Raw genomic sequence first — 72,089 nt, 5'->3', positions numbered from 1 at the left:
CCGGGGCAGCGGGTTGACGTCGCCTTCCGCTGCAGCCGGAAGGAGGTGGAGTTGGCAGCGGAGGTTTGTATGCGTATACTTTCCCCGGCTGTCAGAGATCAGAGTTCCCCGCACCGGTGCGACACCGGTGCGGGGAACTCTGATCTCTGACAGTCGGGGAAGGTCTACGCGACGGACGCAGACAACCCCCGCTGCTAGCCACACCTCCTTCCGCCTGCAGCGGACGTTGTCTACGCGGATCGCGTAGACGTCAACTCGCTGCCCCGGCAATACAGCAGGAAGCACCGGTAAGTGTGTGTATGATGGGGGGTGGGGGTGGGGGTTCGGGGACGGTGAGACCGGAGTATCCAGGTCCCCTGCAGCGGTGCGGGGGATCTGGATCTTAGTCTCCTAATCAGACCTCTATTTGAGGTCTGATTAGAAGACGACCCCGATTAGAAGACGAGGGGTATTTTTCAGAGCATTTGCTCTGAAAAAAACCTTGTCTTATAATCGAGCAAATACGGTAATAGTAATGATTGAATCATGGTGAACTGGTGGAGGATGAGAGTTGAAGCTAAGACTACTCTTTTCCCCTTCCATCGTTGTGTCCTTGGGTGTGTAATTCTCATCCTTTTTTTACCCTAGTCTTCCAACCAGATCTGGCATCTTACCTCTCTGTCCAATGTTTTTCCAGAAGACACATTAAGCCAGATATTTTTCCCATCCAGGTAAAACCAATCTGCATCTGTACCACTTAAACAAAGTTTTACTGTAGTAGTCACTGGATCCCCAAATACTGACAGGTTAGCCACAAATGTCCCATTAGGGCTGTTTTCGAGAATCTCTGTGAAGATGTTGCTGCCTCCAGTGCACTGATCCCCTTTGAGGGAAAGAAGCAAGAATAGTTTGTCATACAATACTTTATATTATGGTTGTCCATCAGAAATTAGAGGGTTTTTATCTGGCTGTAGATATACTATTATATAGGGTACTGGAAGGGGTACAGTGGTTCATTCTCTAAAGGTCAAATTTGGTTGAGTCACATATTCAAATTTGGTTGAGTACACATATTCATCACTGTTCGACTGCACATCTTACTCAACGTACTCATCTGCTGTTCAGTTGATTTGCAGTCGGGTACAGGTTGTCCCTGCAAACCCAACTTTACATCGGACTGCACTCAACTTTTATCAAATTTTGTCCAATCGGCAACCAGGGAAATGCTGAATATTATAAGTGTCCAAGCACTCAATAGGACAAGCAGAAAAACCAAGCAAACAATTTTTAACACTAATCCATTAATAAAAAAGAGCCTGACTGTCCTTTAAGAACTAGACTTTACTTTTTCATTACACGCTACCAGGCCTTTGCAGTACACTTCCTAAAAAATGAGCTACTAAGAAAAACACCTTCCATTTTTCTAGGTAATAATGTTGAATTCCCTAACCTTCACTTCTGCTTCTTCTAGATCCATGGTCATTCTAATTCATATGAGCAGAACTTCCCTTTTCATTGGAATCCTTTCGCTCTAAACCACAGGGTTTGCTGTTCCCAGATACTGTATATAACAAGATGCTATGTTGCATCTATCACTTTTGCCAACATCTTTAATATATGACTCCTTTATACAACTGATACTGTGTATATCTTGGTATTCTGTCAATCTATTTCTTCTTGAGAGAATGTCAGATTCAAATGGCAAGCTCATCTTTGGGGGTTTGGGAAAATATATGATTATGTCTGCTTTAAAGGTAGTCCAGTAAAGGGTGTTATGCTTTCTGGGAGAGTTGTCACCTTAAGGAGCATATATCATATTACATTTTAGGTTAAACTGCAGTCTTGCATCCATATAAGTTTTGAATGATAATGAAAACCGGCACAATATCAATGTTGATATTTGGTATTTTATAGTATTATAATTAATATTTGTCAAGTTGCATCTAAAATGTACTCATCTATAACAAAAAAAAATTAAAGCATGCCTACATTTTTTCAACATACAGTACCTCTTTGGTCAATTTGTCCCAAGACAAGCTCAGAAATGTATCTTCTAATATAACAAAAATATCAGTACACTCTATATCGTAAAACCATTCTACTCAATATATACTGATTATATGGTAGCCAGGGATGTGTATGATGTGAACATGCACAATCTGAAGACAATATTGGGGATAGTGTTGTACAGTACACTATGTAACATACAAAGTAAAGCTTCCTCAAAGAAAGCAAGGTATTTCCTATTCTGAAAATATTTCCTTTACATGGTTTTATCGAGCTGAAAACAATTTGAAGTTACATGAGGCCTTGTATTAAAACGTCCACGTAATATAATACCTGAGGCCACCTGAACAGATAAACTTAGAGCCAACAGTAGAATTTCAGAGGATGGCGGCATGGCCACTGTGAAGATGCCACCTAAAAAAGAAAAGCAAGATACTGTGAAAAATGTGGTGTGAAACAATAATCACTACAGGTGGATTTTAGTGTAACAAAATACCAGGAAATATGAGGGACACATTAAACAGACATCACCATATTCTCCATCCAAATGTCTCATGATACATAGTAGCTGACTTCTCACAGCATTTCTAATGTAGGTCAAGAGGACAGTAGGCATAGTCTCATAGTCATAACTGGATCTTGGTATACTGAAAGTAGTATAGATATCAAGGAAAGACCCTTTTTGCTAAGTAGCTGGATAGTGGCTTAATACTTTCTTCAATTCGCATTAGACTTGCATTGTACAAGTAATGGGATAAGTGGATCCCTTGCCAACAGAAGTGGTAGTATTTAAGGCAATGATACAATTTAAACATGAATGGGGTGTAAGGCCATCCTAAACAAGGACATAACTAAGGACTGATTAAGGTTTGAGTCTTTATAGCAGGACATGTGCCTACTGGTTCTTGCCTGCTGTCAAATTCTAGTCTTCTACTTTTGTTAATGCCACTTGCAGTAAAGCAATAGGAAGTAGGCAACCAATTTATTCCCACTTGTGTAACAAATCCGACAATATCACATGTTCCAGAAGTAAAAGTATTTAAAGATGACTGGATCTGTAGTATGGTCAGCAATAAATTCAAAAAGGGAAAATAATCTTATTTTAGGGGTATATGTCTGTGAGATAAGTATAATACATTAAAGTTACTGCTTTTATTAAAATGTGTGAATATGGACTAGAAAGTTCACAGTTAAATAATGATTGATCTTTGTCAAGTGTTTATCTATTCCATTCGTATGTACTGACCTTGGGTAGCTGATGGTTTTATAAAAATTACCCCATTCTATATAGAAGAGTTGTACGCTATGCATTCCTTGGGTCATTTTCTCACTGTATGTGATTGATTCATAGATGTATAGCTGAACAGTATATATTGCAATTTTTATGCATTTCCAGATAAACTGTGTTTAATAGACCTGTATAGAAATAATTTTTAAACAATGTACATTTGACTCTAAGCAGGTTGCTTCATTGCCACTTGCCTACTCTCTATTCCCATGAACAAAATCAATGCTGATCAACGCACATCAATAAGGTAAAGAGTGAAATGAGAAAAAAAAGGAGAGATTATATTATATGTAATGTAATGAAGTTCAGTAGTAATCAATCAGCGCGTACTAGACAGCAGACAACCAGGCATCTGCCCCCTGTCTGGTCTATGTATATTTATGTGTGATAATCTCCCAATGGCTGCTCACAGATTGATGCTGTCACTAATGACTGTTATCCTGCAGATTATCTGTAGAGCGGTTACCCCCTCCTGTGTAGTGACTGAGCATGGCACACAGAAATCCTGTGAGTGTGACAAGATCATCGGTGGGCCAGCACTCGACATGTGATAAGTGAATGCAATGCCAGGGCACAGAGGGAGGCTGGCAGTCAGGAGGAGATTGCCATGAGCATTTTTGGGTAGATTAATGCTTTCCTGGTCCTACTAGGATAATTCTATACAAATGAAATGAAAGGTAGAACTGGCATATGATAAAATACGGATCCATATTTATAAAAAGCTATGCTTTTGCAAAGGGCTAGATGTGGTCCAAGATATTCGCATGAGATTTCTAATACTGTCTAGGGGCCCTAGTCATTGGTGTTTGTTGTGTTAGTGGCGATGATGTGGTGGTGGTGGGCTTTCCAGGCAGACAGCGAACCACTGCCGGACTGTAAATGTGAACTACATCTTCTATACTATGAATTGATTCTAAAAGTGCAAGTATGGTGGCCCTAACTTTGTACCTTGGCTAAAGCCCTTATAGCATCTATTTGGCTTTCTATAGCACTGAGAATCAGCAGAGATGTTCTACCAGTCACCAGGAGGGTGACTGCTCCACATTTAGACCCCCCCTTAATATAAATAGCAGATTGTTTATTCATGAAAATATGTGTGCGCATTAAATGTGCTGAATGCAAAATAAGAATTTAAGGTGCAATATTTACACCTTGGAGCACATCATATGTAGAAACCCCATATTTATATATACAGAAGTGCAGAAGAATGATTAGCATTAGCAGTACCATCCTTCTACTTCTTCCAAAAGTGTGCAGCCTTCACAGTATTAGTTGAGTTATAGCCATGGTTTCTTGGCTTAGTACAGTTGACCTAGAATTCATAGAACAAAGCATGTTTTCCCCTTGAATAGTAAGGAAATCTTTAAATAACCAGTGCTAATAATATTCAGTTTTACCACCGTACTGGACACACATAATTTCTATTCAGCTGGCAGCAATTCACTGAAAATATAATGACATTTTCTGGTGTAGCCCCAGTTTCAAGACAAGGGTGGTGGAATAATTTTCAATTAGCATGCAAGTGTTATTTTTACATTTATTGAACAATTAAATAAAATTCTAAAATGATTTGATGTATAAAATTAATTTTATGTGTCTCTCCATAAAAGGAAATACAGATAATATTACTAGAATTTGCTTAAAAATTAAGAATGAGCTTAATACAGAAAGTTATGCAGAATTAGAAAGGTAGAGACAATGGCAGAATGCTATAACTATAGAAATACATTATATGAAGAAGGTAAACATGTTCATTTTTTTAGAATTTCCAAATGTAATCAATAAGGACCAAGACGTATTTACCTTTTGTTTGGTTTACAAAACGGTAATATGCAAGCCAGTTCCTTACCCAACTCCACAGGCTGTACCAATCAATAGTCTTGGTGCAAGAGATACCCAGATGGTTGTCTTGGCATGACCTATGTTGGCTATATAGGTACTGGATCCATATTCAGAGAAGTAAATTCATGGGGACAGGGCACTGTGCTGGTGCCCTGTAGAAAGGAGGAAGCAGAAGGAAGATACACAGCTCAGAGGGCTTAAGGTAATAATACCAAGAGAGGAGGATGGGGAGAGCATCTGCCAATGAAGAGGAGGAGAGTAAGATCTAAGACTGCAGAGACAGCTACGGGAAAGAAAAAAGAGGGAAGAAATGTAGAGAGGGAGCAAGACTACAAAAGAAGGTAACTTTTTTCTGAAAGAAAGACACAAGCAAATTGTTGGATATGTTTTAGGATTTCTTCCAGCATCTGAAACAGGAAAGTACTTCAAATATTGTTCATAACATTTATTGATTTAGTAGCTTTGCTCTTCCTAGCAATACTTTATAAAATCAGCTTTAATGAAAAAAAAAAAAAAAAAGGCATACAGAGGCCCCGGCGCTTGCTAGCGCAATTCATAGATCAGTTAAGGGATTAATATTCCATTTCAGGGGTATTTGGGAAACTCCCCTCCCCCCCAAACAGTTGCATTAAGTGCAACATATACATTGATAGGATTGTATAAAGAAATGTATCCAGAAATTACATTGAAGAGATGTACTCAACTACCAAAATGCAAGGGGGAGTAGGAAAACAAAAGAATGTGAATAATGTATTTAATGCATTTGTGCACACCTAATATTTTTTGTCATTCACAAAGTAAGAACAATATCATCATGAGGATATAAAAAAAACCTCATACATACATACGTACATACATAACCTTTCATCCCCCTGCACAGGCATATCTAACATTAACTGCGTGCAGTCACAAACATTAATGTTTCCATACATCGTCAACGACTATTAATGCACACATCACATCATGAAATCATTAAGACCCTATTATAGACCTGCTCAATCACCATAATAACTCCACAGGCCCTTTCCACACAGTTTCCCCTTCTCCCTGCCAAGTGTACACAGCCAGTTTTAACCAAAACGGCATAGATATTTTATTCTGGAATGGAATGTATCAAACAGTAACTAGGGACAAGTTTGCAGCTCGGCCAACTGAGTTGTGACTGGTAGTATTACATTACAGGCACAAGATGGCAGCAGCAAACACATTTAGATGGTTTGCATGCCCTAAATGTTGATTTATAAGCTTTTTGAAATACCCCATGGATTGTTTATAGCATGTGAATTTGTCTAGGTTATTATTATTATTTATTGTTTTATATAGCGCCATCAAATTCTTTAGCGCTGTACAATGGATAGACAGGACAGAACAAGTAGTATGTAACATAACAAATTGACAGAGACAACAGGTGAGGAGGGCCCTGCTCATACGAGCTTACAGTGTAGAGGTCATTCAAAGTTCCTTTGGCCTCATCCAAACTAATACACTTCTGTAGGTAGAACTGACCCTGATTGCTACTTTGTCATAACTTTACACCGTAATTGATTTCATAGCGTTTGCTCATAACGTTGCTCATTTTGCTGCTTGCTCAGATATAATTCTTGGTTGTATTAGGTGTGACACTACAAAAAAGAGCGGTATGCTTATTAAAACATTTTGTCCGTTGTCCACTTTGTGTATGAATTTGAATTTAATGCTTGGTTTTGAGGCAATATTAAACTGAAAAGCCAAAAGCAGGTTAAAGTTAGAATATATACTGTACATAACTGTAAGTTGTATGTTTGTATATATACCGTATTTGCTCGATTATAAGACGACCCTGATTATAAGACGACCCCCCAAAATCTGAATATTAACTTAGGAAAAAAAGAAAAAGCCTGAATATAAGACGACCCCAAAGGAAAAAAGTTTTACCAGTAAATGTTAATTCATCTGAACTATTTTTTTTAATAAAAGCTATGATTGAGAAAAATATTTTTTTTTGTTTTTATTTCTTGTATTTTCCAACCTGTCCCCCAGTTACGCACATCTGCCCCCAGGCTTGCCACTCCAAAATGGCACTGTGGCCCATGATATGCCTTTTAACCCTCTATATGCCACTGTGCCCCATGGTATGCCTTTTGTCCCCCTATGTGCCACTCTGCCTCCAGAAATGCCTTATACCCCTTTATCCCATTCTGGCATTTAGGGGGTTAAAATGCATATTATGGGGCAGAGTGGCATATAGGGAGGTATAAGGCATTTCAGGAGGCAGAGTGCTCTATTAAATGCCCCCTTAACGCCACTCCAGAAATGCCCTATGCCCCCATTTAACACACACACACCCTATACCCCCATTTAACTAACACACACACACTCCCCCCCCCCTCTCTCACCCCCCTTCCCCCTCTCTCACCCCTCTCAGCCCTCTCTTACCGGTGCTTCCAGCCGGGGCAGCGGGTTGACGTCGCCTTCCGCTGCAGCTGGAAGGAGGTGGAGTTGGCAGCGGGGGTTTGTATGCATCCGTCGCGTATACTTTCCCCGGCTGTCAGAGACCAGAGTTCCCCGTGTCGGTGCGGCACTGGTGCGGGGAACTCTGATCTCTGACAGTCGGGGAAGGTCTACGCGACGGACGCAGACAACCCCCGCTGCTAGCTACACCTCCTTCCGGCTGCAGCGGACGTTGTCTACGCGGATCGCGTAGACGTCAACCCGCTGCCCCGGCAACACAGCAGGAAGCACCGGTAAGTGTGTGTATGATGGGGGGGTGAGATAGGAGGATCCAGGTCCACTGCAGCGGTGCGGGGGATCTGGATCTTAGTCTCCTAATCAGACCTCTATTTGAGGTCTGATTAGAAGACGACCCCGATTAGAAGACGAGGGGTATTTTTCAGAACATTTGCTCTGAAAAAAACCTTGTCTTTTAATCGAGCAAATACGGTATATACCGGTATGTATATATGTATAAATATATACGTTTTGAGACATCCACACATCTCTCTAGACTTCTGGACTCCAATCAAATAAAACAGATGTCAGCATAGTCTTTCAGTCACTAAGAAAATATTCTAAACTATCTAGGTTGTAAGCCCTAATGAGGTCTCTATCCATATCATGCCTGTCTATATCAGAATTATATGTATAATAATAATTTATTAGCGATAAATAATGTGAGAAGAAGGGAATGATTCACCTCAATAGCCCAGTAGAATCTAAGTGTGGTTCCAGGAGTGCTACAGGTATAAAAGAAAGAGAGGGCTATCCGGGGAATCAGTATAAAAAGGTCTTTGGGCCCAAAATAGAAACTGAGAGCAATGGACCCGAAAAGAAAAAGAAAGCTGAAATACAAAATGTTTATTTTATTTGTCAAAACTTGAGTGCAACTAAATGGAGATTTGGCTGAAAGCTGTAAATGTAGAACAACAAATGCTGGCAGAAATACATATGACTAACACCTCGCTTAAAGACCAGAAAAAGTACCCTCTGGAGATGTCCTACAGCTGCCACAGGGTAACGTTCTTTATGGGTGGTCAGGCAACCTTATAATTCACATTTTTGACATTTGACTCTAGCCTACTTCCTACATGTCTGGAGACCTCTCTGAATTATGATGCTTGTTATTTGTCATTATTCGGTAGAGCAAGGGCGGACAAAAAACTAAATCCAGCACTTGTTTAAGTGCAATCAGTGTCATCCTGTAACTAAGCTAATTGTTAGTGTGGAAGGTGGATTAATTTTGCTGTAGAGGCCCTTAATTGTTAAAGGTTTTCAACATTTGTCCAAAGAAAGGATGTATTTCCTGACATTCACATCATAATTCCAACAATGACAGGTTATTCCCCTACCATGTAATATTAGGTGATTTAGCTGTTCTTTTAAGCAGCTATATTCACTCCTGCTGGAATAGATCAAAGTGTCCTGACCCACACTTGGCTACCTATATAAGCACCTTTAGACCTAACATTTACCTCTGCTGATACTAATAATATGTTTGTTTTTTTTACATAGACATTTACGTCAATTTATTAAACGTTACTACAGTAGTGTACCTAAAGGGGGGGGGTCTGCCCGGGTGCCACTCATCAGGGGGGTGCCCAGCCTAACACGGGCCAGCAGCTTCTTGCTGTGGCACACTATATAAGGAAACTCTTTTCCCGTGTGGTGGAGCAGGAACGTGGGTAGGAATAGAGTTACCTCATACAGTGCGCGGGTGCCACAGCAGTAAGCTGCAGGTCCGCGTTAGGCCGTATACACGTCTGCATGGCCTCCGGTGATGCTCGGCCGGCCACCAGACCAGTGAGATCTGTAAGAGAGGTAAGGGGGTGCGGGAGAGTGAATGGGTGAATGAATGTTAGTGAGTGAGTGAATGAATTAATGAAGTAAGTTAGTAAGTTGTTATTTAGGGGCAGACATGGCACAGGGAGGCTCATTAGGGGGGTAGAGGTGGCACAGGCAGGCTGATTGGGGGGAGGCAGGAGAGGCAGGCTGATTAGGGTTGGCAGAGGTGGCACAGGCAGGCTGATTAGGGGGGCAGCAGTGGCACAGGCAGGCTGCTTTAGGGGGAGTGGTGGCACATGCAGGCTGATTAGGGCTGAGAGATGGCACAGGCAGGCTGGTCAGGGGGGTCAGAGGTGGCGCAGGCTGGTGAGGGGGGACAGCAGTTGCACAGTTAGGCTGCTAAATGGGCAGCAGTGGCACAGTTAGGCTGCTAAATGGGCAGTGGTGGCACAGACAGGCTGTTTTAGGGGTAGAGGCATACCAGGTCAATGTCTGGCTTAGTATACAGTATTAAGGGTATGATGCACTACCGTCAATGTCTGGCTCGGTGTATAGTGGTGGGAATTACGCTGTACCATATCCGTTCAGTAGGGATGTGCACCGATATATAGGTGACCAAAATATATCGGCCGAAAAGTGCATTATCGGCAAAATGCCGAAGTAAAAAAATGGCTGAAAAATCGTCTGCAGGGGCCAAGCTGCTTACCTGTGTGTTGGTCACACAGTCTGCAAGCAGCATCTCTTGTACTGGCCAGGAGAAGCAGGAACCCAGCGGAGTCACGTGAATGCACGTCACATGACTCTGCTCCGTTCCTTCTTCCCCTGGGGGTGGGACAAGAGAAGTTGCTCACACATAGAGAGCCCGTAATCACACTCCCATCATGCCCAGGTTCTAGGATATACTGGCTGCTGTTAGCAGTGGCGGATGAGCTTAATTATGCTTTGGCCAATTCATATAACCAAAACCTCTCATTTATATTATGTTTATATATTTGTTGCCAACTTTATTAGGGTAAGAAGCGCAGACAGTTTTTGTTTTTTGTATACATTGTACAGCCAATACACTGTTTCTTGCAGCATGCTTACACCTGTTTGGTAGGCCTCGTATTATACATTTGTATTTGAGCCTGTGACTAGCTTAGCGCACCGACATTTTTTCTTTTCCCTGTTTAATCATATATATTAACCACACTTTTATTAAAAGTACTGAAAGTAACACAGCAAAATTGGACAGAAAAATTAAATAACTATATATATATATATATATATATATATATATATATATATATATATATATATATATATATATGATTAACAGCAATCACACCCCTATAATGCTAAGTCAGCCAGTACATGCTGGAATCTGATTATGCTGTGATTGTTGTTAATTATATATATATATATATTTATTTATTTTTTTGTATAATTTTTTTTTTCTGTCCAATTTTGGTGTGTTACTTACACTCCCATCACCCCTGTGTTCCAATGGCACATTGTGTTTGCTGATCTAAGTTTACGTTTAAAAGGCTAATTGAACATTAAAAACCCTTTTGCAATCATGTTACAGCCAGAAATGTCCTTGTTTTTCATGAAAACAAATGAGTTACCCCAAACTTTTGAATGGTAGTAAAGGACAGTCCCTCTTTCAAATCCGATTAAAATTAAATTAAAAATTTAATCTTTCTTTTAATTTTTTCCCCATGGACATAGATCACTATCTATAGGCCACTGAATCAAAATGCCTGCTAAAACCCTGCCCCTTAATAAGCCTGTTTTATACACTACATATGGGTAGAGATTAAGGCTAACGGTAATGATGAGCCATGTTAATTTGGCTTGCAGATTGCAAGCTATTGGTCTAATGTGCAATGGCAAGAGGTTTGAGGTAATAATGTTAATAGTACATTGTTACTGGCTGGCACGTCTGTGAGTGGAGTCCATTGGAAGGTCCAATGATACTGGTCTAAGCCCTGGAAATAGGAGATGCTAATGGCTTAATACTTGAAAGTTATAAAAGACATGCTAAGGAATAAAAGAACTACAGTGATAATGGTTGAACGTCAAGTAGTGCATGTTATTTCAAAATCCATAATCTGCTAATTATGGAAAAATAGAAACCTTGAAGAATTATAGGGTATGATATCACACGAATTAAGTTACATTAGGGCCATATAGTGGATTGCTTAAAATTCAGTTTTATTTGGGACATCCGTGGCTCCATAAATTACAATACACAATCTCTGTATGATGTCATGAACACAGATGCTCTATTTAGAGGTAATAGCCATGTAGAGTGATCTGTAAACAATGGTACCTGTAGTTATACAACAGGAAGGAAACAATAACAAAAATGTAGGTGTTTCACAAATTTATTATGATGTTACTTGGAAACAACCGAACTTGATACACTTGGCCAGGGCTCCGTCCATCCTTCAGGCCATCCAGTCTGGAGTGACAAAGGACAAGCCAGAATGACTCTGGCTGCCTGATGAAGAGGACATGCAAGATGCAGAGGACATGTAAGATGAAGAGTCCTCTGTGGTATCCAAAACTAATGCAATCTCCTGGAGCCTCTGCAAGCGGAGATTTGGTGTTGATGGCTGGTATGGGGGAGTTGAAAGGCAGCTCTCTATATCCTCCCTCTCAATGTTCTGAAAGAATGGATGCTGCCTAATACACTCTGCGACCCAGAGGCGATCCTGAGGATCTTTCCCCAAAAGAAGCTTCAAGATGTCATGAGCTTCTTCAGAGACCTCTTTGATATACCGAGGGTTTTCATCTACAATGGAACAGAAAAGATGAAATGGTAAAGCCCCATTAAGCATCTGGAATAGAATCACCCCAAAGGACCACCAGTCCACAGCAACACCGTATGCTTTGTTCAGATGTATTTCTGGGGCCATGTACAGGAATGTTCCACATTCTCCTTCTGTTTCTGCTGTTCCAAAAATGCCTTCTGCAACAAGACCGAAATCCCAGATCTTCGCATGGCCCTCTCCGTCAAGCAGGATGTTTTCCGGGTTCAGGTCTCGATGTATAATGCCCCGAGCATGGAGGAATTGGATGCCACAGATGATTTCAGCTGTATAAAATGCAGCTGTGGTCTCGGTGAGGCAGCCCACCCACTTCATATATGACAAGAGGCTTCCACCAGCCATATATTCCATCACAAATGATACGCAGGTCTCAGTGTGGAAGGCTGCATATCCATGACACAGGAACGGGCTGTCTCGCGCCATCTCCAGGATCCTCCTCTCTTTCAGTAAGTCTTGGGGGTTTATGGCTGTCTTGCGGATGGTTTTGACCGCTACCATGGAATTTCTTCCATGACCTTTCCGAACCCTCCTTCTCCCAGCACTGAATGAAAGGTGAAGCCGGAGAGCGTCATGGGGAGAAGGCTCCGAAATCTTTTTGCAGTAAGACTGCTTTCCTCAATACTCCTGCGTCTTTTTATGGGAACCTTTCCCCTCCTGCGCTCCTTAAGATTTTCCTCTTTCTCTTTCTCCTGCTGCCTCAGAATCTGTCTGCTTTTCTCATTGTATCTACACCGCTTTTTCTCCTGTTCGGAGCTGCTTGTGCTGGTTCTTGGTCGTTTTTTTGTCCTCCTTGCTCTCAGACACAGGCTGCTCTCCTCTCTCTCATTAGGAGTACGTTTGGTCCTCTTCCTCTCTCTCCCTCTTTCTTCCTGAGTATTGCTACTCCCTTTCTTCTCTTTGAGGACAGGTACTCTACTGGCCAAGTGCTCTTTGTTCTGATCCTTACTCCTTTTTGCGGTGTTAGTGGAAGCTGTTTTTAATCGTTTGAAAAACTTCTGCAGTTTTCTGGGGCAGCATCTCCTTACAATCCATCTTAGTCCAACGAGGAGACAACACTCCTCCATAGCTTTCCTTTTAAAAGGTTCTCCTTTTAAATCTCAACTCTCTCTGATGTTGTTGGTAACAACACTTCAAGTCTGCTATGAATAGCTGCTTACAAGTGCCGGGCGCCCAACTACATTGAGTAAGCAGGTGAATGCTTTCCTGCTTTACAGGGTAAGTGATGTCACTATTCACTGCTTCACATAGTGAGGTCACAACGAGGACTCTTCTGCTTTACTGCTTAATGGATGTAAATACTCTAGTTGATGTCTTTCTGATGGGGCACTTTTGTATCTATCGTATAGAATGACCAGGGTGTTAATACTTGTTGAATTTACATTAGACTTGGGCGCCGGGGGAAAGTTCGTGTTCATTTTTGCTGACATTTTTTTCTTCATATTTGAGGAAATTTGGCCAACATTTTTGTTTATGGAAATCCCATTCATCTGTCAGGTTGCCGTGGAAACAAGAAATAAACATGTAGAGGTTGAAAGTACAACTGTAGTGGGGGAAATACATGTTTCCTTAAATCCTTAAAATTCTATCAACATCCGAGCTGCTGTAACTGTAAGTAGCTGAACACATCACCATACAGCAGCAGCAGCCGGGGAATATGTTTGTATAACGTGTTTAACAGAGAAATATTCCTTCACATATTCATAATACATTAATGAAACACGTCTTTTAGGTGCAACATGGGTGCAGGTGCAATTTATGGAGGTGCGATGTTGGTGCTATATAAATAAAAGATAATATTATGTATTCCTGTTCATTAGATAAAATACTGTTTAACTATTCCACCAATGTGTATTTCTTCTTTAAAAATACATTTTTGTGTGATTTGTATCAGATACTCATTTAAATTAATATACTTTTATTCAATTTGGCACATTAGCTAGAACATCATGCGATCTGAACCTCCAGGTCTTCTGCACAGACATATTCACAAGCTTTGTACTATAATTGCCATTTCTGACCCCCCCCAGGACGAAGCTGATTTCTGTGTGGGCAAAAGGTGCGTCAGACATTTCGTTATTTCTGTTCTCCTTTCTCATTTTACTCATTTTCCTTATCACACCCTGAGCATCCTCAGAGAAGTTAAAAAAATGAAAGTAAAACATTTGAAATAAAAGGACTGCATCCCCCACGCAGCTTTCCGTTCCAACCACAATAAATTCATGAAGCACAACCACAGATATTAGTGTTATATTTAAAGTGTATTTTTCAGTGCCAAAAATAATAAACAGCATTTTACCGTATTTGCTCGATTATAAAACGAGTTTTTTTTTTCAGAGCAAATGCTGTGAAAAATAACCATCGTCTTATATTCGAGGTCGTCTTCTAATCAGACCTCAAATAGCGGTCTGAATACAAGACTAAGATCCAGATCCCCTGCAGCACTACACGGGACCTGGATCCTCCTCTCTGGACCAGGGCTTCTATGACAGAGCGCCGGTGTCACAAGACCTTTCCGGTGCTCATTCATAGAAGCCCCGATGGAAGAGGCGGCAGCAGCAGTGGAGGTTGTCTGCGTGCATCGCGCAGACCTTCACCGGCTGCCACACTAGACACCAAGGAATATGAAGCACAGCGGACAAGTATAGGGAAGCACTGGTAAGCTGAGGGAGGGTAATAGTGGCATTTAGGGAGGGTATAAGGGCTTTCTGGAGGCAGAGTGGCATATAGGGGATTAAAGGGAATATCAGGGAGGCAGAGTGGCATATAGGGGATTAAAAGGAATATCAGGGAGGCAGAGTGGTATATAGGGGTGTAAAAGGCATATCTGGGAGGCAGAGTGGCAAATAGAGGGTCAAGAGGCATATCTGGGGGGCAGAATGGGATATAAGGGGTATAAGGCATATCTGGAGGCAGAGTGGGATATAAGAGGGTATAAGGCATATCAGGGAGGCAGAGTGGCATATAGGGGGGGATAAGGCATATCTGGGGGGCAGATGTGCATAACTGTGGGCAGGTTTAAAAAATAAATACTTTTTATTAAAAATAGTTTACATGTGAATTAATATTTACTAGTAAAACTTTTTTCTTATAGGGTAGCTTTTTCTTTTTCTCCTAAATTAACATTGACATTTTGGGTGGGTCGTCTTCTAATCGAGCAAATACGGTAATTCAAGATTGATATGTTGTTATCTCAGTACGGTGGTAGCCTATTAACCAGAGGCTCGTGTTTCTGTATCACACCGTTACAGCCCACGGCTTACAGGTTCCTGGCTTTGCGATTGGACACTGCAAGACAAAGACAGAAACGTGGCAATCAAGTGGAATGATTGATACATCAGTGATCTAGCGGAAGTTCTCTGACAGCCTTAACAAAATAAAGGGAATTATTACAAACTTATCACAATGCTTAAATAACTTTGTAGAAAGTTTGCCAGGGGGCACTCAAATTCCTGTTTCTCCCAGGCCAAGTTGCTCAGAGCGGTTGTCTCAGATAACCCATTGGTCTGGCTTTGGCGCCAGGAGTTAAAAGTCTGTAAGAGGGACTCTGGTGGTTGCTGGCAGGAGCTTCATCTGGCATCAACCAATGATTGATGCCAGAGTAGGCTCCTGCCGGACATTGGGGACGTATCCAACTTTCCCAGGTTCCTCCAGGGTTGGATAATGTATTGGTTGTAAACGTTTCAAGATTTTCTGATACACATTCTGGATAAAGACAAAACACACTACTTAAGGCTGCTATAAGACTGGAATCTAATGACCAGGCCAGAAGTGGGCTGCCCCCACTTGACACCTGGGAGTCTGGAGCACGGGGACAAGTCTAGGGATGCATCTGTAAGTTGGGGGGGCATAAGGCATATCGGGGGGAGATTGGCATATTGTGGGGAAAAAGGCATATCTGCGGGCAGAGTGGTAAATAAGGGGTATAAGGCATATAAGGGAAGCAGAGCGGCAAAAAGGGGGTATAAGGCATATCTGGGGGCAGAGTGGTAAATAAGGGATATAAGGCATATAAGGGAAGCAGAGCGGCAAAAAGTGGGTATAAGGCATATCTGGGGGCAGAGTGGCATATAGGGGGTATAAGGCATATCAAGGGGGGCAGAGTGGCATATAAGGGGGATATAAGGCATATCTGGGTGGAAGGACAACAAGTCTGGGGGCGGAAAATGCAAAAAATGCATTTTTCTTAATCATAGTTTTTATTAAATATTAAAAAATAGTTTACATGTGAATTAATACTTACTAATAAGACATTTTCCTTATAGGATAGTCTTATATTCAGACTTTTCTTTTTTTTCTACATTATTTTCAAATTTGGGGGGGTCATCTTAAAATCGAGCAAATACGGTATAATTTGAAAATTGTATCACATCTTTTGCAGAACTTATGTATAGAAATTACAACGTGCTCTGATCTCTTGCACAAGGTAAGCCTACATTAACAGGAGGCTCAGGTGGTTTAAATATGGACAGTCTATTGTGCCCTAAAAATCTTGATAAACAGTGAGCCACTTCCTAAATTAAGATAGAATTGGAGGGTTATTTAGCCAAATCTTTCAAAGGAACAATGGGTTTCCCAGTTACACCAAAGGCTCTGTGTGGCCTGTCAAGGGAATTACTGTGCAATGCAGAAAAAATTCAGCAGTATTAATCTTATTAGAAAGGGTTCACAGGGAGCCAGGGATGCTCCCTAAATGGAGAATCTTCTTCATTCTTTTCTGCACTGGAAGCTTTGCGGGGATGCTACGGCAAAAGGTCACTTTCCATTAGTAACTGGATTTGGAGTAGGGTGAGCCTGTTTGAACAAGGACACTGATGCACTAAATCATTAGTTTGTTGACCCCTCCGCATAGTTATGGCTACTGAACCTTGTCCTTTATTTTAATTTGTTCTGCTAGTTAGTGGTCGTATAATAATTTATCAATGCGCCTGCACCCTGTAAAGTGCAAACACATGTTGGTTATTCTTAAACAGCATTATGTATAGAATCTTTTGTATTTCACCATGGATGTATAACTGTAAATAGCCTTTAGTATTCTCCTAAAGAGTTACCTGATCTTTTCATATTCCAGTTTTTCTGCAGAGCTCATGCATCTTACTACATTAAATAATAATCAGGCATACATGGTAAACTACAATGACTTATTATAAAACATTATTGTAATGCATTTTATTTACTTTATTTATCAATAATAAAATAATATTATTATGTTAATATTGGCAATAACAGGAGGTATGAGCTCTAGGCAGTGCCTAAACTAGAGATAGGAATACAAGAAGGCTGAGCTGTACACGTTGGGGTGGACTGTCCTCCCCCATGTACTTCACTGGTGCTGAGCGCCAGGATATTGCGTCATAACATGGTGCTCGCCATTCATTTGTGGCCGGTTAGAGTGAGATCTATGATTCTCCCTAGCCGACCCAGAGCCCTGAGTGGAGACTCTGGGGCTCTGTGCAAGAGAACAATAAAATGTATGAATGTGCCTATTGTGTCTACTGTTCGAAATATCTCCCTTTGCACTGTAAAAGTCTAATACTTTGCTGGTTAAACATATTTACTAAATGATACAGTTTGTGTGTTTCTGTGTAATAAGGGCTTCATTCTAGGCAGAATTACTATACGGTGAGTTGCTGTGTAAACCACAGGGCATTAATCCTAATATTAAAGGGGCATTCCAGCCATCATATACACTTTCATTTTTCTTTTGGTCCAATCTTCTCAATTTTAATAGGTTGAATAATGCATATTAATGTGCATACAAAGAACTTTAATATGCATTTATTGTTGGTGAGGCATAGGATACTAAACTGTCCCTAGGTAGAGTTCCTTTTTAGACTATTTGTTTGTTTTAATCTGGAGAATATTTAATCTTAAACGGTCAAGAGCATTTTCAGCACGCCAGGAAGAAGAATAATTTTCTCTTCTTCATCTCACTGTTATACACAGGGAATAATGGAGGACTGTCTGATTAATTCCAGCTGTGCCTGTGGGGTGTTCACAAAAGGAATGTTTAGCTAAAAATACATGTACCATGTACACTACTAAACTGTTTTATTTTTGGAAGAGGCAATTAACACACAAGACTAACTAGAACTGGAACAGGTAAGAATTTACTAAATAGGTCTCATTGTTGGGATGTACACAGTGGTGGATCATCATCAAATCAATCAATTACCGTATTATGTGTTGGGGAGTGAGAAGGATGACAGACAGCTTTGTGACATACCATCCAAAGGTGGAATATTGATTTCCACTAGATGCTGGCTCCAAGTAGAATTCCTTTCTTGGACCATCAAGAAAGCTTTAGACTTGCTGCTGACAATCACATGAGTGACCTCTAATTGATCTCAGGGATCAATTAAACCTGTAATTGGTTATAAAAGACAGCATCCGTATAGATTGGTGCAATTTGATGTTATAGCCCAATGGCAGCAGCTTCTTCCAATCATCCTTGAGTTGTGAAATATATAACATTTTATTCCTGAGTTTGGTTGGGTCATCCAGTTTCTCTCCTCATTTCCTGGAGGAAATCCAAAGGAAAGAAACTATGACATAAAGTCTTACAAAAATGTGTGATGAATTGAAGTCCTTGCTTTGAGGATTAAGATTTCTCTTAAAATAACATAACTGCCATTTCCCCCTAGGCCAGAAAACTTTTAACTGGGAGTGTGTGTGCTGGGAATAGGATATGCCAGCCAAGATAACTTTTGATCTCTTTAGATTTCGCAGGGTACAGACAAATAGCCTTTTAGTCCCCAGGGTCAATAGGGGCTGAAGATCTCATGAGAAATCCTTTGTGAAGTGGGTATTCCCGATAATTGTTGGGAGGATATGTTGAATAAATGTGTTTGGGAGAGACAAACCCTCACATATACCAAACATACATCCAATGAACAAGAGGATATGTGGTGTGAGAGAGATAATAGATGGAAGGTGGTTCAGCACTCAAGTTTTACTTATTCTATACAAAAATGTCATAATGTATTAAATAAAACAGCTGTGCTTGATTTTGTTAATTCTTATAAAGCCCATCATGACATTAATATAAGAGCAGAAACAAAGCTAAGTGGTTAAAAAGAGATGATTTTTCATTACAACCTGTAATTAAAATTGATTTTTATTTGGATTTCATGTAATGGACATGCACAATATATTTCAAATTGGTGAAGTGAAAAATTCTGAAAAATAAAAAAAGGAAAAGTCATGCATGCATATGTATTCAATCCCTTTGCTATGAAGCCCATTAATAATTACATAATTAGTTAGATTATACACAGGTGGACTTTATTTAAGTGTCACATGATCTGTCACATGATTCCACTATGCATAAACGTGTTTTGAAAGGCGATAGAGTCTGTAACATCACTGAGCAAGGGGCAACACCAAGCAAGCGGCATCATGAAGGCCAAGGAGCTCTCCAAACAGGTCAGGGACAAAATTGTGGAGAAGTACAGATCAGGGTTGGGTTATAATAAAAAAAAAAAAGATCTGAAACTTTCAACATCCCACGGAGCACCATTAAAACCATTATTAAGAAATAGAAAGAATATGGTGTAACGGGTTCACCAAGAGAGCTCTAGTAACTCCCAGAGATCACCCAGATGTATCCTCCTGTTGTCCACGAAATCACTTCCAGCACCAGCCAGCATGCACACCGTGGAACCCTGCTATGTGTACCCAATAAGTAGACACAACTACCTTGAACTGAGTACAGCAGGAATGAACAGTTTATTGTTGTAAAACATACTCATATATCCACAGAACTGCATTAACATAAATTAACAGATACATGTATTCAACCCAACCTTTAATCCCCAGGCAGCAATCCTATTGATGGGAATAGTTACACAATGGAGTTCCTACCTGTGCCAGGCTGGAGCCATCTCTGAGTACCTTGGAGCCCTGTATGACAGGTCATTCTGTCACATATGGCATGACAACAAACCTGCCAAGAGAGGGCCACCCACCAAAACTCACAGACCAGGCAAGGAGGGCATTAGTTAAAGAGGTAACAAAGAGACCAAAGTTAACTCAGAAGGAAAACCTGTTTCAGTCTTCCAGAGATTTGAGACTAGGACGGAGGTTCACCTTCCAGCAGGACGATGACCCTAAGCATACTGCTAAAGAAACACTCGAGTGGTTTAAGTTGAAACATTTAAATCTCATGGAATGGCCTAGTCAAAGCCCAGACCTCAATCTAATTGAGAATCTGTGGTATGACTTTAAGATTTCTGTACACCAGCAGAACCCGTCCAACCTGAAGGAGCTGGAGCAGTTTTGCCTCGAGGATTGGGCAAAAATCCTAGTAGCTAGATATGCCAAGCTTATAGAGACGTACCCCAAGAGACTAGTAGCTGTGATTGTTGCAAAAGTTGGCTCTACAAAGTGGACTTTGGGGTGGGGGGTGAATGCACACTCAAGTATTTATTTTTTTGTCTTATTTCTTGTTTGTTTTACAATAAAAATATTTTGCATCTTCAAAGTGGTAGGCATGTTGTGTAAATAAAATGATACAAACCGTGAACAGATCCATTTTAATTCCAGGTTGTAATGCAACAAAAAAAAAGAAAAAATGCCAAGGGAGCTAATACTTTTGCAATATATGGCCAATATATATATATTTACATGACAATTTAAAATAGTTGGTGACATTGCTCAACAGAGAAGCTATCTGCGCATGCATATTGGGTGTGAATGCGTGCATTCTTCTGTAGCTCCTGCCTTTGTTTTGAACAAATAAGCAGGCAATCAGGAAGAAAATATCAGGTGAACTTTATATTCTAGGCACAAGAGGCAGGCATGGATGTGCAAATGTGTTAATAGGATTTCAAAAACAGTTGAAACCCCCCCACACACACACAAAAAAAAACAGACGGGACAGGGGTAACATAAAGTTTTTTAAAGTTTTAACCACATTAATTAGAAGAAGGCATCATCAGTAAGCAGTGTAATAGACAGCAGCAACTAAACAGTCAATGTGAAGGGACAACTTCAGTCTTTTGAGCTGCTGTTGGTCTATGAAGCATATTGGGTATCTCAATGGGCATTATTGCCTAACAAAAGCTGAAATACAAATATATTTTTGTACAATATATACACACATGGACAGCTAAATTATACGACAGTCTTCTCTGCTAGAAGATGAGTTGTTTACTTTAAGAGAATATAACAATATATGTGGCCAGTGTGCTGTGCCGGAAGGGGTTACGGTGTCATTGGAATGTATGAGAATGTGGGGGGACACAGATGTCCCCAGCTGTGAACAAAGTCCATGAGGGTGAAATAAACACAGAGCTTCCAGAAAAAAAAGACAAGACATGGGATGTGGGAAAACAAGGATATGGGGATAAATCACAAGAGTCCTAATTATAGCGAGACAGAAGTCTTTGCTCACATACTACAAGGAAGGCTGGAGAAATATTCATATTATCCGCAATGTATAGGCTGTACATACAAACTTCCTCACTCAGGTTTACTAATCTAATCTAGAAAATGGAATATAAAAATCAGACTGCATCATTATCAGACCAAACACGATAGCAAGGTCCATTGTATGTATGAAAACGTATGTGTGCGTGTGTTGAATTTTGGTGGTGTCCCTCTTGCAGATGTATGGGTGGACTGCGCAGAATGCCCCATATGCATTTGCCTCCTTCGCCACCCTCCCAGCTATTCACTTCTGTATGCACGTGATTTACTTACTGCCAGTCAAATTAAGCACCCACTCTGTGGACATGCAGGTGAGGGTCTGGCCCCCCCGATACATGATCAGTCAGATAAATCATCAAATTAGGGAGAAGGAGGGCAGCTGCAGCTTCTACCTCAGGTAAGTCCGTTTTTGTATTTGGGAAGAATGCGTAAAGAGTACTCTAATGTGCATTATTCCTTAGTGGAGCTGTCAGGGACAGTAAACCGTCACATTTACATCTGATTATGTTATTTGTCCATTTTGTATAGTGTCAGTTTTAGGTTTGTAACTTTGTGCTTATTTGCTGTACAGTATTGCTGCACATAAATGAGTACAGAGTTCACACCCGCACAATAACTTGTTCCAATACGAAGCCATTCTTAAGACGAACTAAGAATGTTCTGCCAAAAAAAGTTGTGTCTCAACATGTGAGGTGTAGTAAAATTAAAAGGCAGATGTGTAGATTTATGACCCATAGTAAGCGATGACTATAAAAGAAACCTTTATTTATTCCATTGATTTCAACAATTCCTAATTCCTTAAACTCTGATACAGGAGCATACTATAGTTTAGAGGGAAATGAAAAATGAATTTATACATTTGTATTTTAGGTGACAATCCTATACAGAGCTTACACTTGAACTAGGGACATGTATATGTGTGTATTCATATATACGGTATATTCTTTTTTCCAGGAGAATATAATAATATATATTGTAAACTATGCATCCTATCACATGATAAAAAAAAAATCCATCATTTCACGTCCATTACCTTTCCATAAATTCCAAACCAAATAGAAAAGTAACTTAGATTAAATAATGTTCTTAAAAGCCCCTTTAGTAAATGCATCCAATAAATGTGATTGTACATAAATGTAGATTGCACACGCAGCCTGTGAAGGTCCCAGTACAAAATATAGCATAGGGTAGGCACAACAAGGAAGGGGCTAAATTCTAGGGAGACAATATATGCCCTAGAATTTGCCAACTTTTTTTTTTTACTGGAGGAAACGGTTTTGGAGGCCGGAGACTTGTGATCTCCCAACGTCTGAGCTCTACATGCTGGCAGGGATCCATTTTTAACCACCATGTCAGCCAGCTGACTTCACAATAGATCATCTATCAACACGCTGGCCCTTTCATCCCCACTGTAGTGTGTTTTATTGTATAAGTAGCCTCCTCTATACTACAATGAAGTTTGTATGTAGTTGCCACCCTAGAGCTTTCGGGCCACCAACATACCACATACTTAGCTGGCACTCTTTGGGTAAAGGTGCTGGTCTGTGTACGCTGCTGAATTTCTGCATTTGTTATAAATAAATGCAGGGTTAGAAAGAACATTCCTAGTGGTGTTGGAGACAGCAGACTAATAAATGGTCTCTTCTAGCATTAATACAAACATCACACATAAAATATTTCGTTCTGGATTATAAGTGTAAAGACATAAACCAATAATGTCCATGTACACAGACACCTATGTGTCATGTTGACACATAGAAGATCAATGCAATTCTGGGCTTGTTAGGACAGGAGTACACCATCATATAAAGTGAGCGTGAGCCTGTGTGACACTTTTCTATACATACACAGCTGTGTTTGTTTGCAACATGAGGTCTTCAGTAGTCTCTATATACACCAAAGTGAGACCCCTACCTCCATTCATGGGCTGCCAGCGATGCGCTTCCTACGATGACAATCCGAGCAAATCCAGATGTGGCGGTCTATAATATCCATGCAGAGGGAACGGTGCTGTGCATTTGCAAACTCAATCATATATGTGTGTATATATATATATATATATATATATATAGTCTAGAAAAAAAAGCATGATGGGGTACAAAAAAACCCAAACAATTTAGGGTTCAGGGTTTTTTAAATTTACTTTGGAGACAGGTTGTAAATACACAGTAATGCATTGTAGTCTAAAAACAGATGATTGAAAGGAAAAGTATAGCACTCTGAACACATAAATACATATGCATAATACTGAAAAATAATTCTCATGAATTTATTTTTATCTTTGGTACTTCTGTATACACTTACATGTAGTTTTCAAGTAAAGTTATCATTTTATCTGTATGAGCCACTGTTAGACAACACAGTGTACAGATCATATTGTAATCCCTACCATGAAAAGGATTCTTGTCTTCCACTAATCGTTCCAGTTTAAATCTGTTTCTAAGTGTGTACAGTATATAAAAACACAAAGCAATCCTCTTTACAGTGTAGGCAAGATATATATAAGTGTACAGTGCCAACCACTCACCACAAGCAAAGGTATGAAAGGGAAGGAAAAACATATTCTTTAAAATAAATGAAAAACGTTTTTTAGATAAATTGAATGTTCTGTAACTAATATTTTTGCGTTTGACCTAACAAAAGCCCAATTCATCAAATGATAATGAAAAGAAAGATTACCCCCTAACAGTGCTTACATCAATAACAAAAAACAATCCACAATAAACAGAGAAGATAATATGGTGTGAGAAACAGTAACATGAAAAGTAACTTGATACTTGTATCAGCTCAGTGTAACAATTTTGGTAATAGCAGCCGCAGTGGTGTATTTTGGCAAAAAAGTGCTCATATTAACGTGAATGGGGTTGCTTTCAAGGGGTCTAACGAGACCGCACAAGTGCGCAGAGGGCTTTTATTAGACCTGGCGACATATTCCAATTAGGCCAACTGTGCTTGGGGGTGGCAGTCCTACTGCCATAAAACTGGGCACACTGATCACATTGCTGGGTGATCTGCCCCCTCGCTGTGCCGCTATTCAATGGGCTGGTTAAAAGGGAGATCTGATCTCCCCAACTGGCCAATTTACAGTATGGAGAGCTGTGCAGAGTCAGCATTGCCTCTGTATGATGCATTATAAGATACGGAGGGACCAATATGAAATCACAGCAGGGGTGACTGGGAGTCCTGGGTCAGGCCTAGGGCAGCCCCAAAATCAATATGCCATAGGTTAGACCCCTTGGAAATCTTGCGCAGGCCTGTCTGCAGATGACTATAGCATGCGTGCACTTTGGCATGGAGGGAATGTGTTTAGCCAAACACTGGGGGCAGGGAGAGAGGCAAAAACATAGGGGGCATTCTGCAAAGGGGGGAAAAAGAGGACACTCACCTTCAATGCGTATTAAAGTGTATATTATGGCTGGAGTGGCCCTTTATGTCAATGAGGGTTCAATAGACCCCTTGCCTTTGGCATCCCAGAGGCAGCACGGGATCTGACTGGCAGCAAGTATATCATGTGTGTTAAGATGCATTAGACTGGATGCATATCCTGCATGGAAGATAACTGGGGAGCAGGCAAATGCTAAATCCCCTCCATTTATATGCAAAAAGGGGCACAACGGAACTGTGAATGGACCTCTCACCTGTCACATGCATTAAAGAGCGATGGCTGGAGCATCTCTAATGTTTTTAATGCTTTACAAGACATTACATTTTTAATGAATTTTTTTGCTTTAAAGGGAGGCGGTATGATGTTATACAGGGTCTTTAGGAAGTAAGTGACATGTTTTGAAACCCAACTGGTCAGTCTCCTACCTCCATACAGCTTGCAGAACAATGGAATTAGTCTTCAGAGTGATGAAAGACATTCTTTTCTGCTGAGTAAGCAATCATAATCCACTGGTTCAAGGATTACTCAGCAATGCCATATAGGTGCAAATGTCAAATAAAGATAACAGAATACTATCTCAATTTATTGCTCCCAACCGCCACAGGATTTATAGGAATAACAAGACTTAATACTACAAAGAACCAATGCAAGCAAATGGATTTTAGTATTTTAAGTGGCCAATGCAATATAATTTAATCGGCAGTGAGCATCGTGATCACATTCTTTACCAACCTGTAACTGTATTAGTCTTGCCTATTTAACTCTTTGCATGCCAGGACACTGATCTATGCTCTTCTCCTCACTTTTGCATCACAATGGATTATTAATGGATGTAATATATGAATACATTTACAAACCCTGTCCTCTACTTAGAAGGGGTTGAGTTTTAGCATCCCAACTATTTGTATTGCCTCTTCAATAATTTATCCCATTCTTAGTGCCTACAAAAGTAAATTCACCTTACATGTATCTACCATAAGTGATAAGTTTGTTTTTATTATTATTATAGGTGTTGAACATCAAAGTGACTACCTGAAATTCATTGCAAAGATAAGTTGATAATTCTATTTTAGAATTTCAGTTTACCTTTATGGTAGCTCCATTGCAATGAATTGGGACATAGAATTAAATTCTATAAAGAGTGACGTGTTTTAATCTGTTATTTCATCTAATGGACTGTCATTTTGATTTGTGAGTTTTAAAGTTGTGATACATTTTTCATGAAAAGATTATTACAAAAAAATTAAACATGGCACATCATAGTCTGCTGAGCTTGCAATCTAAGAAGGGGTTTTGGAGTAAACCTTTAGATTTCAATTGAAGCAGCCGGGTTAGCTTGATTGCAGCTGTATAAAGTATTTATAGGAGGTAGTAGTGAGTGCCTGTCACTTAGGGGAACAGCAATGTGTGGGAATACCATAGTTTGATGATAAGGATCTCTGTGGGTAGATGGATTGGACACACACGCTGGGCTGTTGCTGCAGTCTTAAATGAAGAATTGTAGAATTAGAACCCCCCCCCCAAACATTGCCATAAAAGAAGGGTTATTTTAAAATAGCATGAAAGATTCCTACCACAAGGGTTAACCCCTGAGCTGCTGGCTACTCAGGCATAAGTGTGCAAAGACTGAACCAGCTTCTTGAGGTGGATCCTATTGCATATGCAGCTTTCTCCCTCATACCCCACCCCCAACAGCACAAACTACTATATCCAAAGAGATGGGAAAAGGAATTTGGTGTGAATGTCAGAGGAGGGTTTCAGGAGGGGAGGGATAAATAGATAATGAATCAGGAGGGATGAAGAGAGAATAAGAGGATCTCAGGAGGGTGGGATAGTGGAGTAGGTGGGACAAAAAAAGAATGAGGAAAGGATTACATTGAGAATAATGGACTAAAAGAAGGGATAGATAGAGGGGAGGACTAGCTATAGAAAGAGAGGCAGAAAAGGGGAGGGATGAAAGAGGCGCAGAGGGGATAAACTTTACTTAGCAGTCCTTTTCTTCCTGTTTTTTTGTGTTACAGGACGGGTTGCAGCTTCACCAGACTGTTTGGTGTGGCTAATGACCCTAATGAGCAGGGGGCATCTGAGAGGAGCAGAGCACCTAAGGACTTCTGCTTGCCATCTAAGTCAGGGCACAGTTTCTGTGTTGCTTTACCAATAGAAAACCACGGCTGCAAGACATTCTTGGACAGAACCTCCTACTACTACTGTGCATGAACCTCATCCAGGTGCATCTGCAACCTCTGAAAGCCAAGAAGGAATCCTAATTCTAGCTTACTCTAAGCTACATCTGGAGAACTGTTGCTTCATCTCAGCTCTAAAATGCACACAGATGATTATTGTCTTTATGGATTTATAACCGTTTCTCACCTGAGATGTGACTGGTAAAGGTATTCATTTGTCTAGGACACCATCTACTGACGGTATGAACTGTTTTGTACATTAAGCACCTGTTATTCTTGGGAGTGCCTTCACAGACCCTTTTGGGTTTTAGGTTGTTTCTTTCTCCCCTCTTATGCCAATTTCAGCACTGGCACATTGCAGGGACTGCCCATGCTGTGGTGCTTTTCTAGTATCCCAGTCAGTGGCACTGCGCAAGGTACCTTCTGGAGATATATCTACAGTGTGTCCTTCTCTAGGTAATCTTGGTCTCAGTTTGTCATGTCTATTTAGTCTCTGGAACCTGTGGCATCAGATTGTGAACCATGCTGTCCATAGTTTGGAGTGTATTCCTGCCACTCGTCCTCCTGTCTACCCATTGCCTCTGCCAACATCCAGAGAACGATGACCTGGAACTTCAACTTCAATACTATGATGACAATGGTGAGTAAGACGGTGTACCCAGAGCTGTCAGTTTATTATTATTGTTATTATTATTGTTTTATATAGCACCGTCAGATTCCGCATCACTGTACAAAAGGGTAGACAGCACATAACAATTAGTGTATAATGTAACAAGATGACATACAAAAACAGGTGAGGAGGGCCCTGCTCAAACAAGCTTACAATCTAGAGTTTTCACCAAGACTGACTTTATGTTATAAGGAAAATCCTGTAATAACCCAATAATAACTTGTAGGATTGTTATGGAGCAAAAGCATATGCTTAGAAATTTTAGGTGATATTTGCAAACTTTTAGATAGTGTCAATATAGTATTTTAATACTTAGGTACACATTCTGTGGATTATTTTTTACAAAGATCAGGTGTTATTCACGGTCGCGGAGTACAGTATTCTGTATTGTTCTTATAGCATAAGGGGTTCAGGGTTATGGACTGGGGCCTATAAAAGTTTGGACATTGTACTTAATTACTGATTACGTCATCCAGAAGGGAAGAAGCCAAGACCACTAAATATATTATCGGTAACTTTTCAGCAGCAGATGTTTTGTAGTGTAGAGTCTCACCCAGTGCTGGGGGGAAACATTTGAGCATGCTTCACAAAAGGAAGAGTTTACTGTCTCTGACAGCTGCACTAAAGAATAATGAATATTTAAGCACTCTGTGTAAATGTGCATTCTTAAAAAACGAAAAATACAAAAGCAAATCAATAGGAAGGCTTCTTGTGTACGCGCATGGGGGTCTCTATACACCCTGGTCCTGCAGATTTTACCGAGCCAGCATTGGAGCTGACTGCTGGTATCAAACACAACATATAGAAAAATAGTAAGTACACCCTAAGAGAAGCTAGCTGGAAACCTTCAAATATTTCAAGGGATTGAAGAAACTCAAAGAGGGAAGCATTTTACATAAAAAATGGGAATTGCAGAATTAGAGGGCATGATTTAAAGTTAACGGGTGATACACTGGGGCTAATGCGAGAAACTTATACAGTAAAGGTAGAAGATACCTGAAATAGACCATCATAGGACATAGTACAGAAAACCTTATCTCATTACTGACGCATCAGCAGATGACAGCATATATTGTTTGTAGTAAAGGAAAATACCTAGCATGTGCAGAAGAGAAGACAGTTTATACTGTACATACCTGGGAACTTTCTAAATGAGCTTTAATAGTGAGTCTATGTAGCGACTCACCAAGTGTGTTACCCAAATGGCTTTAACACTTGTCCTCATTGAAACCTTGACTTGCCATTATTTAAACATACACTTAAGTCAACATACTGGTAGAAAAAAGCACCAACTGGGAGTCTTATATATGATCACAAGAGTCAGTTTCAAGCTGTGTGACCCTGAGAATCTGCCCCTTCAACCTGAGACTCTGATATTGGGGCAGAAACCCTGAGACTCGGGTTCAAACCGTGAGAGTTCCCAGGTATAGTATTATAAGAACACGCTCATGAATCCTAGAATACAGGCAAAATTAAGTCTTTTATAGCACGTGCACAGATGCTGTATTCAGTGGTCCAAGAACTTCCAAAACAAGTACAAACATTTTTAATTGTGTTTCTGATGCTTTCCGTTGATTAAATGGGACCAGGAGAATTATATGCTGTATACAATGATGTCGGCTAGCATTGACAAAAACTTTCCCCGATTCATTAGCTCAGTGCTACTGAAATCCTGCTCGTCTAATAAAACCCCTTTCTCAATGGACTCTCATTACTCAGAGTGTCAGACTGCGTGATTGAGACTGAGCCGTTCTATTTACCACAAAGCAGTATAATAAGTCAGGCATTTGTTCTCATCTAGCTACCCTAGCTATATGTTGAGAAACCTTTTGATCATGTGATGCTGGTACCACCAGGAGACCTGAAAGTCTGGGACTGAGGCCAACCCTGCCCCCATCCAGAACACTGCTGCTCTCTGACTCATCTTTAACGGCTGTGTGTGATAGTATAGCCTGGGGGGTACAAATCAGTGACTGGGATACCTGCATAGGATTGTTAAACATGTAACCCTCACTCACCATTATCTGTACCATCTCTCTCCGTTAGACACCTGCAAATATTATTTGGACAGGCAGTGACCATGCTGAGTGTGTAGACATATCACCCAGTTATTGTTTAACTGTAAAGTGCTAAAAGCTTGTGTGGAGTATGACAAGCTCACCTAAAATTAGACAAATCAATACCTAACGATCACCCCACTCAAAAGTTTACAGGTAATTTGCAATTCAAACATACCTAATAATCCCCTATATCGGGACATAACAAACCCCAGGGGCCAGGTAGTTGTGGCTCCTAGGATATTTTAGATCTGGCTCCTAACTTTCTGTGCCATCGTATTCCGGCCTTTATCACATCTAGACACAGCCATATGTCTGAGATTTTTCTTATTTGTAGATCTGAGGTATGAAGCGCACAGCGAATAATCTTTATAAACCGGACAAAAAAATCCACATGATTTGTATCAAGAAATGTATTGATGCCTATTGTGTTACAAATAATAGAAAATGATATTCATTTTGTTGTGGAGATCTTTCACTGCAAAGTTATATTGTGCAATTGAGTTAATAAAGGGAGAACACAGTGTACACTGGGCCTGGAAGAGACTTGAAAAGTCATGTGATCTGGGACTAGGTGATAAGGATGAATGCAACAAAGGCCTTTAAAAAATAGTTTTGTGAATTCCCATTGTAGAACTCTGGAAAGAAGTTGTACTTTACTGAGAGGCAGAAACAGCCTCTCAGCAGCAGAAGCAGATGTTAATGGGATTTAAAAATACATTGGATAGGCATATTGATATAGGCCAGACTGATCTAAGACTGATTACAGTTTGTGCTTTTACATCAGGAAAAATGGGCAGAATAGATGGACCAACTGGTTCTCATAATCTGCGTTTTGAAATGCCATTGATAGTAGCTTTCTCTGTAATATCTGAACATGTCTATCTCTTGTTTTTTGTAGTAATTGATCTTCTGGAAGCCCTGAATGTTACTCGGTCTATCAAAGGTGTCACTAAATCAAAAGGTCGGGATCCAGGATCCTCATCCTGGAAGTTCCGTCAACGTGTTCCCCACCTGACTCTTCCTTGGGACTACTCTGTATATCTGTTGTCCAGCACGCAGGGATCTCTGGGACTGCACTTTGTAGCCAAACAAGCCAAGAACAATCAAGGAACACTACTGGCCCTCCGGTCTCAAGCTGCTACAAAAAAGGACGGTCACCCACTACTGCGTCTTGTATCAGACACTCATGCTGACCAACTGCGTTTAGAATACCGCACCCCACAAAACATGGAACCAGCATCCTTGGTGCTCCCCGGAGGATCACCTTTCACAGGTTCCCAGTGGGTCCGTCTTGCACTAAATATAGATGTTTACAAGGTGACAATCTACCTAGACTGTGAAGAACCAGTGGTGTTTGGGAATGAGCGAGAGGACGAACTGCTGAGTCTGATTCTCCCCTTGGATCTGGAGATCAACTTTGCTAGCACTCCAGGTGACAAAGAGAGCAGGTTCCTGGTAAGTGTCAACCCCAAGCCAATTTTGAAAGGTAACCTCCTGACATCAGCTCCAAAGAAAAATCAAGTTGCAGCCTGGGACGTGGTTCTTCATTGAATCCGTGTATTTTATAATTTCCACCAATATAATATTACTTACCATGCTCTTATTAAAACATCACTACCTATGTTTCTGCTTACTAGGACCCATAATCCTACATCAATATTAATATACACAAATATTGACATCAGAACATTTGCTGATTCATCCTGGACTTTCCAGTATTATTAAGTGTGGAATGATGGTGTCACACAAGACTGCCATCATTCTTACTGCTGTCCACCAAGCTTCTTATAGGTATAATAATCTCAAAACTAGTTATTTTCCCTGAGCTCATCTGACTCACCCCTTTCACTTTAATTTGCAATGATTTTCATTGTCTCCAGCATTTCCAAAAACCAAACCTTTCCTCTTCACTCAACATACAAGGACACCAGTATAAATGACTTGGTGTTAAAGAGTATTTTTAGGAAATGTCACAAAGGCTGTTGGTGACCCTCATCATTACCATCTCCACCTCAGAAAAGCAGCCCTCTGACATCCTATCCTTTTGCATCAAGATTAATGTACTTGTCAGTTAATGCATCCTCCTAGCTAGACCTTTACCCTCATCTTCCAACATGCTCTCACTTGCCATATACTAGACATCATTCACTCAAGTATTCAGAATGCTCCATTATTAAGACCTTTTTTTTTTTTTTTTACAAATGTTTAATACTCTGAAAACCAGATTTTTGTCAATATCACATTTATAATTCACTTTATGTCAGTTTTAAGTGAGTTTCGGTATATATTGTTTGTTTATACAAAACAACAAGTCCAACTTGCAGACTAGATGGGCCAAATTCTATGTTTCACATTGAATCACTGGGGATGGGATATCACAAGGTCAAATAATAAAGAATGGTTTGAAGATACCAATGGTTTAAATGCTACATTTCTATAATCAATTTATGTAAGCATTACAGCTACCTCATAGGGGCAGAAATGGATTGAGCCTAAAAATCTGTATTACGGTAAATACCCCAAAATGTTAGATGTCAGATGCACATTTGTAGCAGCCATGTCTGATCTAGACTTTTGGAGGTAAATATGTTTAATGAGAGACTCTTGAGTCCTCCTTATTATTTTCAGATTATGGAGAATGTAAAGTAGTTTGACGGTCGCTCCTTTCCTTCCAGGGATACTGGCAGACAGCTGAAATTTTTCCAACTGGGCTCACTCACAGACCTTGGCATTGCGAGAACCGTTCAGGTAAACATATTATATATTATTCTGTTGTAAAATTAGATTTTATCAATTAATTTCATAACCCATGTCATAAATGTAGTTTTTATTCCACACGTGCAACATGCTTTGTCATTCATTAAGTAAATGTCTGACTAACTGCATCATTTTCAGATTGTGGAGACCGCAAGGACAAGTGGGTAATTTTGTCCTTCTTCTATCCCCTATTCTATAGGAACTTAATGCTCAGTGGGTACAAGTATATCACTGTAATCTACAGCCTTAAATGCCAGTTATAAAGTGAAACATCCACATAACACTGCCCTCTAGCCACTCTTTTTTGGCAATTTAAAATATTTGTCAGAATATAAGTCTCTCCTGTTGGATTTGGGCTTTATTTGTGCAGTCTTTTTGTCAATAAGTCTCTTTATTTAACCATTTATTCACCATTATAGTCATATTTGTTCCTAGCGGCTAGCCAATTGACTTGCCAATGTATACCACACCACAAGAGACACTGTAGCATTTTTCGATGACAGTTGCGCTTCAATTAATGGTGAGTCTGATGGGGACATTTAAAAAATTGGAACAGTTTGTCTTTCGTGTTTGAAAGTTTTGGAAATATAAACTTTTATTTGTTTTCAAATTCTGGAAACTTCACTTCCTTTTCTGGAACAGCTGGCATTCTCATGTCGAATCTGGACATGCAGATGCTGAAAAAATATATGGCTTGTAAGAAGTCATTGATTTAGGTTACGTAAACTGTTTTACTAGGATTTCCCTGCACTGTTGTAGAATTTTATTTGCAGAATAACCTTGAAAAAACTGCCAGGGCACCATCTTTCTTTAAAAGATGAAGGAAAAACATGCTTTTCATATTCTATAGCCACTATTGTTAAATTTCCATCGATTCCGAGTCCTAGTTCTTTTATATACTGTATGAGCACCATACCCTGTAAACTGATCTCCATGATTTCTAGATAGCTAGGTCAACCTTTTGGCATACTCGCCTAACATGATACCCATACCATGCGCTTATGAACACTTCTTATATGGCTGCAACTTTAACTTTAGCCAGAGCTGCTGACTTGCTTTTTGTTAATTATAGTACGTCAGCATCTAATTAAAAAGTGTTTGATTTTAACAAACACATGCCGATTTTCACTGTCTATCACAGAACGATGTTTTTGCACACGCAGCTGTGCTCCAGCAGGGAGGATGTCATATATGCAGGCGTGCAGAAGGTTAATGTATACATTATGGTCTACTGCAGTATGAAAGTAGATTTTGCACACACAAACATATGTGCGTAATTATTGAACAGGAAATACGTGCATCCATAGCAAGACGGTCTAGTCAATGAATGGGGTTATTCACACAATACGGTACTGGAAGTCGTTTCTGCACACCAAAGGCTTGGTAGTCCCTACTAAGTAAATCACAACTCCTGTTGTGTCCATAGGATCTGGATGGTAGAAGAAGGGACTGTGCTTTGAGGGTAGATAGCAGGACCTTTATGAAATGCAGCCAAAAAATATTACACTAATGAAAAGGTTATAGAATGGTGAAATAATTCAAGAACGCCTATGACAGAAAAATCACACTAGAAATAAGATGTTATTTTTAGGTAGAACATGAGAAATACCATTACATATGTTATGGTGGGTAAAGGTGATGGAAACACTCATCTACAGACACCAGACAAGCCAGAAGGCGTGTTTTTCCCTCAGAAATCTCATGGTGCTGCCACAACCACTCTGGGTAGGCGCATGGAAATAAGGTCAACTATGATCACCTTTTGCCTCTATATCCACTTTATACATGGATCCCTTGATAGTAATTGCCCGCTGTACAAGACAGCCTTTAGACAAAACTCGGGAAGAGGTGCAGTAGCCAGGTCACCGCTCATGGACAGCTGTTTCCTCCATAATGGGACTCGTCAGCATGAGGTTGTAATAGTGGCTTAATACTTGAGGCTTGGGGTAGCACGAGAAATACCATTACATATGTTATGGTGGGTAAAGGTGATGGAAAACCCTTCCACTTAAAATTAAGGGGGTAGTAGAAGTATTATTAAACACACATCTACATGTGCAGAGTAGAAGGGGTATCTGCTGTAAAAAGGTTTCCATTTCCCCTTGTCCTTCCTGGCAGCACAGTTTATATGGCACTGTTTGCTTGTTCCCAAACACTGACTGAAGGCCTTTTTTGGTTGCGCCTCATTACTCTGATTAAAAGGCTTCAGACCTCTTCATCCTGCTAACAAGACTCAGGGCCGTGGCCCCTCCTGCTTCCCACATCAATCAGAATTCCTGCCCATGGCCCCAGTGACAACTCTTTCATAGCTGCCACCTCCCTCCACATTCATGTTTTAGCCTCAGAGACAAATGGGGCGTCTATTACTGATTGCTACATGCTTTTCTTTGTACTTCACTAAAAAGAAAAACAAAACTCATAACACAGCGTTATACTGAACTATTTTCCTTGGCAAAAAATATCCGTATAACAAATAAAATAACCTTTTGATCTGTGCCCTAGCTTTGTTGCTATATTATTTTAAGAAATTAATGTTGTATCAAGCCCTATGCTTGAAAGAAATGCAGACCAATTTGTTCACTTAATGTTAGTCACAGGACCCATAAATGCATTGCTGAGAAGTGAGCCGCTCACCCATCTGGCATGAAAAGGGTTACTTGAAATAACTTACTTGTGATTGCCTTTCCATATTTAACTTCCACTTTATAGCATATTTTCTTTTGTTTCTAAACATGTTCACAGTCACCATAAATCATCATAAATGAGAATGTCAGATTTACCCTTAATTGGTAAGAGATGTTTGCATAAAATGGATAGTTTGCTGCTTCCCCTCCCTCCTGCTGTTCTGGAGTCAATGTGCTGCTTTCCTTTCCGAACAATGCCCTACAGTTAGTGTTCAGCCTCCTGTCCACACAGAGCAGAGTCCGGTCCCACTGGAGGGATCAGCCCTTCTGGTGACTCTAGCTGAGGTCACAGGGTGGGTGAGATGAGGTTGCTAGTCTTTACATGGAACCCCCACAGGGGCATGAAATAGACTAAACTCAAGCTGCAATACCCAAACACACATTTTCTGTCTCCGTTGCTGTGTATACTCACTAATTCGGTTCCATTCTACACATATAGACTGCATCATGCACGCAGGTAAACACATGCAATTCATATCTAACCTGGAATTTATTACACATATACAAAAATATATATATTCTTGTGCACACACAATTCCGCAGTTAACTTCATGATGACTTCATTTAGCGGGCCCTTACACCCACAGAATAACATGTAGGGCCACATAAGTTTTTCAGACCTCAGACCTCACTTGGGTGAGGAAATTCTGTGCTAACATATTTGCAGAAGGGTTTTCTAATGGTCAATAAGCCTTTTACGCTTATGCTTGGATCAGCTAACACAACGTGCCATTGGAACACAGGAGTGATGGCTGCTGATAAAGGGCCTCTGTACACCTACGAAGATATTCCATTAAAAATCAGCCGTTTCTGGATACAATAGTAATTTACAACATTTATACAGTCTACACTGTGTTTCTGATCCATTTGATGTTATTTTAATGGACAAAATGTTATTTTCTTTCACAAAAAAGAATATTTCTAAGTGACGCCAATATTTTTAACACTAGTGTATGTATCAATATATTGTGATGTGTCCCATCTTCTTCAACCAACCATTGAACGCCTAAACTGTCGGAGCATTATGGAAGTTAAAGTTGCATATCCCTTACCGCCTAGTTTAGATAAAAGGAACCCTGTGCTTTCAATAACCTCCAGATAATATTTGTTTTCCCAGACTCTCCTCCACTTCCTTACTCATTGTCAGAGGAGAGACAAGCGAATGATGATGAGGTGCAGCGGGAGCCAAGAGCTCCAGACTTATCTGACATACAGCATTACCAGCAGCAGCAGAGCGAGGTTCCTCCACCTCTTCTTTCAGCGGAAGACCGTCTACGGAGATTGGAGGAAGCCTTACAGGGAATGACCAGTATGCTGGACATGGTCAAAAGTCAGGTGTGATGGACAATAATAAAAAGGTTACAAAGTATAATCTGTATCTACATACTGCTAGACTGTTTGATGTTGAAAGGAAGGTGGTGTTGCCATTGGTTGCTTTCTATAGAATTCTGCTCTAATTTCTAAAGTCACATCCCATTACTATGGTCGTGCAAAAGATAGGTAACCAAACTTCTAGACCATAATGTTTTGGAAGCCGAATGTAAAGGGATACTCCTGCTTATCAGCGGAGCTAATGTGCATGTACAGAAAGCTCTCCCACTGATTTCAGTGGGAGCAAATTCCTGCCACTGATTTTACAGCTTCAAGCAGCCAAAAGTGGCACACAAACTGGACCATCAAGGAGGTGCTGCTGCTTCTTAATAAAAGTACTTCCCTGTTTTTCCTTAAACATGTATTTCCCTGCTACAACTGCATTTGCTCTGATCCTGGTATTGTGGAATAGAGATACTGTGTAACACTAGTATGTTGCCCACAGAATACTGATCTGCAGGCCCGGGTCAAAGTACTAGAGAGCTGTGAATGTAGGCGTCCTTCATGCACCTGGGAAGGCAGAGAGTATCAGGACAGTGAAACCTGGAGGAAGGACTCTTGTAATATCTGCGTATGCGTCGGGGGATCCGTGACATGCTCCCTGCGCAAGGATTGGCCGCAGTGTCTCGGTAAGTCCTGTTTGTTTTTTACGGTTTCTTTCTGTTCTTCTTGATCAGAAATTAATTTATCTAAAGCATGACAAAGATTAACTTTAGAAACATAGACATATTGCTACTGTGCCAATGTAGTTGTGTGTTGGTTATTTGTGTCTACCTCATTTAAATTATATCTTCTTCGTGCATCATTGTCGGAACCTCACTGCAAAAATAAACTTCTGTACTGTGGATTCTTTAAGGAATGTAAACAGTTATAGTTACGTATATAAACACAGCTGTCAGCCAACACTTTTCAATCCCTGTGCCTTACACAGGTCTTAGGTTGTCTGTATATGCCTCTATGTAGTCTGTGGTTGGTGCCCTAAGGCTAGAATTGCATGTTGTTTTCCTAGAAGATGTTCAAAGTCCTTAAATATTTTTGTATTAGTTCTTTTCGGATTCACAGAACAGCCTTTTATGTCACGCGGCACAGAAGGACAAGACAAAGAAGTGTGTGCCTCTATTTCAGCAGGGCTGGACTAAAGGTTTATTTCTGCCTATGCTAATCATGTGTCTGGTCCATACATCTTGCTTGTATCCGCTTGTTAACAAGTGGCCACCCCACCAGCCCTCTGGCCAGCTGTATACATTGTCTATATTGGGCCAGTCCAGTAAGTCAGCATATGTTCATGAACAATTTACATGACATAAAAGTTCTGGTAACCTAAAGTGGCACTAGTACATTAACATTTAATAGACCTTTCCCTCAACCTGCCATAAAGGGACTTCTATTCATATAGCAGCTGTCTAATCCCTTTACACATGGGGAGATTCTTCTGCGTGCATTCCCATGGACCAACGTGAGCGATCTTCTTCTACAAGAAAAGGGCAGGTTGGACCTTTAGAATGCATAGTTGATGTGAGACGTCTTCAGTCAGCTTTAACTATATGCTATGCAGAGCCAACTCAGCCCGCTGTTAAACTCCGCGTTTTGGAAAAATACAGCAGAAATGAACACATCAGTTGGCAGTGCTTAACATCAGCCTGTGTCTTCAATCCAATAATGACTTTACATTATCTTGATTTGTAACAGTGACTTCTACGAGGGGATGCGTTTCTACAATTATGCAATCCAGGGCAGGGATCAACTTGACTTCTAGAGAGAATTTCAAGATTGTTAATAACAGTGCATTAAAGGCATCTTCAAAAGGATTACTGTTGTCCACAAGATGAACGAGAAACTTTTATTAGTCTGATTGTAAAAAAGGAAACCAAAACATACCCTCTGCCTTCACTAGCAACAGGAAGTTAATAGGACATGTGAGAGAAACTGCAAATGATCAGCTGAATAAGCCTTTTCCTCCTTACCGATAACAGCCAACTTTATTTCATGTCTTTGTTGTTGTTGTGGTTTTACATAGATGTCAGAAATCAAAATTGATTCAATGTAATACATTTGTTGCTACTAATTCTAGGTTAGTGGGCTTGTATAAAACACAATTTCATGGAGCTGTAATATTTTTAAAGGGCCAGCTGTGTTCACCTGTGTTCACCTGTGAACACCTGTGTTCAGGCAGTGTACTTGTGATTGCCTGCCATTATTTGTTTCAAAGCGATCTCAGCTCCCATTGACAAGAATGGGAGTTTTGCTGAGCATGTGCAAAAAGCATACCTCACATGGTCCCTGCTTTCAGTAGGGGCAGCTGGAAGAGGACTTCCTTGAGACAGAATAACTGAAGAATGTCTGCACCGATTTACATGCAGTAAAAAGCACTGGAGTCCATGCACACTTGGCTTCAAGATGTAGTTAAAATGAAAATTCATTTTCTGGATGACATAGTATTGCAATACGCTGTATGGATTTGCCTCGTATCCTGAAGACTTATACAGTGTGGGCTTTGGGCACACTGTGGGACTTTAGAGTACCTTGTGCCTCACGGTGCAATATATGATAGGGGTGTTTGGATGACATAGTGGGAATGTAGTATATTACAGTATATTTTCAGGATCTATTAAACTATTCCATTGCAGGATTCCATAAGAGTTTTATATCGCAATATAGGATTGGAGTATACACAAGGGATATTTGTAGCATATTGTAGCATTGCCATAAAACAAGAGTTTCCTTGTTAACCCCTTAATGACAAAGCCCGTACATGTTTGGGGTCAAAATGCATTGTTTTCAATGGGTTTAGGGACCGCCCATTGTCCTTAAGGGGTTAATCAAGTATAGCACAGATCCCAACTTTCTCATTTGGGCATTGTTTCATTTACTCCTACAGGATGTACTTACGAGGGAAGAAGTTACAGTAACGGGGAGACCTTCTCCGTCGGTTCCTGTACATCATGCGTCTGCCAGGTAAGAAATCAACGCAGATTCCTCTTTAAAGCTCAACCCATAGATCAGCAGACACGAGTATATTTGGTGGCATACAGTAATCCACATACTTCCAATTCAGAAATATATGATCGGTGGATGTATTCTGGACTAGGCATAGTTCGCCAGTCACTGTGCCACATTATCCCTCCTTATCTGTCTAATTTAGGTATGTCCGTGCATTACCTCATAGGTTTGTAATAGGAAAAAAATGAACTACTGTGCTAAACAAACCTACTATTTTTTCAGATCATAAGATTTAGCACCATCTTTGAAATCCAAAGGCTTCTGCACATTTTTATTCCTTTCCCACAAAATAAAGTGTATGTTTATCATTCCAGAGACAACATTCTGACTTTAGTTTATTCTTGTCTTAGTCAATTTAAAGTGCATGTACAACATCAAACTACAGAGACAATGTGGTAATAGTTAAGAGAGAACTGGGCGTCATCTGTGTTGTAGTTGCACCCCTGGGAACTTGATCATTCTTCTACTTCCCCTAATTTAGCATTATGTTTTAAATCTTAAGGATTGCTTGTTGGAAAATTGTGAGATAAAAACATTTTGCTTCAGATTTTAGTTATTTACAAAGAATTTGCATACAATAATTCAACATGCAAAAAAAACATTAATGCTTCTTCTCAATATAGATAGAAACACTACATTTAGAAAAAATAATAATAATATTTAGCACTATTATTGGTATAGTAATTGGCTTATATAGTGCCATATTACACTGTGCTTTTCAATGAGTATACAGGACACGTGCTTACATTAATATTTATATTTTCCAAATGCGGTCTTGTTTGGTTTTTTTATTTTATATTTTGTGGTCTATATCTCATGCTGAAAACTACAAAGAACATTAGATGCGTGACAACTGCTATCGTGCTTCATCTGAAAAACCCTTGAGGTCACGAGTCAAATATTTACATAGTCTATATTTGGCATTTTGGCTGCACTTTAAGTGGTCCTGCAAATTTTTGAAGTGGGTTGAGAGTATTATTTGGATAATTTTCATGCGATTATACACTATTTGGAATATATTTTTGTATGTGTTTCCCATGCACTTGAGTGAAGAAGAAAACTTTCTTTTGACTGCAGAAACCAGATTTTTTGGTTGTTAAGGTTGTTCACATATGTATATATTACTTTATATATACATTTCACCTAACACATCCATGGTTTGATGATGGTCAATGACAATGTCATAATGTGTTTCTGCACAAAGCACACTATATTTGCTGTCTTCTAAATATAATAAATGGGCATCTTTCAGAATGGAGAGGTGACCTGCACCCAGAAGACATGTCCACCAGTTACCTGTAGTGACCCTGTGACACCTCCAAATGAATGTTGTCCCCGCTGCTTAACAGGTAGTGTTTAATTTCACAGCAAGTTTTCTATCTGTTTGAAATTGTATCGTTGTGTTAGAATTGAGAATATCGCAATGCCCTATCAGATTACTGTTGTAAATGTCACAGCATGATACGTATGCAACATTTTTTTATTGACTTTGTTAAAAAAACAAATCGATACTTATTATAGAAAACAGTATTAAAATGTACATGTATTTTTTTAATGCAGACAAGTTGGTCTTTAAAAGGCACTCCAGTGTCCCAGACAGGATCCTCAACAAAGAATGCCTATTAAATTGCGTTGTAAGGACTTTTATATCCATTCACTAAAGCTAAAAAAAAAATAAAATAAATGACTTGTCTTTAGAAAAAAATACAGCCCCAGAACTGCGGCATAAATGCTTCTCTGTGGTTTGATGTTTCCTGCAACTGATTGGCTGTTTGAAGCAACCAATGCATATAGAGGGATTCTGCAGCACTACTCCATGCATTTGCAAGGGGGACACAATAACAATTTAAAGGGAATACAGAGCAATAACATGCAAGTTAATATGATGGCTGGTTTGTCCCTTTTGTAAAAGTAAACTTGTAAAATTGGAACCAAAAAGGTGTGACATCACCTATTCTCAGAAATGGCAATCAAGACATTAGGTGTACTCGTCGAGTCACCGTGTCAAAACAGCACCCTGGGTAACAATTGTTTAACCTTACTTTCTCCAACATGGTTACTAACGTGTTACTGCCTGAAGATGTCCCCTGTGTACGGCTAATATTTCAGAACTTTTATCTTTGTTTAATCCACTGCTTATATAGATCATATTCTGTTGCCGCTGAGAATAACACTGCTTATTTTCTGGTAATTGCCATAAAAACACATGGAATTATTCATCACACCTTAAGTCAATATTTGTTAATCAATTCCTGTTTATAAGCAATGTTTTGCATAAGTGGCAAAGCAAGATAATTGTTCCCAGGCTTATTTTGATAATATTTCTAACAAAATGGTTCATCATAATCACGGGCGCAGGGGGCAGTAAAGACTATGTATTTTTGATAGTCACTGGTATATTTGTGGTTATCTTCCTTACTTGGATTCCTGACATTGTTATCTTTAGGCTGCTCTGATGGACACATGGAGGGAGCTACCTGGAGAAAGACACCTTGTATAAGCTGTACGTGCCAGGTAAGGCCACGGCTGTGCACCCTACATATGTGTTTCAAAAAAAAATGGGGGTGATTTGTTACATGTATTATCCAACAAATGGGTGAGTTTGCATGCTGTTCTCCATTAGAAGAAAGGTGTAAATGAGTGCACCCATTGGACTAATACATATCATTACTAATATGATTGTGGAAATCAGAGCATCAAAGCAGCCTTTGTTAGCGTGTAAGTAGATGGTGAGAACTGTGTGTTGGTATGTAAAAAATAGAATCTTGTGCTATAGTTATTCTTTTTAGGAGATTAAGTAAATTGCTTTATTCAATTCAGGGTGGGCATGTGAGGTGTACCACTGAGGTTTGCGGCAAGGTCCAATGCGAGCATCCTTTCACCGCTCATGGTAGATGCTGCTCAGAATGCACTAACTGTGATTACCATGGAAACCTACTGAGGACCGGGGAAAAATTGCAGTCAGGGCCATGTACCCTGTGCACATGTACGGTGAGTTGTGTTCTAATATGATTATTTTTATTCTAAAACTCTGTCCCAGGGAAACTAAATGGCTATAATAAAAATACTATTTAGGGCAGCAACATTTTTATTTAAAATTGCAAAATAACACAGAACTATATTAATTAATAAACAATAACAAATAAACAACACAGAATACAAAAGGGCACCACGGTCTTATTACGGTATCGCTTCTTATCATCATGTAAGTAGTTCTTGCTTTGGAATCATTAGCCCAGCAGTCCAGGTCTCCTTGGTGGAGCTGTTGTTGAAAACAACGTGCGCAGCAAAGGGATTTGTCTAGTAAGGATCAGTGGCAGAATACTGCAGGGTGGATATCATTTGAATAACTTTTACATTATGTTAGAAAATAGAGGATTTATTTATATCACAATTACAAAAAGAAACCCAGGCAAGGAAGCATACTCAAGTATAAACATTGCCAATAATTCGCATGGAGTAGTATTAACCCTATAGGTTCCTGGCAGTGTTTATACTCGATGTGTGATTCTTTGCCTCAAATTTCTTTTTGTAATAATGTTACAAATGGTAAATATCTTAAGTTTTTAAAGCTTGCAGTTATAATCATAACTTTAGACTTACTACATGTGATATGGCCATTGGCCTGACAGCTGGGATCCCTAGTAGTGGACAACTCAAAATATTAATAATTTTTTTGTTTCTTTTTGTATTGTATGCACATCTCCTCAACGTCTATTTTTGCCTTATATATGTATCCATTAGAATGGGACAGTGCGCTGTGAGAGGCAGCCCTGTCCAGAGCTGACCTGTATAAGAAAATACATTCCACCTGGACAGTGTTGTCCCGTCTGTCAGCAAGGTAAGCGTTTGTGTAACTGTTTCCACAATGCGACACTAAGCTACTTGACTGTCAAGACATTTGTGGTTATCTAGCGTAGATCAATGCCAGGGTGAGGTTCTAAGCATTGATATCCCTAGGCAGTGTCTATGGCAGGAAAACATCCAAATACGTTTAAATCAAAATAGCATTTGTTATCTTGGAGATAAACGGGTTGCTGACTTTTTTTGATGAATTATTCTTGTGTATGTGTATTTTTTTCATTTATATAACCAATGTAGTTACCACTTTAAAGTTTATAGAGTAAATGGACCAGCTGAAGACAGGAGATCTCTCTTGTAAATGGCCCATTAAGCAGTGATGTACGGGGGAGCATTATTTCCCAATAGGGCAATCTGTCCCTGGTTTGGCATCAGACGGGTCAAAGTAAAACAGATCGGCTGGCAAAGCCCAGTAAACACTTCTGGATACAATATGTATAAATACATGAATCTCTTACAATCAAAGTAATAAACATTTCATGTATTTAAAATATCTTATAATTCTATGTTTTGTTTCTATGATATGGATCCCAAGTTATTTAGAACACATATTAACTTTTTCCCCTTTCCATGCAAACTGGCAATCGCATTCACTTACACAAGCGGTACACTTTCCCGATAATATTTGTACAGAACATTGCCTCGTTGCATACTTTTCTGTAGAGAAGCAAAAAACTACAAATGAAACCCGCTTAAGACTAAAAAAATAGTAACAGAACTAGCTTGTGTCTTCTGTATATAATATTACAGTACAACACTGGTGATTTCATGATCCCATTAACTATTACATGTGGCAGTTGTTGTAGAGCTATAAGGCTTGTGTGTATTTTCAGGCTGTGAATATGAGGGGCTGACGTACCAAAATGGAGATGTTTTCCGTTCACAAAGCAATCCATGTGTGAACTGTTCCTGCATGGTGAGTTGCACTGTGATACATTGCGTTACACTGAAACACTGATGCTTGGATCTGAGACAAAATCCAACCAATATGTAGATGTCACTCTGCTGTTTGTATATCAGTACCCAACTTTGTGGTACACATATATTAATTTACTGAGAGGGTTGTAAATAAATGGAACAGTCTCCCAGCAGAAGTGGTAGATGCTAATATAAAAAGGGATTTTAAAAATGCATAGGAAAGGCATATGGCTATCCTGAATCTGAGATGAGGCTAAGGGCTGACATTTCTATATCTGTGACATAAACACAATATCGCAGTGCTCTGTGGTACACGGACACCTATCTCTTTTTCACGCTTTTTTCACTACATGTGTGACATGCATAGTTCTTTATCACTTTAGTAAAGAAATATTGGCATAAAAAAACACTGTGTGTCACTGTAATTTTATGGTTGTAGTTGTGTGCATGTTTGCAGACACACTCAGCTTGTTACTGTTACTGCTCTTGTGTTCCCCAGACTTCCTAATTTATCCTTTTTCATTCCCTTACAGAATAACCTGGTGCGATGTCTGCCTGTTCAGTGCCCTGCAGTTGCCTGCACCAAACCTGTTCCTACTCCAGGCCAGTGCTGCCCCTCGTGTCCAGGTACAATACTCACAAGGTGACAGAATAACATGAGCACAGCATTACTTTCACCACTGTAGTCTTTACCCGTAGGTGCAAAGCATCATAGAATAGCTGGCACCTAAAGCTTTTTGGTGATTCTGGCGTATGGCTCTTTTGTACATAGTTAAAGACATGCTTCGTAGATAAAAACTCAAAGCCCACATAATCCTGACCATTACGTTAGATGGACACTTGTCAATATCGCTGACCTTGGCAGTTTTCCCTGCTCTGAGATGAATCGTACTCCCTATTCCAGCGATACAGAGGGATTGAAGGCACTGTGTTTGTGATGATCAGCTTCATTTTGTTCCCTTTGTTCCTTCTAGTGTGTGAGTTTGAGGGACGTCAGTTGTTACCTGGCCAGAATGTCACCTCTATGAATGGCTGTCAATACTGCGCTTGTCAGGTGAGTAACAAGGAAAGAAGACTCATTGGAAATCTCCTAGGATTTGTCATTGATGATCAATAAACATATTTAATATTCCAGTCATTTTTTTTTTCACCTGTGCATAGTATCCAATTTCTGATTCTTTTCTCCTTTCTGGCTCCAATAAGAATAATAAAATCCAATCTTTTGAACGGACAGTGTCCTATTAGGGCCCAACATAATGGAGCGTATGTAACATTATTGATTAAAAGTCAAATAGTGGCAAATAAATAATGAAAAAAGAAATATCTCAATAAAATTAAAGAAACATTATGAACTATATATATATATATATATATATATATATTTCAATCAATGAAATGAATAGCAGACTTGTATATAGGTACAAAAATAAGGGAAAACAATATGGTCTTATGAGTTAAATAGAGCTAAAGTTCAACTACAGGGAAAAAGAAATGTACACACAGGTTGAACTTCATAATTGCGACAAATGAGATTTGAATAGAAATTCCAACAATACAGCTGTATGCATAATAACTGAAATATTCATTTAATACATAAAATACCGTAATATCGTTCCTGTATTTTACTGTTTCCTTGTCTTTCATTCCACTGGCACCCATTCTACATTCTATGACTTTATACATTTCAGCCATTTTCCTTGACTTCACCCCCCTGTACTCTTTACTCTCCCGGATTCACCCTGTGACCACCTGTGTTTGTCTTAGGATGGTGAGGTGCAATGTACTGATGCTGTCCATTGTCCACAATCCTGCACTCATGGTGTCAGACGTGGCTCCTGCTGCCCTGATTGTTCAGCCTGTGACCTGAATGGGGACATTATTCCTAATGGTGTCACTTTCCGGGGAAATGGGGATCCTTGTGATAGCTGTGTCTGTCGGGTAGGTCCATTTTAGTACATTGTCTACATTGTTCATCACGTCAATTTAATATTTGTTTCTGTTCGGTAATGGTTAGGCAGACGAGCAGTAGGTATATTTATCCTGTTGGCTGATCGCTGGTGATATCATAAATAATATATGTTATTGCGACAGGTCTTTTCAGAAATAGTATCACCATTTACCTAAGGTGAAGGCCATGTGGGTGCTCTGCAAATATCTTGACAGTCCTACCCTGCCTGGGAAAGTAGACACCTAATTTGCTGCCTGCATTATCAAAATGGGCTCTTGCTTCTTGAATAGTTCTTGCTGTCAACATTACATCTACAGTTAAATGATATATTTTCAAGCAAAGTGATCCTTTGGCAAACAGATGAGGGCTAACATTAATGGTTTTGTTTTCTGGGTGGCAGAAGAGTTATTGTCTCCTATTCTGTAAAGGCTCATATATTGGGATGTCCTTCTCATCTCCACAACTGAAAGGTAAAAAGGGGATTTAATCTAGTAGCAAATGAATTTGTTGTAAGCACATGTTTTGTTGTACATCAATGGAATATACTCTGGCTTTTAGTAAAAGCCATGAGAGTCCCAGTGTTTATGTATATCTGTCTCCATCTGTAAAATGACGCAACAGCTTTCATTTATATGATTAAAAGAAGACTGGCATCTCATGAGGAAGATGTCTTTTTTTGTTCAGGATGGCAGTGTGCATTGTGTCAGAGTGACTTGCCCAGAATTGACCTGTAAACTCCAGGAGGAGGTCCCAGGGGAGTGCTGCAAGCGGTGTCAAGGTGGGTGACTTCTAAATCCATGTCAATAAATGGTGGTAAATTTGGACATTATTTAACCTTGTTCAATCCGTGATGACATTCCAAGCAATTGGGATTTTCGGGGGACATTAAATCCATCACGAGGACAGTGTCATGTCTGTAACTGAAGGGATGATCCCATACACTTTACTACTGGTGGGTTCCTGGTGAAATCAGTTGCGAGCTCCATTTCCATGTGATTATGGTGATTAGTGAATAACAGCAATCATAGTCTATAAACATTGGCATTGTGTCTAATGTCCCTCTGTTCCTACTTCAACACTTTATATATTGTCCCACAGGATGATCTGTTGTTTCCTCATCTAAGTTTATTGTTGCTGTAATCAGCGTGTGCCGTTTCTGTGATGATCTTTGCTACAGTTTTGTTTCCTTGTTGTTTTGTAATGTTTTTTATCAACTGAACTAGTTGTGAGCTTAGAACACATAGAAAAAGAAGGTAAATGTTTTTGGGATTAAATGCATAAAATGTTCTCCTTGATATTGTTATTATTTATCACAATCACTATAACCCAATTCCTTCTTGCTCACCCAGGCTGCATTGATGGGATAACCAAGCGCAAGCATGGGGATGAGTGGAAACCTCATGGAGAGCCATGTCAGATCTGCCGCTGTATGGTACAATATAATCCGATTCCCTTTTTCTGGTCCATGCCACACGCTGACACATGTAACCTCTCCTATCTTTTCACACAACTGCAAATTTTTGTACGCTGACACATCATACAGACCCTTCTACCAGTTGCATTTTTATGCTCCATTAACAGTATTTATTCTGTGCTTTTGTCAAAGGGACCTCACTATGCTTTTGTTTATCCTTTCACCCACTCCAAAAATATGTCAATGTCTGCTGTCCCCTGGGCCCCCACAAAGCACACTGAGGGGGCCATCTATTATGCTAAATCACCAGGAATAGTTCATTGATTTCCCAATTTTAACTCTTTGCACAAGAATTTCACTTTATAAATAACCTTTACTATTTCTTCTTCCAGTCGGTGGCTGTACCTGCTACCCTCTCCCCTAATTGTCAATAAAATCTGTTTTTTAACTAATCTCTAACTACTTTTCAATCCGGTTACCCCAAATTATCAGCAGTTTACCTCATCCCAATTTCTTTATTGCTGTCACTTGTCAGTTTCTGTAAATAGCACTACTGCTTTATCCTTCTGATTGATAGGTACTGCTGTCCATATGTCCTGACACGGGTTTACCTGATATACTGCTTCTATAACAATACCTGCTGCTCTTTCCCACCCGCCAACGCATTACCTTCTCAACCTAAATGCTTTCCCCTTGCGTTATATTGCTCTCTTTCACACAGGAGGGAAACATTCAATGTAGAAAACGCCACTGTGCCTCTTTATGCCGAAACCCAGCACCAGCCAGACCTGGCACCTGCTGCCCCGTCTGCGATGGTAAGAAACCCCCCAAAATGTGCATGTATGTGTTGCTTCCTCACACCCTACCCTGTCATGTTATTACGCATGCCTCTCTATGTCCTGTTGTATCTTTGTGTACTACTTCCTATTCCGTTTACACACACTGCTCTCTGCCCTAGTTCCCGTTACCCTACATTTTTCCTGATTCCCAAACTGCATATATTATTTTTAACATTGTGGTACATTTTATTTGACATATTTTACATACATGATCTCATAATTCTACTATCTATATTATATTTATTTAAGGAGCTGTATTTTCATGTTAAATACATATTGAATTTCATTTTGCATGGACTCCAGCGCATTTTACTGCATGCAGATCAATGCAGGCATGCTTTACCTGGCGCTACTAAAAGCATGGTGCATACAAGCATATTCTTCTTGGTAGAACTTCTATTCAAGTTAATGGGAGCAGCGGCAGCCAATCACTTGTATGCTATCTGAACACTGGTGTTCAGTATATATGGCTAGCATTTTGTTGGCATATATGGCTCGCTGCTTTCAGTAGAGGCAGCTAGGGGAGGAATTAAGTGAGACAGAAGCCTCATTTTCCAACTCCAGCTAGACGGTGCATGCTCACACTTGCATGCTGTAAACTGCATTGGGATCCATGCTGGATGGACTACAAAATGCATAAAACAATTTGAATAATCTAGCAGACAAGACTGTTCCTTTAACACACAATTTCTCCTTAGGCTGTTCCTATCAGGGGCGTACTTATCTAAATGGACAAGCTGTAAGGAGTCCTGACCCTTGTACCCGCTGCACATGTCAGGTATGTTTAGCTGTTCCGTGTAGTCAACTAACAAATTAATATCTATCATACAGATATAGATAGTACAGAAATGGTTCCATATGCTGGCACTGTTGGTACCTTTATGTGTTTGCATAATATTTATATGTATGTCTTTCTCTTTATGCTTTTCAGAATGGGAATGTTCAATGTGACCCCATACCGTGCCCTCCCACCATGTGCAGAAATCCATTACGGAAACCTGGGGATTGCTGTCCAAGGTCAGGTGTAACATGCATTCTGTCTTTTGTGGTATCCCCCTTGTGAGTGATATCGCAGGTGATATACTTACCAGTCATCTCCAGTGATGGCTTGTCAAATGCTGTGAACAGAGTTTAACAATTTTCCCTCAGCCAACCAATCAGTTTAATTTGAGAGAATTAAATGACTTCTGGGAATGTTAGACGGATGAAGGGACATGTTTAGGTGAAGATATGATTCTGGAGGATAAAGTAAACATCTCTCCCTTTTCCCTTGTGTAATTCTAATTTTGTTTTTACTGTTTCTATGGTAGGTGTGAGGGGTGTGAATATGATTCTCGGCTGTTTGCTGAAGGAGAGGTATTCACGGCTGCCCATGACCCCTGTCTGAGCTGCACATGTACAGTAAGTTCAGATGACACCATCCCTAAATGTGACAATCAAAAGTGAACTAAGCCATGCAGTGGGGTCATGCCAAAAATGGTCACATTTCAGCGTTTCCTGGGCTGTATATGTGATGGAAAGAATGTAACTGTAGCTAATTTTGGTAAAAGTTGTCCAAATGACAATGGTGAACCTAAGCTTTTGTTATCCTTCAGACATGGAGGTTTTTACTTAAGCTGTAAGAGTAACATAGGAATCCTCCCAGCTGCAGTGACACATATGATATAAACGAAACAAAATCGATAATAATTATAGTATTTTTGTGTAACTAGTGTGGTTGTGTGTGTGGTTAGTGACATGATGTAACATAGCTATTTTCTTGCATCAGAATTTAGTGATGGTCTTGTATCTATATATTAAAATGTTTAGGTTTATGTTTATTGTGTTTCTTCTGAATTTAATAGGCTGGAGAAGTATCGTGTGAGCATCTGGATAGGCGCTGTCCACCAGCAAAATGTAGCCACCCAAGCAAAGTTAATGGACAATGCTGCCCTAGTTGTGAAGGTGAGATACTGAAATGACCACATTATATTGTCCTGCACAGACCCTACTAAATGTCCACCAGGAGCAATGGTTGGTGGACCCCTGCATATGAGAAGGATTTATGAATAGAAATTTAATTTTAGTAAAAAATAAGATATACAAGTCTGTGACAAAATAACCCAGATATAAATTTAGGATTTTTAATAGACATTTTTCTATATTTCTAACAAATAGATTGTCTTTCCAAGAAATAGTTTAGCTTGATGGACATGACACCTTATGAGGGAAAGAGCCATGTACTATATATTGAACATTTATCGTAAAGAGAATTACAGGGCAATGAGTGAAGCTTTAAAAGAACCCTGGTTGTGACATGTCAAAATTTTTGACACTTATGGTTAGTTGATGCTTGTAATAAGACATTGTGGTTAAGTAGGAAAATGCAGGTCAAGAGCTACAGCAAGAGCTGTGTGGGGGGTGAACGGAAATAGATCTGTGGGAAACAGAATTATGATTTTTGGATGGATTACCATTAGTCGTAATGTTTTTTGTCTTCTCTGCGCAGTTTGTGAATTTGAACGGCAGTTATATTCTCATGGACAGACATTCCAGCCACCAGGACATGGTCCCTGTCTGAGATGCACCTGCTCGGTGGGTATCGCGAAGATGCCTCATGTCCAACATTTAGTATACTGTATCCGCCTCTCTGATTTACCTCTAATCTAGGTCTCTGTCCACAGTAATGTTTTTTTTCCCATGATTAGATACTTATGGTTAAGTTTCCCATTGTTTGAGTCCATTATTGTAGTGTTGAGTGGGGGGACTAAAATTCACAGGCTTTCATACCTTCCACTTTTATCACATAGAACGGAAATGTCCGCTGTGTAGAAGAGTCATGCCCCCCCATATCCTGCCCAAACCCAGTAAGAGACCCAGAAAAATGTTGCCCAGTCTGCAAAGGTGAGTATGTAAACAGACTTTTCTGTGCGACCAGAAGTCTTTAGATAATATCCAATTGTAACCTTAATGAATGAGACTACTAAATGGTTTATAATTACAAGCTTTCACTATTTGATGCATTAAAAAAGAAAAAAAAAAGAAGGGCACTGATCTTCTTGTCCAGATTAAAAATGATTTCATTGTAAAACAAATTAATACAATGTTTTATACTCGCATATCTAAAAAAAGAACGCCTAACTGTAGAAACTAGTCATTTAGTCATTATACTTCATTCAGATACAGTAGTATGAAATATTTTGTGAATGGTTACAATTCAACTGGTCAGCAGACGATGATTAAGTCTTCAAAAACTCGACGTTGGCTGCGTAAATATTATCTCCAACAACAGAATTAAGAGTTAAATTATCATGTATTTATCAATTAATGATGTTATTAACAGCAATGCAAGCAACAATGATGTTGCAGTAATCAGCAAGAAGAGATCCCACTTTGCAGACTTGCCTTTATGTCAAATTAATATTTTAATGTATTTTCTCCTCCAGCACAGGAGTGACTCTGATTGTGTCTCTTTCTTTGTGTTTTTTTTTTTGTTTATTTATTTCCTTACATTTCATATTAAAAAGCACAAATTAAGAATGGGTTTACTTACTTTTTTGTTTGGTATTTGATGCATTGCCTTGTGTGCATATAATAAGGTATGTATGTTTTATCTGTACAAGCATGTGTCTGTGCTGGATGTCTCTTTCTCTCTCTCACTTGATGCTCTCTCTTAGTGTGTGTGCAGGATGGAGTTGAGTTCCTGGAAGGAGTGGAGTGGGAACCGGAGAGTGATCCCTGCAGTAGCTGTGCCTGTTTGAATGGTGACACCGTTTGTGGGGTTAGCCAGTGTCCACCGATAACGTGTCTGCACCCCACCCGGAGTGAAGGTGAGGGCCTCTTGTATAGAGCATCTTTGAGCATCACCAGCCCTACCTTATAGATGACCTAGGCCACAACTGCATTATTTCTCTTATTTTACTATGCAGATGTGTGTAGGAGGAGGTGCATGAAAAGTTAATGCATTTGCAGAAGAGTTGCAGTTTCAAGTGACCATTTTTATTGTGAACCAACCCTGCATTGCTTCTCCTGCAAGACAGGGTTAGCTAGACCTACATGGTTCATATTTTGTTTGGTGAGGTGTCTGATGAAATATCACCGATTTAATTAGGCATCACGCTGCCCCTGCTTACTGGGGTTGGCCAACCAAAAATATAATGAAGTTGGTGAGTTAAAACTGCAACTCTGGTGCAAGCACACCTGCTTTAGAGAATAAACAGTGTTGTTCACCTAGAACACTAAAAACCCTACTACCAGCCCTGCCTTTAAGAACTCAAAGTTAGCCTTGACAGCCTTGACAGCTCACTTCTCTGATAATTTGTCAGTCTTTGTCTTAGACTTTGATAGCACAGCTAACGTTCTGAGCTAATGTAGCACCAGAAGCTAAAGAAGATGAAGAAGCACCATAGCTAAAGAAGATTCTCTTATACTGTAATGTCTGTGCAACTAGTATTGAGAAGCATTACTCCCATACAATCAGTTTATGTATACTGGCTCACATCACTTCCCTATCGTAGGTGAATGCTGTCCAGTATGTGACACCTGCAGCTACAACCAGCGATTATACAGCAACGGTCAGATTTTCACTGATCCTGATAACCCCTGCCAGGATTGCCTGTGCCAGGTCAGTCTTTGTATACACGGCAATGAGATACCTATGCATCCAATGCTGGGAGTGGTTAATTATTTTTCTTTTTCTTCCATATGTGTGTGATACATTGATTTATCTGTATAGGATGGTACAGTCCAGTGTTCTCCTATTGTGTGTCCTCCTGTGCTGTGCTCCAAACCAGAGAGACAACCAGGTCAATGTTGCTCCAAATGTCCAGGTGAGTGTAATGGATGGCTAATGGGCAGGGACACAAAGAATGTGTAGCAAGAAACTAAATGCAGGATAGCAAAGGGAAAGGCTCATCACATGTAACTCTATTGAGTATTATGGCTCATTAAGATCATCGTAGACTGAGATGAAATGATACCTCCCTGAACTCATATCTCTCAGTTCCTACACAATGTAACCATTTCATTCATCTGGATAATGCTATCCAGAATGTAGGTACCAGGACCAGATTTTCCTAGATGGAGAGCAGTTTTCCAACCCGATTAATCAGTGCCAGGAGTGTGGGTGTCTGGATGGTCAGGTCACATGCAAAGACAGAGGTTGCCCTGGGCCCATCTGCTCTTACCCACTGCCAGGGACCTGCTGCAACAACAACTGCAATGGTAAGAGGGGGATGTCCGAGGGATGGCAGATAGATGTGGAAATATTTTAGGAGAGGTACCAGGACTAGATGGGTGGAGAAGTTTGCAGATGCAAGTCAATGACTTTATCAGACAGTTGAGGAGGGTGAGTAAGAAGCAATGTTTGGATTTGTTGAAGTGAGGCACTGTACAAAGGGACTAGTCCTGATTTAAACTGACTGCTTTATTTATGATATGTGCAATGTTAGGAGAGAGATGAAGTAAGGGGGTGTCAGTGAAATACTTGAGGATTATTGGGGATATTATTCAGGTGAACTGAAAGCAATTAAAATGCTTTTGGAATTGGTGAGGGTTTAGATGTCACAGTAAATACAGCATCTTACTGTCCCACACTCTCCTAATAGATTGTCAGCTCACAAGAGCAAGTCATTATCTCTTTCTGTACTAGTATGTCTTGTGAATGTGCATGTTGTAAATTTGTATTTTAATGATAATGATAATTTTGTATTGTAATAGCACTTTGGAATCTGCTGGTGTCATATGGATACAAAGTGATTCTAGTGCAACGTTTGAAAAGTGTTCTTATCACTGCAGCTACCAATAGAACTGCCCTGTCAATTGAGAAGACCACAATAATCACATTTTATTCATGACTATTTTTTAATTGTTATACTGCTGTTGTGTAACTATGGTTTCTATTCTTACAGGCTGTAACTATGCCGGGAAGGAATACCCCAATGGGGCAGATTTCCCTCACCCCACTGATAAGTGCAGACAGTGTCACTGCATTGTGAGTACAGATTCTGACCTTTGGCAATAGTAGAACATTTAAAGACAAATCAGTGCTTTACATGTGATATTATAAGTCGTTTGGTTACTACGTTCCTATTTTTTCACTAGAAAGAATTAGAAAGTTGTATTATTATAGGCTTGTTCGTCTCTTCAGCCCTAGTGTCATGCCTCTCTCCTTTCACTGTAGTTCTAATGTATATCTGTCTCTGTAGAATGGCAATGTGCAGTGTCTAACACAGAGATGCCCTCCACTGCTCTGTTCTGAACCATTTCCAGTCCCCGGAGAATGCTGTCCTCAGTGTCCTGGTGAGTTATTACTCTTAGGAAACATTAAATAGCTATGGTGTATATTTCTTGACTCACATGCATTCCACATTTTGCTCACCAGCACATGTAGAATGCTACCCTCAAGTATGTGGGATGTGTTACGTGACTATGCTATTCTAGTATTATTATTATTATTAATAATATTATTTATTGTAGCACTGTATGATGGGTATTGACATAAAGCATATGCCATAATTTTCCTTACTGACTTACATAACTGTGCAGTATGCAATGTGTGCTCAATAACATTTATTCATTTGATGCAGGAAGGTTAACATTTTGTATTTGTTTTTATATCTATTACATATATACTTTAATGTTTCCTCCAGCTTGTAATACAATTATTTTGACAACAGCAAAACTCTTGCATTTATTTGTTGATCCTGTTATTAAACTGTGGGTTAAAGGCTCTGCAAAGACAAGTATTAAAAAAGAGTAGTTTCTCTGGGAATGTAATCCCCTTAATTATGTTCTTCTCTCCAATACCCATCTAAAACAGCCACGTTTCATCACACATTGTGCAGTGCCTCATTAGGCTGCAAGTGTTGTTTCAGATAGAGGCAAATTCATGAATCCTTTCAATTAAGTAATACATGTAATATCTTTCCATAGTGCCACCTGCTGACTGCCCCTATGCTGGGGTCACATACAGACATATGCAGCGTTTTTATGATCCTTCAGACAAATGCCGTGACTGCATCTGCAATAATGGCACTGTGACCTGCCAGAGAAAACCCTGCGCCCCTGCACCCTGCTCACATCCCCTTCAGGGAGACTGCTGTCGTTCTTGTGATGGTAAGGTCAAACCTGAGAATCTTTTGTTTTAAAAAGGCATTATCGTTCTCCCCAGTATTTGTGGGGAAGGGCTTGATTGTGGAGGATTTGGTCATGGAAAATCAATACCCATTTAATGACAACGTGTCATAAAAAAAAACAAGTTTCTTCTTCTCCTAGAATGTTTGAGATTTTATACAGTATTGTTTGACGAAATTATATTACAGTGCTAAGTTAAAAAAGGGGCTTTGCTGTATTCACTCATAATGCCAAAGGAGACACTACCATCTAAACAAATTAAGCAGTAGCTCAGGAGCCCTATTGTAGAGCCCTGCGTGGGACTGTTTTGTTAATCCTGCCCGCTGATTTTCTCACCATTACCGCCCACTCCCGCAACGTGTGCGTTCTGCTCCCCCAACATTTGTGTCCAATCCCGCCCGCTGCCGCAACATATGTGTCCAATCCCGCCCGCTCCAGCAAACATCATTCACAAACATTCATTCACTCATTGATATACTCATTCATTCCCTCATTCACAGATACTAATAATTCACAGATACTCATTCATTCCCTCAATCACGCATACTCGTTCATATAAACTACCCCACCTCCTTACGTGAAATGCAGATTTCCCGAGCACTCCCGCAAGGCTGCCTTTGCGTTGCTCCCACAGAGTCATGTGATGTAAATTCACATGACTCCGCTGGGTTCCTGAAAGTGAACGCTGTAGGAGCAACACGAAGGCAGCCTTGCGGGATTACTGGGACCGCCCGTCCGCAACACCCGAAAAACCACCCACACCTGCAAGTCCTCTACCCTATTCTATAGGGAGCCTACTAATAGGATGTAGAAAGAACAATAAGCTGATTCCTCTGAAATGTTTATCACTATAGTATACAGTTTTCTTAAATAAACAAGTGATCAAGTATTGAGTTCCTTTTTTGACATATATTTGCCCCTTTCCTCACTTATATTAGAGTTGGATCTTATTTGTTTTGGCCTGGCATACCAAAAAACAGGGCTGGGCTGGGCTGGGGATGGCGAGGCAGGCCTAGCACTTTACTATGGTGATGAAGTAAGTGCAGCCGCACACTACGTTTCTGTGCTCACCAAGCGTGCAGCTAGCCAAACAACCTTGGGCCTCCACCTGCAGAAGGCATTGTCCCTAGTTCAAGACTTCTGAACACTCTAAAATGTTTATTTTATTTCTTCATATAAATATTATGTAATATCATGGTAACTTTATAAAATCTGCAGAATGAGGAAATGAAACAGTTTTGCGACCAAGTAAGGTTTTGAGTTGCCTGCACCTTTTTCCTCCTTGTTGCATGTAGATGACCATGCATATGTTGTGTTCTTAGGCTGCCTTCTGTCTGGGAAAGAGTTGGCCAATGGAGAGCAGTTTCCACAGCCGTCAGATCCTTGCTCTGTGTGTGTGTGCTGGGAGGGCAGCGTGAAGTGTCAGCCCAAAACCTGCCCTGTCATCCACTGCCCTTACCCCGCACCAGGGAAGTGCTGTAAGGAGTGTCAAGGTAAAGTAGAGAATACTGTTCAAATAGAGGCAACAAATAACCTTCTCATTGCACATAGAATATGGATATATTACCTCTAAGAAGATGCTTCATGGTATTAACATGTCAGTAACACATTTCAGCTTAGGCTTAGGCCACCACTCTCATCAGGGTCTAGAATGTCCCTGCTGAGCCTCTCCTGTCCTGTCAAAAGTGACCCCTACCGAAACGGAATGCCCAATCGTGCATGATTGGGCATTCTTTGAATAATGGTGTCCCTGCTGCAACAAAGTCATGGGCTTCTTGCCACAGGTTTAACGGATGTAGCAGTATGTCATAAGGAGACTGAAGAGGTTCAAGAACTCTTAGAGTATAAATTATATTGGACTTCAAACTTTAAAACTGACAACTGATGGTCCTCTTTCAATTAGATCATCAAACACAAATATGCTGGACGTTCACCAGACTGAGTCAAATGTAATTGGTAGACATCTAAAAATCTATGCTCCTTTATGTTTCATGCTCTGTAGACTGTCAGTACCTGGGAGAGGTGTACCTCAATGGGCAGGAGTTTTCTTCATCGCAGGATTCGTGCAGCCGTTGTATCTGCGCAGATGGATTTGTCACTTGTACCAAGAAGCCGTGTTACAAAGCTGGCTGCACTCACCCCAGCACCCCACCAGGAAAATGCTGCCCAGTCTGCGATGGTACGACAGGAGCAATGTTATGTGCTCCAGTAATACAGAGGGGCTGCCAGTCTCTCTTCTTTGTTTTGGAGTTTGTTACTCTTTCTTCCTCTATATTCTGTTTAAAATATTTTTATTATGATCTGTATTTGGTGTGTTTTATTCCTGCCTTCTACTGTTCCCGAACTTTTCTTAAATCTCTTTTCTGCTTGATATACAGGGTGTTCTTATAATGGAATTGTTCTGATTAATGGTCAGACTATTCCTGACCCCGCTAACCCTACCTGTTCTGAGTGTAGTTGCCGGGTGAGTAGCTGCTTTGATACATATCTGATTATGGAAATGTGAGTATTTTGTAATAAAATAGATACGTTATCAGCTGTCACGTTTACTTATATATTCTTTGTTTCTCTTTATTTAGGCTGGGTCTGTACAATGCGCACGAAAGTTATGTTCACCCACTACGTGCCCATATCCAGTAACTGGTCCATGTGACTGCCCCATATGCCAGGGTGAGACTCTCCAATGTGCCATCTTTTAGTGCATACATTGTCAGTGTTGGCACAGAACCATTGTGGAACGGCAGCTCTTAAAATCCTAATCCACAATGTTTATTTGAATATTTGCCCGCAATGCAATCATGGCAGTGGGCTAATTAATGCTTTCTAATTCCTGGAATACAATGTGTATATCTGTCACATGAAATAATAGATGTCTCCTAAAGTAAAAATAGGAAAAACATTCTGAATTAAACAATGAGTGTTTAGTTAGAATATGAATGTCTAATATGATGACAATGTTTAATGTGAATGATCTTATATTCCTGGTTCCTAAAGGTGTTGCCTGGTGGCCAAGATGGGCTTAGTGCACACTGAAAATTATTCTTTGTCGTATTTCAGTCCCAGTGAAATGTATTTTATTTGTTCTTGATATTAGGCTGCCACTTCCAAGGTCGGAACTACATAGATGGCGACGCTTTTACTTCCTCACAAAGTGAATGTGAGCAATGCCGTTGCATGGTGGGTATATAATCCAATAGCCAAGCATTACAATTCTGTTAACACTGAACTTGCACCCTGCCAACATAGCGCAGTGCCATGGTAACGCTAAACTAACTGTTTACTAAATTTATCTTAGTGTTAAACTAATTGCCACGTTTTACTTGGGCTCTTTTTTCCATATTGATTGTATGTTGTTTGACTTTGCTTGTATCCTTTCACCATAACTGACTTTCCAATGCATTGACATGTTGTGTTACCCTGGCTTATATCGTTTAATACACTTCTCCATAACCAAAATGTAATAATAAAGTGGTAATGACATTATTGGTGGTTTGAGCCACATAATAGTCTTGTGAAAGCCAACATCTGAATTTAATGACCTTTCAGAGGCAGTGTCTTTACAAACTGTAAATGCCACAGTATATATATATATATATATATATATGTGTGTGTGTGTGTGTTTGTATATATATATATATATATATATATATATATATATATATATCCACTAAACTTCTAGTCTTTTAACAGAGGGGTCATGTTACATGCACACCAAAGGCCTGCAGCGTGGTGAGCTGCCCACATCCAGCAGAGGACCCCTGTATGTGCCCAGTGTGTGATGGCTGCAACTACAATGGACAAGATTGTGTCAATGGCGAGAGCTTCCCGGACCCCGAGGATGATTGCAGTCGCTGCACCTGCAAAGTAAGATAACATGGGGGTCATGGGGAGGTGCAAAGAAAAGATAATTTAGTAAATGCTAGACTTTGTATGAGCTACACAACTTGCTTATGCTACTCAGCTGGATGTGTCTATTATCTAGAAAGAATTTCTAGAAAAGTCTGCATTTAATAAACACATTTAGAATTCTTATTCTGCATGACTGTATGCAGAATAGCTATAGGTGTAGGTTTCAGATGCTGTATGAGACATTTCCTGTTTTACCCTACAGAATGGAGAGGTGACGTGCGTGTCTTTGCCTTGTCCACGTGTGTCATGTCTGCATCCTGTGACTCCTCCAGGAGAGTGTTGCCCACGATGTACTGGAATATGTAAACACAATGGACGGACATACCAGAACGGTGATAGATTCCAACTTCCTGGGGATATTTGTACTACATGTTCCTGCCAGGTAACTATCTAGCTAATCTATGCTGTTAAGCTGATGGTGACACTATGTCTGGACATTGAAGGAGAAGTCCTATGAGGGAGGGTATAATGCAGCTTTTATACTAAATTGAATGTGTGCTCCTCTTACAGAATGAAATGGTAAAATGCCAACGTCTTCCTTGCCCCCAAGACTGCACTCACCCAGTGCCCACTGGGTCATCCTGCTGTCCTGTTTGCAATCACTGTTTCTACGAGGGACAGGAATACCCTAACCGCCAGACATTTTCCTCCGCATATGACCCCTGCCAACGCTGTGTGTGTCTTGATGGGAGTGTAACCTGCACCGGTGTGGTGTGTCCTCCTGTATTCTGTGCCAACCCACTTACTAAGCCTGGTCAATGCTGTAAGGAGTGCCCAGGTAATGGGGAAAAGTAGAAAGTAGATGGATGAGTGAGAGCTGAAAAATCAAACTGGACATCACTTGAAGTTCTTGTCCCTGAGATAACCTTAGATGACCTTAGCTTTTATTGTATTCCATGTTATCTTTTATTATGGTGCACTGTTGAAGTAAACAGTCCACAAATCATGCAATTCTAAAGGAACTTTTAACTAATCCAGAGTCATTTTAAGTATAGAAAAATGTCAAATGGAATGTTTTTTATGGTATACTGCTACAGTCCATTCAAAATGCTTTCTGTGAGATAGACTTCCCTAGTGTTTTTTGCAATAATATATGAGAATATGACGCCTATTGCTAGTATTTGTGTTTATCACTCTATCAATTTGACTATAATGTAAATGATGATATATATATATATATATATATATATATCTATATCAGTATGTACAAAATGAAAGTTAATAAGCAGTATAACACTCTTATGTTCTCTCCCCGTGTCTTTCAGTATGTCGGTATCAAGGAAAGGAATATAAAGAGGGTGCGCACTGGGTACCAGCCACTGATCCATGCCTGCAGTGCACCTGCACGGTAAATATTATACTTCAACTATCCAAAGAAGCTAAACCATGTTTATTTAAGTACCGATTTTTAGATAAAAGGCCTACAACATACTCTACACAACAAACTGTTAAAAACGGATATAAAGAGACTGAATCTCAGACACCAAATCAGCAAATTAGCAGTATGTAATTATTATATACCCATTTCAAGTAAATAATTATTCACGTGAATGTGTTATGCACTAGGAATTCCCTACATGTCGTAGTTCTTTGCTTGTATAATTTCCGAGCATTGTGTGTGATGGTCTTGGTTTCTCTGAGGTGGACTGAGAGAAGAAGGGGTTTTTGAGTGTCGGCATTTTTCTTCCAGGCAGGAAGCGTGCGCTGTGAGCCTCCCTCTTGCCCGTCACTGCCATGCACCCAACAGGTGACCGACCCAGGAGCTTGCTGCCCTCGATGTAGGGGTGAGTTCTGCCCAGTCTAGTATGGACTACGCAGTCCTCAGTGTCTTACTGTAGCCTGCATGCATGCTTATAGCTTTAGTTTATGAGCTTTGGGATTTGACAAGAATAAGGTCATATAGTGTAGGGTTCTATCTTCATACCATCTTGTATGCCAAACCCACTCTGTAGATACGCTTTAGAACACAAGAGTGTTGTAGTATTATAAAGTGCTGCTTTAAATGTATGTAGCTTTATCTGATGACTAGATTGTAATTGTTCAAGTCTCACATGATAATACTTTGTCTTATAGCCAAGCACCTCTTTCTGTGCAAGTGTCATCCAGTATGAATTGTGGTAATCCAGTGTATAATTTGTCCTCTTTACTGCAGCATATACGAGAAACATTTCTACAAGTTTATTTATATGTTGCAGGGTGTGTATATCATGGCCGGGAATACAAAGACAACAGTAATTGGCTCTCCAGCCTGGATCGTTGCATGTCCTGTATGTGTGTAGATGGCATAACAACTTGCTCCAAAATAGAGTGCGTTATTTCTTGCTCCAATCAAATCACACTCCCAGGGGAATGCTGCCCACTATGTGCAGGTGAATACGTCTGTGCGGTATTCTCCAGTGTTTCCATGTATTTATCACTTTGCTTTGGCGCTTTGTCCTAGTTCCTCATTGCTTGTATGTCCCTCTGTGACGAGCTATTTCTGTGCATTTCTTTCAGACTGTATTTCTAATAGTAAAGTGTATGTTACTGGGGAGAGTTTTCATCCGTCTGATGATCCTTGTGAGATCTGTACTTGTGAAGTAAGTAATGACTCTGTATAGCCATTAAACTGCACATCTTAATGAGGCGCACTATATAGAGCAGATGAGGTCTCCATTATAAAGACTGCACATTAGATAATTACAACTTGGAAATGTAGTTACTGTCCCTGATTAATATTACAGCAACAGCATTAGGTTTTGATTCCGCATACATTACACACACACATGATATATATATATATATATATATATGTGTGTGTGTATAAGTTATATATATATATATATATACACACATAATATAACAGGAGGTTATGCAACTTGTTTGCTGTGTGATGATCCAATGATACACCTCCTTTACAAAATGTAATATTGTTACAGATTAGTTTTTTGCTTTTCAGTAACTTATCAATTAGTTTCATCCTTATATTTAGCGTTTGCCAGATGGCCGCCAGTATCGACGTTGCAGCAGGAAACAGTGCCCTAGCCTACTGGACTGTCCCCGGAGTCACATTCTTCCTCCTGCCCCTGGCCAGTGCTGTGCTAGTTGTGCCCGTGAGTGTTGGACTACTAAGCACAATGACATGCTTTAGGTAATGTCTAGGCCAGTTTCTGACTTTTGGCTTGTCCAATTTACAGAGGCTCTTAGTAACTGCACAGACTCTATGGTGGGCAATGAGATCCAGGCAACAGATGATCCCTGTTATACTTGTCATTGCAAGGTACTGATAAAATACTCTTGTTTGTTATTACCGACCAATTGCATTGTAATATACATGGCACAATTTAAAAAAACAAAAACATTTATAATAATATGACTTGTATTGCTCTCCTAAGGATCTGACGTGGATTTGTGTTCATCGCCCCTGTCCCATCCTAAGCTGCCCTCGATCAGAGCAAGTCACCCTCCCTGGATCTTGCTGCCCTTCCTGCAAAGGTAAGAACCAAACCTCCTATGTACTCAAATCCATTACTGGAGTAAACATTCCCTTATCTTTCTTTCTGAATCAAAATCTCTGTCCCCAACCTAATTTTAGAGATTTTTCCTCCTTATGGTTGTCTTCACCAGCTCCCTTAATCATACTCTGTGTAGATAAAGAAGTAAAGAGCATAACACACATTGAGTATTCTTCTTCATCCCGCAGAGTGCCTGGTGGAGAATGAAGGACATCGGGTTCCTGATGGAGAAACCTGGAGAGATAGACAAGATCCTTGTGTGACCTGCACTTGCACTGTTAGTCCTATATTGACATACACTATTAGTTTCAAATATCTAATTTAAGCAATTAAGAATACTAATGGAAAACAAGGACTATAGTTGTTTTCCCATTAAGTAACATGCCACAAGCAATGTTAAAAGTGCCTTTCGCAGCTTTAATTTGTGCGTGCTAAATGGCATATGTCTATTGAGTGTACTCACAAAAGAGATAGTTGACAGGGGAGTTGACAGCACTATACATAATGAAGATACAACCCCAGAGAGCGTCCCCTGTAGGAAGAGCTTGGTAGGCCTTGTATAATGTACAGTTAAATCAGTGAGATTTATTCAAACTCTCCTCGTCCGTTGAATTATGCTTTATACAGGGGCAGCTCAGTCCTTTTTGCTAGGGAAAATTGCCAGTGTTGGCACTTCATAATGAATAGTGAAGTGAGTGTGCTAAAACCACAACTGTCCAGCAAACTCTCTAGCCAACTTTCTCTTTATTGAACACCTTTTTGACTACCCAAAGCAGTACAAAATACCCCATCCTTCAGCATATAATATTCAGAACATAAGCCAACTAGTCAGTTCTTAATCATTCTGCACACGGATGTTGGCAGCTTTCTCAGTGTTTTGCTTTTCTTGGTATTAAAAGTTGTTGTTTTTGTTGCTGTAATGTGACCATCACCTCTGAACACCTCTTTGAAATGTCATTAACAGAATATGATGGTAATTAGCAGTCATACTGGGCAGAGCTTAATATGAACATTAGACATCAACACTCTGATTGGGCCTTCAACTTCAGCTTTTCCCAGAATGACCAATCTGTTTCTGTTTACACCTTTTGCATCCTTTTTTTACATATATAGATCCTGTTTTATTTAAACACACCACTCCGATGTTATTTGGTTTCTTCAGTAAATATTGCATCATATTGTGCCATGTTCTGACTAGTACCTAGAGTTGAGTATAACTTGTTCCTAATTCTCTTCTTCTCGCTAAACATATCTCTTATTGTATAGTGGCAGTCACTTTTCATTCCTGCCAAGCACTGATAGCCTCCAGATGTCTTGTCTCTGTTTTATTACGCTGTTGTGTACCCTTTCTCATCTTTACAAGGTATAATCTGGCCATATCTTGTATCCTGCAGCTGGGGCATGTGGAATGTCAGATAGAGGAATGTCCTCCAACACAGTGTCAGCCTGGAGAGCTAAGGGTCAAGACGCCTGGGACGTGCTGCCATGTCTGTCAAGGTATGCATTGCTCCTCTAGATTATGACTTTGCAAATGTGTGATGTGTTGGTTTGTCTCTGTCAATTTAATTCTGCTTTACACTATGCATTAATGATATTGTTGTAGTGAGGCCAGGCACCACTGATGGAGGTCATACAGCTGTTATTTGCTCCCATGGTTGAACATCTTTCCCTAGGTATTACTGTGATCTAAAACCGGAGTGCCATATTTGTCAGGATAACACAGTGAGGATGCTTGTTCTCGTTTTCTTCTTCCTATAGCTCCTGCTGTTTCCTGCTGGTATCAAGGCCAAAGGTTCCTCTCCAACGAGCACTGGCAGGTGGATGAGTGTACAGCCTGCACCTGTGTATCAGGGGACGTGCACTGTCATAGCGAGAGATGTCCTCAAGTGTCTTGCACAGCGGTGAGTCCTAAAACTAGACAATAGGCGTAATATTTCTGTAGATTACCCTTCCATTTACACAGCAGTAGTTTGCATTAGTGAAGCTGTAGATATCAGTTTGTTCCTTAAGTCTGGGATAAATAAAATGTACAGTTCAAAATGTTTTGATGCGGTGAGACCTCCAGTAGATTATAGTGTTGTCTATGTTCTATCACTTTGTTTTCCTTAGGATGAGACTCCAGCTCTTATCCCTGGGATGTGTTGCCCACACTGTATTCCCCGGCCTGCCACTTGTATTGCTTTTGGAGATCCTCACTACAGGACCTTCGATGGGAAGATGTACCACTTCCAGGGAAGCTGCACCTATGTCCTGAGTGAAGATTGTGAAGGAGGAGATTTCAGGTTGTAACCTATCTGTTATGATGATATTTTCAGAGCTATCTTTGCATTTTTGCAATTTTGTGTACAGCTGTTTGTCCAATAAGTGATAAATGTTAATTTTATATAAAACTTGCCAATTTTCTTTCAGCATTCATGTGACAAATGATGACCGTGGGCAGCGTGGTGTGTCCTGGACCAAGGAAGCGACTGTGCTAATAGGGGATGCTGTGGTTCATCTCCTACAGGACTGGGTTGTGATGGTAAGGAGAGGTGGCAAACTGGGTACACACCCATGATTGAGAGGATAGCAAAGGTGTATGAGTGAGTGTATGACTTACTTTCCACTAAATTGATACATTTATACCAGCCATCATACCCTAAAAGGCCACCCTGGATGTGTCTGTGTCAAGAGAAAATGCAGAAGCATGTACACAATATAGATTGTATCTGCCAAGTAAGCAGTTTTCAGAAACAGTCTAGACCCAAAACTGTATTCATATATTTAATACATGTTGAAGGTTATTTTCATGGACTCCAATGGATTTTTTGCTGTCTGCACATTTGTGAATGCATTCCTTAGTTACTGCAGTTAGAAAATTAGACTTCTGTCTCATTTAACTTCTTCCCTGTCTGCCTCTACTGAAATCGGTAAGAAACAGTATGTAAACTTTTTTTGTACAAGCTCAGAAACACTCTGATTGAAGATCATTTGTTCCTTTAGTCTGATGATTTTGCCTGCTAAAAGTGACCACATATAAAGTAAGTAGATGTTAAATAATGCAAAATCAATAGTGTATGAGTGAAAATGAATGTACGGTAATTGTACTTGCCAATGTTTTGCAAGACCAACCATTTCCAACTATAGTGTTCTGTGCTACCAAGACATTTGTTTTATTGTTTAAATATATATTTTGATGATTTTATGGTTTTTACACATTCATATATTTCAATATTTTTTGGTCCACAGGTGGATTATCAAACAGTAGAGCTGCCTTTCCTTAAGGAACCTTATATTTACATAGAAAGGAAAACAAATACAATCTTACTGAATAGTAACATTGGTGTAAAGGTAAGTAAGTTTTTTTCACTCCACTACCATCACCTAGTGAAAACTAAGGCAAAACACGTACTAAAAGTAGATGGATGCGCTAGAGGGCATATAATGAGGGTATAGTGCGTGGCAAGAGCTCCCTCTAGTGGAAGTGAGGTGATAAATAACTCAATGGCACATGAACAGACAGGCTGTATTGGAGGCACTGGATAAATGAGCAGCGATGCTCTGGTGGAGGCACAGGCATTAACCAGGCGATGGCAATACATAATTCATAAAGAAACACTCTCTGTAGGTTGGTGGCATTGTTAAAGTGTAATCCTATCTTTTAGAAAAATACGAGGGACTGAATATTCTTCATGTGATGACTTATTAAGAATATTGGGAAGACTTTGCATATGTATTGTTTGTCTTGATTTTCTTCTACCCACAATCTCTGAAGATGTGCCCAACGCCTCCCTTCTTTCTTTGTGACACACCATTCAGGTGCAGTGGAATGGACGCTCTCACTTGGAGGTCAGTGTCCCTGGTACATACCGTGATCACCTGTGTGGCCTGTGTGGGAATTTCAACAATTATCCTCAGGATGACTTCCGGGACAGAAGGGGACAGATCCAGCTCTCAGAAGCAGCCTTTGGGAACAGCTGGAAGGTGAGTGTGTGTGTGAAATAGGCATAATGGTAATGTTTTACAGTGATATCATCTCACTTCCTACTACTCAGCCCCCAGAGGTGCAAAGGCTATGATTGGGTGCAAACATTATACATCAAGTTGCCCATGAAGATTAATCATGAAAGTACGTGCTCTTTTCTGAACCAGGTGCAGAGCAGTAATGATTCTGCCAGTGGCTGCTGGGATGGTCAGGATGTGGACCCATGTAAGCAGGCGGGGTATCGTGCTAGAAAAGAAGCCAATGGACGTTGCAAGCTGTTGAAGTCCAGTGTATTTGAGCCCTGCCATCGAGTGGTCCCACCAGAGATGTTCTTTGCATCCTGTGTTTATGACCTCTGTGCCTGTGGACCGGGCGATGAGTGTTTATGTGATGCACTGGAGGCCTATGCATCAGAGTGCAGAGAGGCTGGAGTCATCCTGCAGTGGAGATCTCCTGCGCTATGCGGTAATAATACTCTATATACCTCTATATTTTCTTCTTTACCTAGAAACAAACACCTGTGAATAAATATATGTTTATCTTTTAAGACTAATAATAACTGTAGATTCCCTAAAATGTGTTTTAAAAAATCCCATATACGGCTCTCCTGCTGAATGAATTAGAAGCATTATAAGTTTGTTAAGCCCAATGGAGACCTAAACATTGTTTAGGAATCCAATGCTGCCCTCATATTTAGAGTTAAATGTTATAATAAAGATTATCTTTTTTTTTTTCTTCCTACAGCGGTTGGCTGTCCTCATGACAGAGGCTATGTGTTTGATGAGTGTGGTCCTCCTTGTCCCAAAACTTGTTTTAACAAGGATGTCCCGCTTGGTGTCCTGGAGTCTCACTGTTTCAAGCCTTGTGTCCCTGGTTGTCAATGTCCTGCAGGGTTGGTGGAACATGAGTCTCACTGCATTCCTCCAGAATCCTGTCCAAAAATTATCCATGGGAACCTGTGAGTTCAACTACCTAGCGGACACTGAGAACTTGAGTGTAGTTTGGTTGTGTTAATCAACCATCATCTACACCATCTGTCATGCATCAGATGACAATGGGATTATATTTAATATGTGTCTTCTTCAGTATCCTTCTATCATTTCTCATCCATCGTATTTTCCAGATTAATTTAAATGTCTCGTTTGGCCTGGCGACCTTTTATACATGCAGCAAGTAAGAAACCAAACCAGGTCACCGCATTCCACTACTTCTCAGGTGAAAGAAGAAGAATGTTTTGCACTATGGTCCCTTAATGGACAACAATTCACAAAACATGAAACAATGTTGAGAGTTTTTTAAGTTTTATTTTTATGAAATAAGCCTAGCACTGTGCCTGTTTGTTAAATATAAAGCTAATTCTCTAGAAAACACACATGTACATTTGGTTGACAATATGAACATGTCAACTGGACAATTAGCAACCACTTTTTCAATCAAAAGTACAAAGCTTTTGACATCCTAGGTATATAAGGATTTAAGCACAATTACCCCATATATAGTTTTCAGCATATCAACCATGAACCATTTCAATAAAATTACAGAAAACTATTTTACAGTTAAAACTGGTTTCTTTGTAGAGACTGCTTGAATATTCTTTAAAATACGTATATAATTTCACATACATACTGGTTGCTAGCCATTTTCTGGTAAAAGATAAAACTCTGGTAGAAACATTATATATTCAATACATAAGTCATTTTAGATAACCTTGAAATGTGCTTCGGCCTTGGGGTATGTGTCGTCCATGAAGCATTTTTGTTGGTAAATTAACTGTTTTAAGAAGCTTGATATTGTTTTAAGTAACAGCTGAATTAACAATCCTCATAATAAAGTTCAATGCCATCAGAACCTGGATGGACAAATTCGTTTTTGGTTGTTTTAGTTTGGAAAAATGTTTAGAAGCCCCTATATATATTTTTTAAAAGGCTGGAGTATATATTTGTTTCTTTTTTTGGAAGCCTCCTTACAATGTATAATTTAAACACTTGAGGAACAGTAGAAATGTACGTCTAATACTTAATGTCATAGAGTCATAGAGCCACACATGTGCTGCGAGGATGTTGGTTACCTCCTAAATAATCCAAATTAGATATATTCTCTTGATACCCCTTTCTATCCCATATACAACTGTGCAGATGATACTAAAAATAAAAAGATATGTCCTTGAAAAAAATAATAATGTAATGATGTACGTGGCAGAAATTTTATTAGAAGAAAGGTTAATATTTTGCTTTCTGTAACATGGTTATTATTCTTCATATGCGGCATATAAATGTTAAATCATGGAGAGGAGCCCGAAGTTTAAGGTGTGTAGTTTCCTGTGGCTAGTCTAGCCCCTAAACATGGCCACGTGGCTGTGCTCGGATGGGAATCTGCTGCTCACTACCTTTTTCTAACTATGTGAAAACCACTGTTTTTTTATATAAAGATTTCTATATTTATATACCCACTTTGTATTACTTTGCATTCAAAAGATTTTCATTTGCCTGATTGTATTTATTGCTTGATAATGTAAACTTCCCATAATAAATAAAAATTGGGTTAATTCTTGAGTGTGTATGAGAGTTGGCCTAGGATTATGTGTCTGCCTTTTATTCTATACAAACCATATATATCCAGATACATCTAGTTAAAATGCTTTATACAGATACGCTAGAAACATAGTTCCACATCTGTTATATATTATTTACATTGACCATCATATTTACTGGCATATCCTCTACTTGATCAATTTTTACTCTGGACTCTATGCATGCAAGATAAAACCCAATTATTGCAATATTAAGACATCTATAATCAACCCAGCTCTAAATTCATTAATGTGCAAGGTTTTATTATTGAAGGACACAAGTAACGTAATTTTTTGGTTCCTTACCCTCTGTTACGTGGGCTCCCTGATCTGCTAGTGTGCATATACCTCTGAGTATAACACATGGCTGGAATTGCGTTCACCTAAGCAATCTACCTACATACAGCTGATTCAATCATATTCAGTATCATCAATGCAAGATATAAAGAGCTCTGAGCCTTTCACAGAATTACCTGCATGAGTTAGAGACCAACAAACGTTACGTTTTGTGAATTCTGAGCAGTAGTTTTTAATACAGGCCCCAATTAGTGTAAGAGGATTTTATTTTGATTGCTCTGTATTGTGGAAGGGGTTTATCCTCTTTTTGCACGCTATAACCATACAAAATCTTTGGCTAGATGCCTTTTGCAGCTTTGTCCGCACGCATCACAGCTGTTCCTATCATGCTCTGTTGGAAGCTGTAGGCAGGTTGAACAATCAGGGTCATGTAATTTAAACTGTTATGTTTATATTAGTACCAGCAGAATCTGTAGAGCCATGAACTCTGGGTGTCATGTTTTTGTACCTATGTTTTTCACTGAAATTTCCACAATGGATCTGAGTCCTAGAACAAGTAGCCTAAAGAAGGTTTAGCTTCTTTAGCTAGAAAAAAACAAGGAAGCTGAATTTTACTCAACAGTACTAGTATGCATTTAGTCATGCTAATGCAGCATTCAAGTTTCAGTAGTTGTCCCTACGAGTCCCATTCCTTAGCTCTGAGGGCGATTTCCCGTTGTATGAAGCCCCCGACACTGGTTTTTGGGTTGCAGCTGGCATGGGTGAAATTGCGAGTTTGTTCCAGCCAGGAAGAATACATCTCCATGCCGTTCCCCACCACTTCTGGGCTGATCTTCTTGCCAGAGCTGCCGTAGAAGACTGAGAATGGAGGTGGGTGGCCACCGACATCCACCTCCTGGTTTTCCTTCGTCAAGGTGTCAGGTCCCAGCAGGGAATACTCTGATGCCAACCGGAAGACGGGGTTACCAGGTGAAGGTCCAGGAATCCACTGCGCGCCAATCTCGATGAAGCCCTTACCCGTTCCAAGACATTTACACACAGAAAATCCTAGCCAATGAAACAGGCTGCATACCTCCCACCAGCCCCGTGTAACTGCCCCACAGTCCCCCATGGGCATTGAAAATCATGTAAGGTAGTCCCCTCCCCCCACACCAATGCGGTAAATTTTGTTATTTTTTTGGAAGCTGATCATTTTTTTTGTGTCTGTAAATTTTATTTATTTTTTTAAAGAAAAAAAATGACATATTTCACAATAAAAGTCTCTTGTGAATTTAATGATTTACTAAATATTATTATTATTTAGTAAATTACAAAATTTACAACAAAATTCTAACACATTTTTGTTCAACGTTCTTCCATCCATTTGATATATTGGCCATTTTATTAGGATAATGAGTATTATTAAATATGTTACTATAATAAATAATAATTAAAATGTTATTAAACATAATATTATTATTAAACAAAATTATTGAGTATTTTAAATATTACCGGTATTCATAATAATAATACACGTATAATGTAATGTAAATAATAATGTAAATGGGCTTTGCCAATGCGGAAAAAACACACAAAACGCAGAGTGCGCCAAACATATAAACGGATTTACCTCCAACCCTGCCGCTGAAAGGGAGCCGCGCATGCCCAGCTCATAAAAAGTGTATATAATTATATACATACATATTATATCAGGTTCCTGGCTGAGCCTGATAGGAGTTGAAACCCACAGCACTTGTTTGGGGGTTATGAAAACCACTTAGTTTCATGATTATTGATCAGGGTTACCGATCACCGACAGGCGACCCGTTAATCACGGTTATTACCGTATCTCCGGATCCAGCTACTGATTCTTCCTGGGGCTTCCCTGACGTTTTGAAAGCCCCGTGCGTGCAGTTTGTGGGGGGATGCCAGGCGGTATATTACTTTACTGATATATAACCTATTACTATATGAACTGTCTATATTACCTATTACTTTATAAACTGTTTTCTATTAAAAATATAATAGAAAAACACATTTATATATCGCATAATTTAAT

General features: G+C 39.8%; 2 protein-coding genes across 2 annotated transcripts in view; one reads left to right on the top strand and one right to left on the bottom strand.

Moving 5' to 3' along the window:
- Window positions 1-5,252, bottom strand: part of LOC128492144 (cadherin-related family member 5-like) — a 21,836-nt gene extending 16,584 nt beyond the window's left edge. The window contains exons 1-3 of the mRNA XM_053464601.1: window positions 5,124-5,252; window positions 2,320-2,400; window positions 654-862 (exon numbers count right to left, since the gene is read on the bottom strand). Coding sequence (XP_053320576.1) covers window positions 654-862; window positions 2,320-2,380 — 270 coding nt within the window. The 5' untranslated portion in view covers window positions 2,381-2,400; window positions 5,124-5,252. The remainder of the gene's footprint in view (window positions 1-653; window positions 863-2,319; window positions 2,401-5,123) is intronic.
- A 22,328-nt stretch (window positions 5,253-27,580) lies between these two features.
- On the top strand, window positions 27,581-69,735 carry KCP (kielin cysteine rich BMP regulator). The gene is made up of 54 exons (XM_053464350.1): window positions 27,581-27,823; window positions 30,812-31,368; window positions 32,589-32,661; window positions 36,472-36,689; window positions 37,171-37,354; window positions 39,604-39,680; window positions 40,978-41,074; window positions 42,172-42,239; window positions 42,546-42,716; window positions 43,470-43,566; window positions 44,420-44,502; window positions 45,038-45,131; window positions 45,479-45,558; window positions 46,269-46,442; window positions 47,137-47,230; window positions 47,802-47,884; window positions 48,588-48,681; window positions 49,404-49,483; window positions 49,637-49,722; window positions 50,016-50,106; window positions 50,550-50,649; window positions 51,194-51,279; window positions 51,495-51,588; window positions 52,362-52,514; window positions 53,202-53,308; window positions 53,420-53,513; window positions 53,734-53,907; window positions 54,594-54,676; window positions 54,891-54,984; window positions 55,618-55,800; window positions 57,141-57,311; window positions 57,821-57,997; window positions 58,197-58,282; window positions 58,398-58,488; window positions 58,913-58,995; window positions 59,509-59,682; window positions 59,930-60,109; window positions 60,238-60,505; window positions 60,993-61,075; window positions 61,418-61,511; window positions 61,923-62,096; window positions 62,224-62,306; window positions 62,699-62,819; window positions 62,904-62,986; window positions 63,102-63,201; window positions 63,410-63,498; window positions 64,616-64,718; window positions 64,980-65,122; window positions 65,331-65,503; window positions 65,631-65,742; window positions 66,450-66,551; window positions 67,020-67,184; window positions 67,353-67,650; window positions 67,930-69,735. The coding sequence occupies exons 1-54, from the start codon at window positions 27,706-27,708 to the stop codon at window positions 68,145-68,147; spliced, it is 7,158 nt and encodes a 2,385-aa protein (XP_053320325.1). The 5' UTR covers window positions 27,581-27,705; the 3' UTR covers window positions 68,148-69,735.
- The last annotated feature ends 2,354 nt before the right edge of the window (window positions 69,736-72,089 follow it).

The sequence above is a fragment of the Spea bombifrons genome, chromosome 4, assembly GCF_027358695.1.
Source record: "Spea bombifrons isolate aSpeBom1 chromosome 4, aSpeBom1.2.pri, whole genome shotgun sequence".
Classification (NCBI taxonomy): domain Eukaryota; kingdom Metazoa; phylum Chordata; class Amphibia; order Anura; family Pelobatidae; genus Spea; species Spea bombifrons.
The sequence above is the reverse complement of the archived record's forward strand: the minus strand, read 5'-3'. Positions and strand labels throughout refer to the sequence as shown.

Bases quoted from the DNA above. Each gene is read 5' to 3' on its own strand.
- KCP (XM_053464350.1), top strand. From the start codon at position 27,706: ATGCTGTCCATAGTTTGGAGTGTATTCCTGCCACTCGTCCTCCTGTCT. The intron at 63,202-63,409 runs GTAAGAACCAAA...TTCATCCCGCAG, and splicing joins TTGCTGCCCTTCCTGCAAAG to AGTGCCTGGTGGAGAATGAA. The intron at 65,123-65,330 runs GTGAGTCCTAAA...TGTTTTCCTTAG, and splicing joins CTCAAGTGTCTTGCACAGCG to GATGAGACTCCAGCTCTTAT.